The sequence below is a fragment of the Acipenser ruthenus genome, chromosome 23 (genome assembly GCF_902713425.1).
Source record: "Acipenser ruthenus chromosome 23, fAciRut3.2 maternal haplotype, whole genome shotgun sequence".
Classification (NCBI taxonomy): Eukaryota; Metazoa; Chordata; class Actinopteri; order Acipenseriformes; family Acipenseridae; genus Acipenser; species Acipenser ruthenus.
In genome coordinates, this window is record NC_081211.1 from 27,141,972 (window position 1) to 27,196,302 (window position 54,331).

General features: G+C 38.7%; 2 protein-coding genes across 3 annotated transcripts; one reads left to right on the forward strand and one right to left on the reverse strand.

Moving 5' to 3' along the window:
• Positions 1–9,650: 9,650 nt before the first annotated feature.
• On the forward strand, positions 9,651–37,160 carry LOC117413486 (glycine receptor subunit alphaZ1). The gene is made up of 9 exons (XM_034908762.2): positions 9,651–10,604; positions 16,046–16,170; positions 23,136–23,203; positions 26,635–26,858; positions 28,931–29,013; positions 29,931–30,068; positions 31,419–31,633; positions 32,213–32,359; positions 34,649–37,160. The coding sequence occupies exons 1-9, from the start codon at positions 10,549–10,551 to the stop codon at positions 34,934–34,936; spliced, it is 1,344 nt and encodes a 447-aa protein (XP_034764653.1). The 5' UTR covers positions 9,651–10,548; the 3' UTR covers positions 34,937–37,160.
• Positions 37,161–42,082: 4,922 nt separating this feature from the next.
• LOC117431261 (ras GTPase-activating protein-binding protein 1-like) lies at positions 42,083–49,039 on the reverse strand. 2 transcript variants are annotated; one of them, XM_058997073.1, is made up of 12 exons: positions 48,784–49,039; positions 46,495–46,601; positions 46,176–46,257; positions 45,884–46,057; positions 45,700–45,790; positions 45,477–45,564; positions 45,110–45,302; positions 44,712–44,813; positions 43,969–44,080; positions 43,672–43,797; positions 43,431–43,540; positions 42,083–43,088 (listed from the first exon to the last, which is right to left on the reverse strand). In XM_058997073.1, exons 2-12 carry the CDS (start codon positions 46,587–46,589, stop codon positions 42,852–42,854), a joined length of 1,410 nt encoding a protein of 469 aa, XP_058853056.1. In that variant the 5' UTR covers positions 46,590–46,601; positions 48,784–49,039; the 3' UTR covers positions 42,083–42,851. The 2 variants fall into 2 exon arrangements, with proteins under 2 accessions (XP_058853056.1, XP_058853057.1); XM_058997074.1 differs by having other exon boundaries at positions 46,495–46,611.
• Between the last annotated feature and the right edge of the window lie 5,292 nt (positions 49,040–54,331).

Consider the following 54,331-nt stretch of genomic DNA (forward strand, 5'->3'; position numbering starts at 1 on the left):
ATGACAAATTCTGTCGTGTGCTTAAATGAGTCAATTTGCAAATAGATGTTTATAAATGTATAGCTCATTTTCACTTTATATATTCTGTGTTGTTTTTTTTCTTATTGTGATGACTTCATCCAAAGTGAAGTGGTCTATATAGAGCAGATTTCCTGAATCACAGCTGCTGTGCCCATCTCTCTCCACGCTGTCATCTCTTCATTACACCCCGTGGGGACACATCTGTTCTGCAGTGCAATAATATAACTGATAAATATAATGGATTTTCAAGAACACTGTGCTTCTGATATCTGAACTATTCCATCGAGGTTCTGCTTCCAACGATGAGGAAAGAACTCCACCATGGTGTCAAATGATCACTTTTGCATGTTAGATCAGGCTTCTGTTACAAGTTGTTACATACATGAATCTGATAATAATGTACATTGTAACATTCTTAGAAACTGGGACTTGAATCAATACAATATTTATTTTGATTTCATTTCTGGAGCTTTCAGTCGCAGTGCAAATGCAGACGCTCAAATACTCGAATGCTCCTATGATTCAAATCCAGTCCTGAGACACATTTACCACCAGGGGCAGCATACAGGTGCCTTTCAGATCTGTGTGATAGCATTTAGAAGGACAAGCGGATGCACACTCCAGCTGACCTCTGCAATTATCACCCAGACAGAAGGGCAGTGACAGGATCCCTATTCACTTCGAGAAAGCAATAGTCGTCTCCCTTTTTAGCAACAGAACATATAGGGGGGAAAGGAATTGTACTGTGATTGAAGATGCAGTGGGATTGTCCTCACAGACAATACAGCCTGTTTGAGCTTCAGTGGTGGATTCAATCATAAGCACAACGCTGTTGTATGCTCCGTGTTGCTTCCATGTTACATGGAGCTATTAAATCAAACTTGCTAACACAGGAGGGCATGTCCTTGCAGCAGGAAAAGTATCAGATTTTGACAAAGGTGGCAATAAAATCATTCCAAACAGCCCCTGTTGTAATTAACTTTGCACTTCATTTCAAACTAAAGCCACTATGTGTTTGTAATATGATTTAGGTCACCAATCCTAAATATTATGGGCTAGTATTGTATTGCCCTTATACATTAATATCATGCTGTTAATGTATAGAAATCACAGTTTAAAAAAAACGAAAAAAACAATAAGAGAATAAAAGAGTAGAAATGTATATTTGCCACAGAGCTGTCAGCTGTTTATTTTATGTTCACTTAAATAAACATTGTATAATCCAGCAAATATCAAACCCATAAACTAATAAACTAATCCTGAAGCCACATTACAGAAAGCATTACCCTGGACTGGACTGGACTGTCAAACAAATAATACTTCCAATGTATACTTGGTACATATAGATTTTTTTCAAGATGTTTTTTTACTAGATGGGGGATCCTGTGGGGAATAATATAAACATAAATAAATAAAATAAATCCTAAAAAGTGACAGATAACCATTCTAGTTTTGTCAGTTTCTTTTATAGATATTCTGAAATGCTGGTGCTTCAAGAGCTTGCTGTGCAGTGTTGTGAGTGGCCAAGGGCATGTTGGACAGCAGCTATTGCAGCTAGGAAAATAACACCAGCCCCATTTACTCCAACACCAGATCAGTTTCAATTCAGGAATAAAAATAGGATTAAAAACAAAAATAGAAATAAACAACTTAGAATGCCAATTTGTGCTAAGTTACTTTGTATTATTATTATTATTATTATTATTATTATTATTATTATTATTATTATTATTATTATTATTATTATTATTATTATTAGTAAATGCCAATAAACTCACTGAAGTGCCCATAAAATAAAGAGGTAGCCATTACAAGTGTGGTGATCATTTTTACACATCATGTTATTGATGTTTGTTTCACCAGCCTTATTAAACAGTGTGTACAGTATATCTAATCAAGCTTTCATTGACCCAGTGTATTCATTACTCATTCTTCACTTGAATCGTTACCCTGGTTGCAACATCTTGTTTCGAGGAAGTTTACTGAATATAGAATTCATGTATATCATCCATAACTCTAAAGCAGTCGCACAAGAACACAATAGTACGGTCTTAGTAATTAGGTAATGAGCATTTAGGGTTGCTTCACAATTGCATCGTCTCAGAAGACTTTTTTTATTAGAAATCACTGTTTAGACATTACAAAGAAGCTTGCACCCATTCTAAACAAGTCAGGCAGAGAGAAACGAGTTACCTAGTGGAGCACTGTAAAGCACAGACAGCAGGTTACAGTCAAGAGAATAGTAAGGTCCCTGTTATAAACGATATCGTTGTACCCGGTTTGCAACATGTTGTAACTTGTTGTGGCTGAGACACATGTAGTTAATGCTGGATTCTCCGTACACTGTTAAGCAGCCTTGAATGACACTGGAAGCTGGTGAGTGCTGTTCTTCTCATTTATGTTCCCTAGTGCTCTTTAAAACGCTCTGTGCGTGACTGCCAAGGTCAAACAGTACTCAGAGGTGCAATGGACCTCTGTGCTCTTGCACATCAGGTTAAAGGCTGTCTATCTCAATGACAGTCAATGGGTATAAGGTGAGCTCTAGGGATGAAGGACACTGATCTGATTATGAGAAAAAGAAATAATAAGCTGTGAACGCTCTTCATATTTCAACTCTATGTTAAATGTGTTTGTCACTTTGAGAAGCTTTTTTCCTTTTTCTTCAGTGAAGTGTTTCATATGAATCACTGAAATCATTTATCTAAATCTATTAATCACTCAAGTAAGAAGATTAGAAAACTCACAATACACTATGTGAAGCACACTGTTAATGAAAGACATGTAAAGGGACGGGGGAGTTAAGCAGAGGTGAACTGTACTGGAACAAGCCTATGTTCTTATAAAGATTGCAGTTGTTAACATGTCAATAGCAAGTTGTCTTTAAAAATAACAGAAATCTAACAAATAAACAACAACAAAAAGGTATTTAAAAATAAGAATCACTTTTTTTTTAAGTCATCAACATTTCTCTTCGGTCCATACCTCACTGCAGATAAATCCAAGGATAGTAGACAATGACTCAAACCAATCCCAAACAATCTGTCCTTGGATCACACTTAAAGATTTGCCAATTCAAGAAACCACATTCCAGGAACCTGCTGACAGAACCTTCCCATTTCACAGAGCAGTGGCCCCTGTTGTGTTGATGTGGATGTGGCCTGATGCCAGCTCATTGGTCACCAGTAGATGTGCCAAACACCCTGCATCTTTCTAACATTCCTGCATCCTGAAACAGTCTGCTCTCTGTGGCGAGTCTCAGAGACCAGGTGAAGCACTGACAGCCTCATTTATAGATAATGCTTTCCACTGTCTTTAATCTAAGCCTACTTGCTGCCATTCTCTTAGCTTTCATTGTGCTTTTTCCTCCTGTCTGGAACCTTGTGTAGTCACTGATTGTTTTCCCACAACAACTTCTCTTCTTAAAACAGAGACAGGATTAATGGGGTAAGATTACTTAGGAAGCTTCAATTAGCTTAGGATTCCAAAGGAAAACTAGCCTTTATACCACTGAGCCTTTATAACTGTATAGCTGTGATATCATGTCACTCTTGTAAATGACGTGGTTCACCTCAGAAGGTTTACATCGAGGCTCACAGTGCTGATCACTTACCAAGCAAACAGAATGAGAGCTGTGTGCTACAACACCAGGGATTTTACTGTTACGATGTGTCAATATTCTCCATTTGCGGTGTATGTGAAGAGTGCATTGCAACGTATCTTACCTTCAATCATAACAACCACTAATGCAAGGGCATAGCCAGCTGTGGCACTAACAGTTCAGGAGCAGCCATTCATCAGTCCTGGTAAATGAAATGGATTGCAAAGTGTGCCGTGCCCCCTGAGTGCGAAGGGGTGCAGCTCTTAATCTGATTGCCACCAACATGGAAATACCATCACTCAGGATGAACCTCTTCATGAGGGGAAAGGCCATGTAAGAGGACAGTGTTAATGTGTTAATGTGAAGCAAGAGAAGGAGGTCAAGCGCAGCTGCCAGGCGCTGGGATCCACGTCTTTTTTAATCAATCACAGACACAGAATTTTCACTTTCCTTTCCATTAAGATTCTGCATTGCATATTCTCGGGTCAAAGGGGACAAGTGGATGATGCTGGGTTTATTTAAATGATCTAAACAGTGTCAGATTTTACAGCTGCTATAGCTTATAAAACTGCTCTATACTGGATGTCGTTCCACTGTTTTGTTGTATTTAGTGAAGCTGATAAATCTTAACATCACCACTGGGGGAAAGCGCAAGCGAGATTAATAAAGACATCCAACACCCTCATAGCTAATCTGTACTAAATGGACTACTATGTACTGTGATAAGGTATCTTATTGCAATTATAAATATTTTCATTTTATCTTTAATCAGTTCACTTGCTGAGGTTGCCCCCATTATTCATTGTTTTTGTTGATTGCTAAACAATGGGAAGCCCTGAATGAATTCATCTTCTTATTGTGACCACCTTTATTCTACCTTATTCATACATCTCTGTGCTAAATATGCTGAAGGTTACCTTAATAAACAAGCCCACTTCAAAACCAAACAAACCTGCTGCCCTCCCATTCATCTTGCCTCAGGAGGTCGTCACCTGGATGACAGCTGAGTGTGTTATCTTTCTTTTCCTAACTGCGTGCACCACTTTGCAGTTCTTCCTGAATCTATGCCCTTACTTCAGTGAATTAAAATTAGCTCTAAGCCAAAACTGTTTCATTCTGAAACTAGGTCTTCATTGACAGATCCGACACTGTTGCTGCTCACATGAAAATGACTCAATAGTAAGGGAGCCTTTCAGCTTTCGGTGGATGTTTTTCTTCTTTTTTTTTTTTTAAACCTGCAATTAGTTTTAATGCCACATTTTGTCCCATTAACATTTATTGCCCTTTTTGTCAAGACATCAAAGCTTTCCACTTGAGACCTTTCTTTTAAAGCTAATTTCCTCTTATAATTCCAGCATATGTCTTATCTCTGGACCTCAGCTGTCAGCACTTAGTGATTAATCCCCAGCTTCTCAGGAGACAACAAACTGGCCTAATTGCATTCCTATTAGCCAATCCTCGATGAACTTCATTGAAAATAATTTAGTGGTGCTGCTGGTGTTAAATTCTACCTGAGCTAACAGAAATGGCATTCAAATATGTCATCTTGATCGCAAATAAATTAAGCAAAGAAATTAAACAAAGAAATGCATAGCACTAGGAAACAAAGGGAAGGGGGGTTAATCAAAATTTCTGAAATGTCCTTAGGAAAGATCTGTCAGTGTGGAGCCATAAAGAAGAGCTTTGTTGCCTACAATGAAAGGTTCATCTTCTTCGTTTCTTACAGAGTACTGTATGATAAATGGGGGCTCCATTGTAGCTGTGTGAGCAACACAGCAAATAACCAGCAAATGCCTTATGTGCAGGAAATGTGGACAGCTGTGATATTCTCACCACAAGCTTCACATTAGTCAAGTTACAACAAGGCTTCACTTAATTCCATATGAAGTCATACGGACAATAGGGTTTGTTTCAGAGTGGCAAAGCTGTGAACTACACATGGACAACTCTGTCCATCAAAGCACACCACTGAACATGCACAATCAGAAGCAAAACTATCGGTTTTGCTCACTGAAAATTGAAAAAAAAAATATGTACACCTCCTATGTGGGAAATCTTCATGACTGTGTACTTGTAATTACAATTCTGATGTGATGCTATTGAATGACTACTCTTGTGAACGAGGATTATTTAACCAGTTACAGGCTTTTTAATAAATGGTTTGACTTACTAATCATGAGAAATCAATAGGCCTTCAGGGTTCACTCTTATAATTATTATTATTTATTTCTTAGCAGACGCCCTTATCCAGGGCGACTTACAATTGTTACAAGATATCACATTATTATTATATACAATTACATTATTTTTTAAACATTATTTTTACATACAATTACCCATTTATACAGTTGGGTTTTTACTGGAGCAATCTAGGTAAAGTACCTTGCTCAAGGGTACAGCAGCAGTGTCCCCCACGTGGGATTGAACCCACGACCCTCCAGTCCAGAGTCCAGAGCCCTAACCACTACTCCACAATGCTGCCCTATGATGGCTTAAGACAACATGCCAGCGAGTCTGCTTGGTTGTACTGCTGTTTCACGCAGTTTGTCTTCTGGGAATAGCTCTGGCTTTCTGGGGAAGTTGTTAAAAAGGATCTGAATATATTTAGCAGCCCTGATAAATGGTGGTTTAAGCTGGCTAATTGCTGCTGAATCCCTTTCTATTGGTGAACGAGCCTGGTAATTAGCATTCCTGTACAGTGTGTCTTTTGGTTAGCTGGCACAGCTCATGGGCCATACGGCAAGGTTTAATGCTGTCCACCAATCTCACCATGTATTTTGTCACCAGCTAACTCAGCTGAACCTCTCTAATGATGGTCCAAGTGTTCTTTACCAAGTGTTCTATATGCACAGATCTAAAACATTTGATATGGACCTGAGCCAATAAATGGACAACAATGGAAAACCCCACCCCAAGCAATGGCACCCAAAGCTAATTGCTTGTGATGGGAAACAAAAAGCTTATATGTGTATCTGATTGAAGTATATCTTCCAACTATTGTATATTTGTTGGAGATTATTGTAGTTTAAGACTCCTTGACGCGATCTAACTAGAACTCATTCGTTCAACCTTCCTTACAAACTAAACACTATGACTAGTAATACTTAAACGCACCAAGGCTGATGGAAGCATATTAAGCTGACTGATTAGGTACAAAAGAAAGTGTGCAATTAATGTATTACAAAAGCAAGCATGCAATTAATTTATTATAATGCAATTAAAATTCTCTCAACCCATTGTGGCTACTTATCAGTAAGGGGATAATCCTGACACATGGGCTCACAATATCAAAGAAGCACACCACACATTGTCAGACATTTAAGGCTACTCAGTCACACTCATAGCCTTCCCTGAAAACTCCAAGTTAGTAATAAAACCCTGCACGGGAATGTATGAGAATAAAGTACCCTATTCACAAAGCTTTTAGTCGTGTGTTATTAAAGAATGTTTTTTCACGCCTGTTTTTATCAATAGAATACAGTTTGATAATTGTGAAACTGCTTCATGTTGCGAAACTGCTAGGGTGTTCTGTATTTATACTGAAAAAGAGAGGAGTGATTACTTTCAGTCATTGGAAAGTATCCAGAAACTGCTTGGAGCTTTAGTTTTGAACATTCCGAGGTGAACAAAGTTCAGGGACCCCTCTCTCATTCGTCTGTAGCGAAGAGGGAATCTTCTCTGTTAAATCCCTTAAAGTGTATGATGAATTATTGATTATAACCGATACAGAAAACAATGTGCCTGCATCCCTGACAGCGGGGTAGTGATGTCTGACATTTCTCTGGAGGCCTCGGAGCAAGTGCAGCTCAGAAGGAAATTCATGCTTGGAGAAATCCAGAGAGCGAGAGAGAGAATAAAGAGAATGTGTGTTGGTCAAGGACTGTTGCATTATACGGAAAACAACAGGGAGTATGATATAGTTGATAGAGCCCGTGGTAACCCAACCGAGCACAATGTGATGCGTTTAAGATTCGCCACAGTTAAGACTGTTTAATTGGATACTATGCTGATCATTTAAAGCAATCTGCAGGCCATGTTTCACTATTTAAATCATCATAATCAGAGGGACCATTCTGCCTGAGTCGAGAGAAATCACAAATAAAAGATGCAGGTTATTTCAGACTGTTAGCTTTATTAAATTCAGTTCAGTGTCAGCATGTGCCTACTGCTGCTGCTGTGCAGAGAACCTCAGGTGCTGGATGGATGTCTCCCTGACACAAGTATCTCCAGTCAGCCTGAATGAATGCTTGTCTTTAGTTTCGCTCCTGTCCTAAACCAATGGCAGTGGGATTCACTGAGAGCTGCCAGGATCATAGTCTTGGGGATTAATGCTAGGGAGCCTGCTGGTTAGCAGTACACTAGAGTAAAAGGTCTGGGGGAGGGGGGGGGGGGGGGTACACATTTCTGTAATCCCCTCTCCTCATACCTCATGAATTGTATAAATTAATCTTGCAGTTTCCTCTACTTTATTCCCCATCCCTTACGGGCAGTAGTGTGGAGTAGTGGTTAAGGCTCTGGACTCTTGACTGGAGGGTCGTGGGTTCAATCCTAGGTTGGGGACACTGCTGCTGTACCCTTGAGCAAGGTACTTTACCTAGATTGCTCCAGTAAAAAACAACAATTGTATAAATGGATAATTATATGTAAAAAATAATGTGATATCTGTATAATGTGATATCTTGTAACAATTGTAAGTTGCCCTGGATAAGGGCATCTACTAAGATATATATAATAGATTATAATGATTATATATATATATATATATATATATATATATATATATATATATATATCAATAGCTATTCACACTCAAATTATTAAATAGATTATTAATGAAATTATTTTTGAGGTGACCCTATCTGCTATCAAAACCTTCTCAAAATCAATGCTAGGTACCACCCACTTCAACCAGTGCAGTATATTGGCCTTCATAGGCAGCAAATGCAAGATACAAATCCAATCAAGGTCACGGTTTGAATAAATAAATATTTCCTATTGCCAGCCAGAAAAAACTTAAAAATGCTGACCCATATACTCTACTACTGAAACTACACAAATCCAATCTAGACCAGAACATTAACATGATCGAAGAGAGCCATTTACATCAGTGTGCAACTTGCTTCATCTATATTTTCCTAATACCTTTCTAATTTCCTACTTGTTTAATATCATTTTGTGTGTTTTGCACTGTACACTATTGTGTATTGAAGCCTGTGTAACGCTAATATGCTTCCCCACTCTATTTCCCCCAAATCAGCCTTGGCAGGCTTTTTAGAAGCTTGTTAAGCATGACACCTAATGATCTAAGTAGACACCTAAGGGAATCATATAAAAAGCAGTTAATAGGATATTCAGTGGGTAAAGGGTTATAGTTGATTACAATGCAGATTACATAAAGTGCTATTTGAACATACACACACACGCACGCACATGTGTGAATTGCACACTGAACACACAGCAAATAGCTTCGATTATGTTATCGTTCTCCGACTGTTAGACCTATGGTACACACACACACACACACAACATATTTTCAACTGGGCAATTCGTAAAGCAGTCTGAATGAAACTGCAGTGCAGTGAGATTTGTTAAACACGACCACACTTCGGGTGGGCCACATAAATCACTGCTCAGAGTATGAAAGGGTCTGCTTGTGATAGCCAGATGGCTTCTATACGCCTGTGGTTTACATCAGCTTCTTCTGGATATAGAACTAACTGTAGAGCAGGTAGGCAAATGTCCAATTATCTCGTGGACAAAGGTTGAGTACTCTTTCGATTTCTAAATGGCGCATAGAAAAGATTTAATTCTTATCGAGTAAGCGTGTCAATGGTGTTGTTTAAAAAAACAAACCAACAAAGCCACTGTATTTTAAATGGATAACTCGATTTACTTCGACGTATTTAAAAGTATACCGATACAGAAGAAAATTTAACAACACGTATTAAAAAAAAAACACTGCAGTTTAATACGAATGTTTTTTTTAAAAAAAACGATTATATGTGTAAATACTTTAAAAGCAAATAAAATACTGCATTCTCAACAACTATTTTTTTTTTTTTTTTAAATCTACGGACTGACAACAAGTATTTCCAATCAGCATGCACGCAGTCTGCCTGTGAAATGTGCGGCCCAATCAACGCTGCATGTGGGCGTGTGTTAGACAGTGAAGTGTTTTTTTTGAGTTTAGTAGATGACTGCAGTAAGAAATTGACAGGGTCTGAATGCATTTAACCGGTGTAATGTAGGCCGTGTAAGGTGAACGCGCTATATCGAGAAAACCCAGAGAAATGCTGGCTAACCGATGAGAGTAAAAAAAATATGAAATCTGACACGGACTGCGTCTCCCCAACTCACCCAGACAATGGGACACTTTCTGTGCAGCAATAACAAGCTACACTGGGGACTTAACCGTCACGAAAATAAGACCATCTGCAATACAGCAGCAAGCGGCTACAGCGGGATTCATGTAACTATGTGTGACTGGACAGCAAGGATGGTCTATTTGGGGTTTAAATTAAACATTTAATACAAAAACACAAAAAGAAGGAAAAAAGAAAATAATAATAATAATAATAATAATAATAATAATAATAATAATAATAATAATAATAATCGAGAATTCTGTAAAGATACCCAGCGTGCAGAGTCTGGAAGCCAGTATCTTAACCAAGGTGCCTGGTATTCGATCTCTGTCCATGGTCCTGAAACGAGCGCTTTGCACAACAAGGTTGCAAATCAAGGTCCAGGGTGCCGAGGACTTCGCTACACACGTTCTTTTTGGTTCTCATCTTTAAATTATCCCAATCTGCTGCGATCTGAAATAAGAAACAGGAGATTTGCTCACCCTGGAAGAGCGATATCCACACAGGAGTTCCTCTAGTCAGTGCGCACAGCAACCCTTTTGGTTCTTCCAAGAACTGGCAAAAATGTACCGGCTAAACGCACTTGGGATCTACCTGTGGGAGACAATATTATTTTTCAGGTAAGTCTTACTTAACTGTCAAGTTCGTGTTAGCAAAATGCATGAAAATAATAATAATAATAATAATAATAATAATAATAATAATAATAATAATAATAATAATAATAATAATGCTGAGCACATTCTCCAAGCGTTTAAAGAATGCTTTAATAATAATAATTTATCCTAACAAAATGTCGAGAAAATGGTGTTGCTATTTAACCAGCATCTAATAATGTTTATCTTCCCTTGGCTATGTATTGCTGACGTGTATCTCCATTAAAATAGTTAATTACTGTCTTTACGGGTTGTTCTGCACTATGACTGTAATTAGTTGATTTAGATACTGACTGCAGTGCTGAATTCCTTAGCTTGGCTGAGTTTGAGCAAACAGCGAAAACTAGTGGTGGAGAATGTTTTACCATGGACAAAAGTAATGCTTTATCAAACTTCACTATCAATAGCAACGTGTTATAATTTAATATTCCGCAAAGTGTCGGTGGTGCTTTCACCGCAATGGTCATTTGTTTTTATCATGAAGGGTGTTGTGTCTTGTTTTTGAATTTAAGTTTATTGCGTATATAGATAGCTTGTTATGGAGTACTGCACTGCAATCATACGCATAGATCAATTCACCAATATGAGTGAAAACGTTATGCATTTCTATTGATGCAGGTTGAGCATACTGTGTTTAATGAAATTTGTTTTGTACAGACGATAGACTCGATTCACAACGTAGCAAATGTGCATGTTTGAACATTTCAAGGCATATGGTCGTACCAGGGCATTTTACATTATGGTTCATGGCTTAGGGTATAAACCAGACAGTAAATGGGTTAGCAGCTACAATGATACTCATCAGGAGGACACTCATTCCTACATCTCTTAATAAAGTTACCTATATTATTATTATTATTATTATTATTATTATTATTATTATTATTATTAAAATATACAATGCCTTCATCTTCTGTTTTTTATATATCTGGTAATTTGAGGAATGCAGAGATCAGCTATAAAACATGAAATTGAAATGTTTATTGTATGTTTTTTTCTTGTAACAAAAGCAGTGCATTGTGATTTATATTCTTTGTGTTGTGAATATACAGAGTCCTATCCTGAATCACATAATCAGGATGCAGTATTTGACTTTGCTAGTCCTAGGCTCTGAGGCCAGACCCTCAATTTCAATTATAAGGTGCCTTTGTCAAATCTTCTAGATAATAGCCATGTAGTTATGTATGCACTGCTTACCATTTGTATATATTTTTAATAAAATATAGAGGACCGTGTGTGTGTGTGCGTGCGTGCGTGCGTGCGTGTGTGCGTGCGTGCGTGCGTGTGTATGTATGTATGTATGTATGTGTGTATATATATATATATATATATATATATATATATATATATATATATATATATATATATATAGTCAGTGGAGTCCTGCCCTGTTGCATTTAATCAATCATTGTTATTTTGCTTAAATTTGAGTTGTCAGTCATTATTTCGTATTCTGACCACACCGTTTAGTTAATGAAGTTGGATCAGGATATTGCACCGTCTAAGTTCTCAGTGCTGAACACTGCACAATTTGCCCTAATTGAAATCTCCCCTCCAATCCATTTTGGCCCGGACCTCATTTTGAATGCAGATTTATAACCAGACATTGATCACACTGTCAATGGGAATGCAGCTGGTGCATACAGATTGTATACAAACTGCTAATGTATCTTGAATATTCCCTCATGAAACATTATATTCTATTTCATTATTTGTAGTATGAAGATTTATTAGACACAGACATGCTATACTTTTAGAAACACACATTTTGTTGTATATAATTTGTAACAATAAATCCTATCTATCTCAATTAACTGTATCCATAGTGAAACGGTTTGTTTGTGATGGCTGTGGAAATTAAGTTGCCACTTGCTAAGGTGAAAAATCATCATTATTTATTTATTAAATTCAGGATGTTACAGTCTTGAATAGGATTGGAGTTTATCTACAGATTTCCTCTATTTTTATTAGCTTTACATCCCTCAAAATACCTTTGTTCATTGTTTGTTTTGAACAGCCTAGATACATTATTATCTTGTGATTCATTTACTGCAATACTACAACAACTACTACTACTACTACTACTACTACTACTACTAAAAGAAGAAGAAGAAGAAGAAGAATTTTCATGCTAACACTGCCATTTTAATCAAAAAAGTGACAGTTTATTTTAGCAAGTGTGCTTGGCTGCTGAAACACCCACACAACTATTTGAAAACACTTGACTCAGATCATTTTGAGGAGAGCAGTTTAATTAATGAATCGCTTATCTCACAATTAACCCAGGAGCACCAACAAGAGACAAAGACAATGGGCAGATTAACAACTGAGTACGTTCCCTAATGATATTTTAAGACTAGGTCACATGCTACCTGACCATGCTGTGGACTAGTTAACAGCAACACCCCTGGAATCAGGTGAACGATGGTTTCCACATTCAATGCTTGTTGAATCATAACTGCACAGTTACATTTAGTCAGATAGTATTTATATTTATGTGTGTGTGTGTACGTGTGCGTGTGCGTGTGCGTGTGTGTGCGTGTGTGTGTGTGTGTGTGCGTGTGTGTGTGTAAAGTGCATGGGCTTGGTAACCCTGTAGAGATGATTATTACGATGAGATATACTCAGACTCAGAAAGGACCCTTCAACCCTTAAACCTGTCTATTAGCTGTGCTGGCATTCTCCTTATTGCTTTCTGTTACTTGAGAGATTAAAGAATGATAGAATTAAAACTCACTAGATTAGGGTTTAAAATGTCTCTTTTTATTCCCCTTGTGATTAAGAGCATATTACAGATACCCCAGATACTACCCAGATACTACCTAGATACTCCAAACAGTTTACTTGTTGGATGGCTTTCAAAATGATTTCAGGTCTGCCACTGATTGGTCCTGGGAGGCTTGGTGATTCCACTCTGGGCCTTTCATTGGCTCCAGGCGCTGTCATGGAAACAATACAGGCCTGGCAGACATGCTTTCCTAATAGAGTATCAGTGCACTAGAGTAGCCATTTTGAAAATAACTTTGAACCAGACTTTAAAGGTATAAGTGTAAAAAGTTGCCAGGATGTAACAATGTTGCACACGTGTCTTTTGAGCAGGTATCCCTGCTCCTTGAATCACATGACCTTAATGCTTGTCTCATTTACTATGTTTACTTGCTCAAGAAATCAATCCATTTGGAGTTGATTGCTTTGAATCAAACATTCCAAACAGAATCATCTGCTTGTTTGAGTGGGCTTGACCTCGCTGGGTTTGATCACTGTCTGTCTGTCTGTAAGTCAATGACTTGAGTATTCTTGCTACCCAGTTCAAGATGCCATACACCAGTGGTTCCAGTTGTTGCTTTACTTGTGTTTTTACTTCACTTTGGAATATGCAATACTATAGATTTAAAAAAATGCTGCAGCTTTTTGGTACCTAATTACTTCATGTGGTATGGTTCAAACTAATGTGTCCTTTAAACTGATTTATATATTACAGAATGCAAGTCAGTGATGTAATTTGCATAACAAACTCACCGTTGTGCAATGTACAGCAAGTCTATTATATTGTGACTGGATTGCATGACAGAATCCTCTAACAAATCATGTCTACCATAAACTACACAACAGCACATCGAATATCAACTGGAAACACATGCTGTGTGTGTGCACACACTTTTGTATCAATGGGCTGTGTTGAGAAAACACAGAACTACTGTAGTACAATATGCAATTGCAATGAATGAGTATTGGGGGAAAAAACAATATATCTTCTCCATTACAATCAGTTGTAGGCAAGTACATTCTTAGCATCTGCTGAATGATAGTACATTATTGATCAGTGGAGACAAAGACAGTTTATTGTACAAATAAATTAGTGTATTACTGATGATCCCTTCATAGTCTAGCCTTTATAAATCACATATGAGAAACCAATCGTTGAAAACTCCATTACTGAGCATTCTGTTCAGTGATGTCATCCCATGCATAGAACACGACATCAGAGTTTGAACGTTTAAAAAAGGCTTTTTATTGATTGATTTATGTATTTATTTGTTCATGTATTGTTTTGAATTCATATTTAAGTATAAACAGATAACAAATCTACCTATGATACAATATGAAGAACAAAAATTCTGAATTATATCTGTTAAATAAAGAGACATCAAACACACAACATTCTCTAGAACTATTCCTCTCAGTTAAGCTGAGGGAACACAAACCAGTTTTTCAGGAACAGTGGCTTGAAACCTGATTCTAGGAGACTGTGTGACCTAGTTTGAGACAACTTTCCTGTATCAAACTCCAAGTCTCCCCTGGTGTGCCATGCAGTGGCCTGAAATCTAGTCTCCTGAAACCAAGTTCTAAGCTGCAAAGTGGCTTTGTGAGATAAAATCATCTGTAACACTTTAGTTAAGGATCCGTAGTAAATATTTAATAGTGCATCTATAAACATGGTCATACATAATTAATAATGCTGCTATAAATGTTTTGATGCACCATTTGTTTATGAACATTATCAATAGCAGTAAACTATAGCAAGTGTTTTAAAGCATTAAGCTTTCCCCTGTAATTGTATCATTCACGTGTTATCGTCATATACTGGTATTCTTTCTTGCTCCAAAAGCAGAAGGGTTCTGTCCAATAGATTGTTGTTAATTTAAAATAGTAAAGAAAATAAAAAAAAATCAGTGCATGTGCTGGAAGCATTGAGAACTTTCTTTTTGTATTCTTCTAAGAAGCAGAAGGGAAGGGTGTGTTGAGTGTAAATCCTCATGAGGAATGCTTACATTGGTCTTCTTTTATCTGAAGGGCTGTGATTGTAATAGGAGCTAACAGGTTTCCACTTTGAAAGGTACCATATATACTGTCTGGGGTCTTATACCTTCACACAATGAGACATACGCTCTGTGTCCACTGTGAAATGACATATCACACTTGAACTGATAACTTAAATTGTCACATGTGGGTTTTTTTTCACTTTAAGCTGCATAATTTTTTATACAGAAAAATAAAAATAACTCTTAAAGGTTTGGTCACTTTAAATGCTAAGTATCAGATTTTATAAGGAAACCTCTCCTGATATTGACATGTATTGAAATATAGATACTTTACCATGCCTTTAATTGGGATTCCAGTCGGTCTGTATCGGGCCAGTTGAAGTATCGACAGAGCCGCATGGGTGACGGACAAACACTGGTGCCTGTGATCCTACTGTACATTAGCTGGTAACACTATACATGAAGTGTCTCGAATTACTGTGTATTTACATAGTACTGACTTAGTAAATACATGTGTACTTGCAATGCATGGTTAACAATTAGAAATGCTTTTGTGGAAAGCATGGTACAGTAAATGGCAAGTTTATATATCAATATATATATATATTAAAAATATTTTATTTTTCTCTTTTTTATTTGCAGTTTGGCAGCATCAAAGGAAGCAGCAGCTCGTAAACCCACCACCCCCATGTCCCCCTCTGAGTTTTTGGACAACCTCATGGGCAAAGTGTCAGGCTATGATGCAAGAATCAGACCCAATTTCAAAGGTAGGAATAACTCCACAAGCACCTCCAGGTACCAAACAGGGCTGCAGCCAGACCTCCAAACACTGCGCCCCCTGGGGACACAAGGCCAGAAAATAAGAGAAAGAAGCCTGGGAATACAGATTGTAACGGGCAGATTCTGCATCTGTGAACCTTTGGTGTCTTTTCAGACAGCTGTGATTGTATTCAAGAAAGCCTCATTATTGTGATATGAGGTTTCTCAACTCCTGGTGCTGAGAAGCGCACATCATCAAATTAGCACCTGCTCTGCTAATTTGATGGTATGGCACCAAAACAGCAACAAAAATGCCTGAAGCTAAGAGTGTCCCAGCATGGAGAGAAATTACACTGATCATCATTGATGCTGAATATGGGAAGCTTTTTTAATTTCTTATAATTTGGATTCCCCACGTAGTGAGAAGCTGTCTTCTAATCGGTAACAGTCAAACACACGTGTAGCAATATGTTGGGGGGGGGGGGGGGGGGTTCAGTCTGTACTCACACTGCAGTCCAGGTTTCTGCGATCTCATTAGTATTAAATGCTACTTCAATAAATATGACTTATTTTATTTGGGGTAGTAGATAATTCTATTAAAAAGAATACAACAATGAGCTGATAAAGTAGATAATGCTGATTGGGGTTTTCAATGGCACTCTTCTCCCTTGTGCGGTCTGCCAGGTTCCCTTTAAACTAGCCCGTGGTCATATATGGACTGGAGCTGAAACAGTTAGGCTCTCCTTCTCTAACCTTGTCAATGTACATCAGCACCAGATTGAAAAGCACTGCCATGGACAGTTTCTTCAGAACGTTCCATGAAAACTTTACTGTTGCGGGCTGGTTTTTAGTTTATTTTTAGTTTTTTTTTTTGGTGTCTTTCTTTCACAATGTGAAGTTGTTCTGAAGCTGACACAATGAATGACAGCGATGGATTTACTACCATTTCATTTGTAAATATACAGTGCACTGCAGTATACTGAGCGCTTTTATTTGCTTGTTTCTAGATCATTGATCTTCTCCACTCATGTATTTATCAAAAGAACATAAACAGGACATCATGTTGTTCTGGGACAACAGTACAGTGTTAGAGATTTTGATCATCAAATAACTTTACTGTACATGGATAGAAATTCCAATTATAAACTAGATGCACGAAAAAAAGAAAAACGTGGTTATGTAAGACTTACTCAGCTGAACTTAATCATAGAGGCTGTATGACTTTTCATAATTTAATAATCGATTCCCTACACATTCAGTATTCTTTCTTTGAAATAACAACCTCATTTATTTGTGCGTTTGAATCTATCAAGGGTCAAACACTGGTCCTTTTTTCAACCTCTATAGCCACATTGGTTTTTTTTTAAATAACACGTTTTAAAGATGATAGTTTAGGATATTATATCAGCTTCTTTAACATGTTAAAGTTTGCATCATGCCAGTTCCTCTAGTCCCTTCCTTTGGCACCAGCAAGCAGAAGGCGATTTCCCCTCATATTGTCTTTATCATTGAAACCAAATATTCCCCTGAGTCTAGTGAACTAGTTTTTAGATCCGAGGCTCCTGTAGGTGTGTTGGAGGGACACCATGCTCTCATTGCAAGAAAACATGTGAAAGTTAAACAATTAAGCTGTGAGGAGGTAAGAAAACCTTTTTTTTTTACAGGAATTACATTTTGATCAATTGCAATTTTTAGCAAATCTTGGTATTTGTATTTTCATGCATTTACAGACAACATAATCAAATAATCTTCAATAATGTATATATATATGTATATATATAATGATATCGCAAAAGTCTACCGGAAGCCATAATAGTAGTACAGTATTTATGTATTCAGTTTTTCATTAAGTATATGGAAAACTACAAAGCGGTGTGTAATTCAATATGTTAACATACCATTATTCAGCAGGTTTCATTCGACTTGATGAAGCAACATTTGTTAATTCTATAGCGTGATGCAAAGCTTTTGGCCATAGCTGTATGTCAGTGAACGTACCTAACTATAGATGAATGCAATGAACAGACAACAAGGGGTTGCATCTGCATATACATTTTTTTAATCACCCAATCTGAATCTTAGATGAATCTCTATGATAGTGCAGAAAGAGGCCAGTTAACCAGCACCCAACCATAACAATACAACCAAAAGAGAGCCTAAAACTGTATTTAAAGTGTACTCGTACATTAGCACTGGGATATTTGAACAGTATTAGCTGATTTCAACAGTAAGAACTGGCCAATGCAAAATTCTACCAAATACTATTGCCACAGCCCATGCAATTGTCTCAGTACAGCAACAATGCCATATTATCAGGTATTTGCATTTGGTATGGTGTCTCTCCAGCTCTCATTACATAAGCCCAGTTGCTGAAGTTTTCAACATGCACACGTACTAGAGAATCATTTTCTGTGGCTTAAATTTGAATAAATCCTCCGCTAATGCAAATGCAGCCTCCAGTCTTTTCAGATGCCCATGAAAAAAGAATGAGAAAACGCTATTAAAATGCTATTATGTAGTCTTGATGGATTAGTGTTGTGATCCTACCCTGAAAAGTTGTCATTAAACATTCAGATATAACAGGAACATTTCTGTAAGCCAAACTGCTTCCCACTGCGTTCATGCCAAACCAACTGATATACTATCTGGTTATACGACACGTTGTTTATTAGTCTATATCCTACATTCTAAACCAGTGCTAAAAATAAAATGTGTGCAGCTTGTATCTCCCACTGGTACTAGGGAGATGTTTCATTGTTTTTAATGAACACAAGCTAACCAGACTGGATAGCATTAATTATCAATATACACAACGCCACCAATGTACTTAAATTGGGTCACTTTCTCAAAATTTGTGAGGAAAGATGAATAATTCATAGGGGAGTTCATTACAGGCTTTCCTTGAAAGTGCCATCACCTAACACAGCAACCAGGCTTTCAATGAATCAAAATGAACCAGTGTCTTTATTGCAAACCCCTCACTACAGTTCTTTCCCCAGCCAATACCTCAATCATTGAAAAACCCCACCTGAACTGTATAATAAATGTGAATTCATTTCTTTCAGGTAACCCTACTCGCAAAAAAAATGGGTTGTCTCTCCATACCCCCATCGTACTCATCCTGGAAACACCCTCCTCTCATCTCATCATCTTCCCAACATCCTGTCTTCTTCATCGTCATGTTTTGTTTGGCCGAGCAGCTTCTGAGTCACAGATTAGCCGTTGTTTATCTTCCCCTGGGATCTTCATTAAGTAATTAAATGGAACAAATTTGGAAATGTTTTGGTGAGTGAGCTTTATTGAATCCTGAGTGAATCGTTTTCGTCTAGTCCACTCTAAACTCACGTGTATTCTGATTAACCCTGAGCTACCTGTTTAACAAACCAGCATGCTCCACATTTACAGCATTAAGAAACAGCTCAGGTGGACTTCAGAATCCATCTTGACTTGTTCCTTGCTGTTGGGAAGAAGAACTAGGCAAGAAGAAATACACATTCAATGAAACAACACACGTGTGGGATGAAAACAAACTCAGGATTTCACTTCATGTCTTGGTTCTTTCCCCCAGGTGTTTGTTAGTCATTCCCCACTACCTCGCGACATGGACCATGAACAGCAATGACCCTGTCCTTGTACTGCACATTGTATTAGGGTAGACTTACCAAACTGGAAGGTTATTAGTTACAGCATATATGCACCTATTAAATGTGCAGGCATTATATGCTGACATGAGCATTATATCAGTGCAGTGCACGGTTGCAAAGGCTTACCGTGCTGCTGTTGTATTTACAGTTATTATAATCCCTAAAGGTATAATCGAGGTTACTGACCCCTGAACAGTGTTTTGATAGGACTTTTTTTTTTATCAACCTGAAAAGCAATGGAGGTTGAGCATTGTAAAAAGAAGAATGCTAACCTGGCTGTTTAGTATTGTGGACTCTGTTTTAATTTGAGTAACGCCAGAACGCGTCAACATATTATATTCTTGTAACAACCCCTGGGGTTAAATTTGAATTTTGGTGCTGCCACTAACCTTATAGTGCGTATGGCTTTTTAATGCAGTAATCTGACACCTTTTTAAAGCTCAGCCATTAGAAAATGTATTCCCAGTTTGTGCCTTTTTTTAAATCTGTGTACCTCACAACTGAATATACACCTCCCTTGCATTTTTAAAGTGCTTTCATTTTGACAGGTGTTAGAGAACAGCAGCATTAGCGTTTTTTACCTGCTCTGCAGCAGATGCACCTGAACAGTTGGCCCCCGTGCTTGAAGCTGCCCTTGCATTTATTTCTTGCTAGTGTGCATACTCGTGGGAGGTTGTTCTGGAGTCAGGGTCCTGTTTTCTATTTTCCTCTGTCTTGCTCTTTTGTCCCCTCAAGGCCCAACACAGTTACTTTTAAGCTGGTACAAGAGTGTTTAAGGAAAACTTCAAATGAATGGAATAAACCAAGCGCAGGTGAATCTGCTTTTTTTGTATTTGATTCATGATAATGATAATAATGTTCAAAAAATCTCTCATCATTTAACATTTAACAAGTCAATTGTGGTCCCTAGTCTTATGGTCTTCTCTGTGCTGTGGTTTATATACCTTCCAGATTTCAAATAAAATGTTTAGGCAGATGGAGTTTCCAATTCACTCGATGTTCACCCCTTCTCTCTTCCTCGTGTTGAATGGTTGTAGCTGCTGACGAGGGACAGCAGGTTAACAAGAGGAGTGCAATGATATTATGTGTGCCATACACCTTCAGGCTACAGGTTTCATTTCAACCTATTTATTGATCAGATGACTTTGCAAGAGACCAAGAAATCACCCCTAGGCCAGCAATGATCAAAGGTCTCATGACTGTTCATAGTCTTTAGGATGCTTGTTCCAGCCATCAGAGCCCAGTAGAGTTAATATTACAAATCAGATCTCAGGCTGTCTCTGTCCAGTCATGGACTAAACAAGGCTCTCTTAGGAGAGCACATATTCCAGGGCTCAGCTGAGGCCAATTCAATGTGGGTTAAAACTTGCTATATGTATTCTGACCAACGTATTTGTGTGTGTAGAATTAATTTAACTTTTCCATCCATGCACAGAATATTTATCAGTGCAATAAAAAGGAGAAATGGGATTGGCAGCGGCCTACAGATATAGAGGAGAATGGTTTCAATATTTAATGCTTGAGAACCATTATAAGTCATGCTGAAATCTGCTGCATTGCAATTGTATTCAATATGATTTAATTTCTGATTAACATCAATGACATTTTCCCTCTCAGGGCATTTCCACTTCACATTAAAGTGAGAGTCATTACAATGTGCCGGTTGCCAGTTGGATATTAGATCATAAACATAACAGATCCAAATAATAAAGAGAAGAGTATCAGGAGACTTGGAGCTTGTACCGTGTGTGTGTGTGTGTGTGTGTGTGTGTGTGTGTGTGTGTATGTGTCAGTGTGTGTGTGTGTGTTTTATTTGTAAATTAAAAAAAAATCAGAAGTCTTAACCGATCTGCTTGCATGTCTAGTATTGAGTAAAAAAGAAAAGAAAAATAATTGCTATTCTGAATTGCTTTAGGTTCTCTGACGAGCTCCACTCCCTGGCCCGAGACAGTGGCATGCAGACACACTAAAGGGCAGTACTTGGGTGCGCTGAGTCACCATGCGACTGTAATGAGCCCAGGATTTTTATAATGTGAAAATGGGAATCGAGCTGCAGTGGCCGGCCAAGCAATTGTTTCCCCCTATGTTTTGCGTCACTCGTTACAGAGAATGTCAGAAAATGACAAATTATTAAATGAATACACCTCGGCTCCTTCAGAAAAGAAAACAGCTTAAAAATGAAATCAACAAATCAGCCTGTGGAAATAGAGTTCAAGTTTTGCCTGCTTGTATTTGGAGGCTTTTATCAAGACTACAACAAAACTAAGCAATGTTATTGCACATGATTTTTGCAACAGATGTGTCTGAATAGATTGTCTGACCACATTAATGAATATCAGGCCATTTCCACCCATCCTACTGCTTTGCAAACAACAGCCCTGCATTCTTCTTTCTGTGTCTCAAGGGTTATATAACTCTGTGGCAGGGTAGAGTCACGACCAAGGCTGCTTACCGACAGGAAAGAGACCCAGAGGCAGAAAGCTGCAGTTTTACACGCAAAGCACACTTTAATTAACAAAACTCAAATCAAACAAAGAAACAACAGCACAGACAGTTACAGCACACAATACACCACACAGTTCACAAACTCACACTAAACTCCTCCTCTAAAAAAGGGTTTTGCTTCCTTTATATACATGTGGCCATTCTGACAAATTAATTAATCTTTATTTAAACCCAATACCCAAAACCACACGCACACGCACGCACACACACACACACACACACACACACTATTTATACATGCAGGGCTTCTGCTTTGCCACAAACTCTTTCATAGAAATCGATGGAAGAGTCATTATTCTGCTGAGGCAGCAAAATCAGCAGTTGAGTAAAATGGGTCATGTTTTTTTGCAGTTGTCCTACATTTTTTGTTGCATTTCTCTGTGGTTGTAACTCAAAGCTTTAAACCACCAAAGAGCAAAAAAATAAAACAAAAGCCAGGCAACATACCAATGAAGTGTTCTTGAAGTCGAGAAGAAAATTCAGCTTTAACCTTAAAATGCATTTTAAAACATCTACTGACTCCCCTGTGTCATGAAAAAAATATATATATATTTTAATTCAAAACTAAAACTTTGAGAAGAATAACACAATAAAGGGATATTAAAATATCAAAAGTGAAACAGGGCAATTTCAGAAGATTGTTTTATATGAAGAAAAAAATCAATATTCTAACACCAATATCAGGTTATTTCTCTTGGTAATGTTCACAAAGCAATTTAGTTCTGGAGAAGAATATTTATTTGCTAAATTAGCTGTGTGTGTGTGTGTGTGTGTGTGTGTGTGTGTGTGTGTGTATAATTTTTCTTTCTCTGTTTTTTTTATAGGACCTCCAGTAAATGTCACATGCAACATCTTTATCAACAGTTTTGGCTCCATAGCTGAAACCACTATGGTGAGTTCAATGAAAACATTATCACATGCAGAAAGCCATTGCACTTGGTGCTAATGCAGCACTGGGATTCTGGGTTGAAATCCAAGCTCAACATGTATCCTGTATATAACCCTTTGGTGGTGGTAATAAAGGCTTGACCTCTGTATTCAAGTTGGTATAACGTTAATTTAAGTATGCGTTATAATACCATTAATGGTTATATTTGGTTTAAATCCCGGTTCAGCCACTGACACACTGTGTGTGACCCTGAGCAAGTCACTTAACCTCCTTGAGCTCCGTCCTTCCGATGAGATGTAAAACCAAGGTCCTATTGTAAGTGATTCTGCAGCAACAGCTGCTGATGCATAATTCACCCCCTAGTCTCTGTAAGTCACTTTGGATAGCTATAAACAGGTTATTACATATGTCATTAACAGTTATAGATACAGTGCCTTGCGAAAGTATTCGGCCCCCTTGAACTTTGCGACCTTTTGCCACATTTCAGGCTTCAAACATAAAGATATGAAACTGTAATTTTTTGTGAAGAATCAACAACAAGTGGGACACAATCATGAAGTGGAACGAAATTTATTGGATATTTCAAACTTTTTTAACAAATAAAAAACTGAAAAATTGGGCGTGCAAAATTATTCAGCCCCCTTAAGTTAATACTTTGTAGCGCCACCTTTTGCTGCGATTACAGCTGTAAGTCGCTTGGGGTATGTCTCTATCAGTTTTGCACATCGAGAGACTGAAATTTTTGCCCATTCCTCCTTGCAAAACAGCTCGAGCTCAGTGAGGTTGGATGGAGAGCATTTGTGAACAGCAGTTTTCAGTTCTTTCCACAGATTCTCGATTGGATTCAGGTCTGGACTTTGACTTGGCCATTCTAACACCTGGATATGTTTATTTGTGAACCATTCCATTGTAGATTTTGCTTTATGTTTTGGATCATTGTCTTGTTGGAAGACAAATCTCCGTCCCAGTCTCAGGTCTTTTGCAGACTCCATCAGGTTTTCTTCCAGAATGGTCCTGTATTTGGCTCCATCCATCTTCCCATCAATTTTAACCATCTTCCCTGTCCCTGCTGAAGAAAAGCAGGCCCAAACCATGATGCTGCCACCACCATGTTTGACAGTGGGGATGGTGTGTTCAGGGTGATGAGCTGTGTTGCTTTTACGCCAAACATAACGTTTTGCATTGTTGCCAAAAAGTTCGATTTTGGTTTCATCTGACCAGAGCACCTTCTTCCACATGTTTGGTGTGTCTCCCAGGTGGCTGGTGGCAAACTGTAAACAACACTTTTTATGGATATCTTTAAGAAATGGCTTTCTTCTTGCCACTCTTCCATAAAGGCCAGATTTGTGCAGTATACGACTGATTGTTGTCCTATGGACAGAGTCTCCCACCTCAGCTGTAGATCTCTGCAGTTCATCCAGAGTGATCATGGGCCTCTTGGCTGCATCTCTGATCAGTCTTCTCCTTGTATGAGCTGAAAGTTTAGAGGGACGGCCAGGTCTTGGTAGATTTGCAGTGGTCTGATACTCCTTCCATTTCAATATTATCGCTTGCACAGTGCTCCTTGGGATGTTTAAAGCTTGGGAAATCTTTTTGTATCCAAATCAGGCTTTAAACTTCTCCACAACAGTATCTCGGACCTGCCTGGTGTGTTCCTTGTTCTTCATGATGCTCTCTGCGCTTTAAACGGACCTCTGAGACTATCACAGTGCAGGTGCATTTATACGGAGACTTGATTACACACAGGTGGATTCTATTTATCATCATTAGTCATTTAGGTCAACATTGGATCATTCAGAGATCCTCACTGAACTTCTGGAGAGAGTTTGCTGCACTGAAAGTAAAGGGGCTGAATAATTTTGCACGCCCAATTTTTCAGTTTTTTATTTGTTAAAAAAGTTTGAAATATCCAATAAATTTCGTTCCACTTCATGATTGTGTCCCACTTGTTGTTGATTCTTCACAAAAAATTACAGTTTCATATCTTTATGTTTGAAGCCTGAAATGTGGCAAAAGGTCGCAAAGTTCAAGGGGGCCGAATACTTTCGCAAGGCACTGTAGTTCTAGATAATAACACACTACTGCAATTAACTTTTGACTGTTTTACTTTAGCATTTTAGATGAATGTAATAATATATATATATATATATATATATATATATTTTACTGATCAGTGGCTATTTAGATCAAATCAAGTTTGGAACAAGCCTGAAAATGCTAGACTCTCCCAGGGCACAATCGATTTCATACAAACATTTCTTAATTACTTTTATTCTGAATAGGTGATTTGAGTGTACTAAGGTAATTGTCGCTTGCATTGAGAAAGCATCCTTAAGTGAGCACTAACACTCAAGTATTGTTTCTAAATAAAACACTTCACCTGAAGTGTCTCTAATTACTGTGTATTTACATAGTAGTTACATAGTAAACACATGTGTACTGACTTACAATGTTATTATGCATAGTTACAATGTACTTAATGTGTACATCTTTTTGCACGATATATGTAAGTACACAATTGTATCAGAAATGGGGCAGGGAACTAAAGTGGAGACAGTCAAGGAACATGGCAAACACATATCCGCTTCATGCTACACATGAGTAAAGCGCTTTCAAAAATACTGCAGCCTGCAAATTGAGTTCATGCACAACAAATGCAACATTTTCCACTCTTTTACCCCGATACATCCTGTGCAATTGATCCCAGTTACTACCGCTCTCCTGAACTACAGAACAAGAGAAAAAAGAAAAAGCAAAGGAAATCAATAAATCCTCAGTTTATGAGGCTATCGGTAAGCGCTGTTGAGGACAATGTTTTAGCAAGCGGAGATGCTACAGCTTCATGGTACTATTGGGATCAAGTAATCTCCCCGGCCTCTTGCTATCCTAATTGTTTACCCTGTTTTAAAGGTATGAGGCCCAGGATAGCAGAAAACAGCTATTTAATTAGTTTGCTGGCCAAAGCATAGATCCCAAACTCTGAGCAAGAACATTAGCAGCCCTGTCATTCGTCACCAGAGTTAGTCTCTCCAGTCAAAAAAAAAACAGCAGCAAACTTTTCAAATCCTTAGCAGTCGGGAGCAGTTCTGGCCCTCAGCTTGAATTGCATTAATTAAGCTGTTTTATATATAGGTCTTTAACTCTGTGTCTAAAGAAGAAAAAAGATTTTTCCAGATATTGATGAGTATAACTGATCGACTCCACATCATTTCCTGCAGACTTTTAGTGTCTTCTTCAACAGCCCCAAAACTAAAGATACTTCTAAATACACTGAAGCTGATTTTATCTGCTTTTTATCTGCTTTTTAACTCTTTCCAAAATCCCCAGAACTAGTGCTGCTATGTACTGTAGGTCATTGCAGTGAAACATCCCTGTGAAAGTAGGCATTGTCCCATTTCACTGTACTCACCTGCTGTTTCTACCCATGATTTCAGGATTACAGAGTCAATATTTTCCTGAGACAGGAGTGGAATGACCCGCGGTTAGCCTACAGCGAATACCCAGATGGCTCTCTGGATCTGGACCCTTCTATGTTGGACTCCATTTGGAAACCAGATTTGTTTTTTGCCAATGAGAAGGGAGCCAATTTCCATGAGGTGACCACTGACAACAAGCTGCTTCGGATTTTTAAAAATGGAAACGTGCTATACAGCATCAGGTGAGTTGACAGACAAAGGGGAATGGGAGCCCAAGTTTAGACCCTTTCTCAACACACTACAGCTACTGCTGTTGCTGCTGCCATGATTTTATGTACTGTGTATTTACTGTGGGTTTTCTCTATACTTTGCCATGCTTTCACCGTGGTATAAAATACAAATTAGTGAGCGCTCTTCATGTCAATCAAGGCTTCCCAGGGTGGTTCCCGTTAAAAAAAGTTCAACATTACAGAGCTTGAGGTTCTGTTCAGTCCAGCTATGTAGACTTAAAAGTGTTGGCTTTCCTGATCTCAATTACAATTACATTTATTAAATTCATTTATAAGTGGAGTCCTAAAACACTGCCCCTACCGCTACCACTAGGAACAATATTAAAATCTTTAAAGCCATAAATCTTTTTTTAAGACGCATCATTCCTAATTGTGTCAAAATGTGTCGCATTGATTGCTGAGTAGCGAGCCTGGACTCCGCTCTGTTTCCAATACAGCACATGACAGTTATTGAAAAGAAGCGCAGCAAATCACTGGGTCACATTAACATTCAGAGTGAGTTTTTAAGGATTTTTCGATTTTTCAAGAGAGAATCAATGGCTCTAATACCACGATGCAGTAAACTCCTATCAACAAGGAGCCAGGCTGAAACTAAAGTCGTCTTCAGGGGACCTTTAGCTATGAAGATTTTTTTTTTTTTAATTTAATACAGAAAGAAGATAAGAAAGTACAATAGGAGCCCTTCAATGAAGTGCATGCAGTAAAGTTTTAGACAAAAACAGGAAGCTGCAAACATGATAACTTAGTATCCAGATAATGAAATGGTAAATTTTGGTCCTTCCTACTGCGTTTTTTTTTTTTTTTTATAAGACCTGGGACTGACGTTTAACTAGCTATTCCAGTGAAGCATGAGAACACTATTGGATACTGATAAATGTGTTTGCCTCACTCAGAATCAACTCTGTGCTGTTAGGAAAGTCTTTTAAGTCCAAAAGTGCACATTCAAATCTGACAGCTGTGAAGTTTTACACACTGAATCAAGGCTATCCATAGTCCCCCGTATTCATCAGAAATTGAGTTTGAAGGGGAGTATTGTAAGATTTAAGCTTGTCTTAAACTAACTTCAGGGGTTGATATGAGACTAAATTCATCTGCAGGATAGGAATGCATAAGACACTTATCTCTGCAAATCTCCTAGGTGCTAACAAGGAGAGAAGAGTTTCACGCACTTTACATTTCCCACATTATCAATCTCCAGTATGTGAACACCCATATCACCCTATTAACCTTATAATTATCTCCTGTTTAAAAACAGAAGAAAGAGTAAGGCCCCATGTTGTTTGATATTGCTGAATTAATGGAAACTTGTAAAATGCTGGCAGCTACAAGGGACAGCTCAACGCTCCATCAGTAAGCAGCCAGTCTTGAACTTGGAAACCGTGGCCAGTGAGGAAATGAGCACGGCTTTTGCATTTGGGTCTGGTTTGTGTAAAACCAATATGTGTTGCATTATTTATATATATACAGAAGTCTAGAAACTCCTTTATGCCATATCATGTTTTTGCCTAGCTACAAAAATAAAAAGGCCTCATACCTTATTTTTTAAACCATTTATTTTCCCCATTTAAACACACACACAAACAACAATGTACATGCTTATATAACAGCAAAGTTCTGTATTTGAAATGTGCAAATCAAATGCTATTCAGTCAACCCTTGTAAAATGGTGCTGTGACATAGTCAAAAAATATAGCAAAGTCTAAAAAATCCCAAACTATGGTGAAGTTTATAGAGAAGTTGTGCATGCATATATAATAAGATGTATGTCATACTAATATAGAGCCTAAATTGTATAATTACAAAGTGTTTACAATTGAGTATGTCACTTTTAATTTAAAGAGTTGATACATGGTTTCCACATTTTGATAAAGCAGAAGTTGTTCAGTGTTTAGTAAATGAATCATACCATTATTCCAAGCATGGTACATTTTAGCAAGGCTATAGTTCTGGTTCTAATCTCAGTGAATTGACCCAGTGTTTTATAAAGGCCACACCTTCTTATCGGATTGTTTTGTTGTTGATAGGATAACCCTAATCCTTGCTTGTCCCATGGACCTGAAGAATTTCCCCATGGATGTGCAGACCTGCATCATGCAGCTGGAGAGCTGTGAGTAGCCGAGCCCATTATCTTTCAGCAGCAGCAGGGTATTTGTATCTTCCATTGTACTGAGATGGATGTACAGATCTCAGAAAGACAGCATGATGAAGAGGGCAATCATTCCAGAGCAGTTTCAACCAGCTGCAAGATCCACCTGGGAATTAGTGGAACAAGAGCTTTTCTTGATCATTTCACCATGTCATTACTGTATTTTTTATTTTATGCAGTCGGCATCAAGAATGCTTTGGCTCTGGGTAGTTCTTTCAACCAGGAACTGTGTTTTAAATCTTCCTTTTTTTAAATAATGTATTTTATCATAGTTTAAACTCTCGACACAAACATACATCTAGTATAATACTTTAAATTGTCTAAATATAGTGGGCATCACCTGCCTTAACAACTTTGTTTAGAAAATATTTTATGCAAAGTATGTTAAAGTGACATGGTCTTGAAATCTAAATGCTATATTAATGATGTATTTTAAACATAAGTTGGCAGTGTGTAAGTTTATTAGAATAAATTACGGTGGACTACTGTTTTTCTGCTGGCTGGTGGAGACAGCTTTGAAATTAGACAGCTTGGTTTAGAAGATATGAAAAGTGTTATCAGTCAGAATAGAATAATACGATTCTTCTGCTGCTGGTGGCTTAAGGGAGACCCCAAGGCCTCTGCTTTTTTTCTGCCTCCCCATTTGTTTTGACCACCAGATGCCACTGATGGTTTATAATAGCATTAATATCCCCCACAGCAGTCATTACTTGTAGATAATTAAGTACCCTTGTGTTCGGCTTGGGACATCGAATTGGTGCTGCGGTCAGTTATTTTACAGGTAATGACCACTGCGGAGGACATTAATGCTGAAGTGTTTCCTGTCAGAAGTGAAAGGCCCACACTAACTAGCCCCTCTCTCTGCCTCCCCGCGCCAGTCGGATACACCATGAACGACGTCATCTTCGAGTGGGATGAGAAGGGAGCCGTGCAGATTGCTGATGGGCTAACGTTACCTCAGTTTCTCCTGAAAGAAGAGAAAGACTTGCGGTACTGCACCAAGCACTACAACACAGGTCAGTACCTGCTGAAATCCACTCTCCTACCTTGATAAGATAGAGGTTCTTCAAAAACAATCGGAACGGTCAGCAAAAATTGATGTTCTAATACATTGGTCTCTGATTTTTTTATTCTTTTTTTTTTTTTTTTGAAGATATTTACTGTACAACCCTGATTATCTCAAGTTTGATTTAAGTTCACAGACGCACCTATGCTCTCTTGTCCTGTTGTGTATAAGCCTCTGCACATTTTGTATGCACAACATGATAACCAGCCCTCGCACAATATCTCTGGTATATACAACTGCATACAGTACAGTTCTCAGGAGGTGCATTCTAATTATTTCTGGAGGTCTCTGAATTGACAACGTCAGATTAACACTGTAGCACTAATAATCTGATTATCTGAACAAACCAATTTGATTGCCACCCCCTAATTAGTTTGGGTAGCCGAGGCGTTCCTATACTCTTTGCATTTCACTGCGTGCAGCTCCTTCCTTTGGAGCCTGTGCCTGTGCTGGTCGCTCTGCTGACTCTTACTGAGCCTCCAAAGAGCGTTAAAGTGTCCTCTCTCCCAGTCTTATCAGGCATAATGCTTTGTCATCTGAACTGGTTTCTGTACTGGTGTTCAGTAGGCAGTGTTAATTCAGCATGCTGAAATAAGGTACACTTTAAATAATGTGATCTATCTCCACGGGTTTGCCTACTGTCCTCTTTCATATGTTCATTTAGGTGTTATATTATAGATATGTCTATGAAAACATAATAATAATAATAATAATAATAATAATAATAATAATAATAATAATAATGTGTGGTTTTGTATTCTTTAAAGTAGTAAGGAGTTTATTTTCCAAATGCAGATGCGGTGTAATAGGTTGTATAGTCACATGAAGTTTCTACTGTGGTATAGTACATTGAGTAGCACAAACTGTTTGTCTACTTGACTTAGTTTCTTCTATTTGACCTTAGCACTCTGATTGAGCTGTGGGTGATCTGTGGATATAGCAATGGTTCTACAATAATGTGTTTCATATAGATTACTACATTAAAAGTATACAAAATTATACAAATTCAGGGTTAAAATAGCAATAAATACAGTTATAACATGTAGTTAACGTGCCCACGAATTGGAAAGGGAAGGTGTAGTGTTTGTGCAGCAGAGGTTTTTTTTTTTTTTTTGGTTGTTAATTTAATATGAAAACACATTCATTAATAGTGCAATAGTTATATACCCATGGTATTGAAAGAAGAAAGTTTTAAAAGCTATTTTAAATGTATGTGTCCCGGCCGGTTCTGAGCTTTGGATATCTGCTCACGCTAATTGCAAGATAATATCTCTCTGTACTCCCTGCCTGTCCCTCTTAGGGAAGTTTACCTGTATTGAGGCCCGTTTCCACCTGGAAAGGCAGATGGGTTACTACCTGATCCAGATGTACATCCCCAGCTTGCTGATCGTCATCCTGTCCTGGGTCTCCTTCTGGATCAACATGGACGCAGCGCCGGCCCGGGTGGGTCTGGGCATCACCACAGTGCTCACTATGACCACACAGAGCTCAGGCGCCAGGACCTCCCTGCCAAAGGTGCGCCATGTGTCTCAAAATACAACTGATGTCATTCTGTGCTTTATTATACTCATTTTGCACTCAAAAGTACAGCCCAAGTTATTTGAGCCTGTGTCATTTCTGTAAAGGTAGTGGGGTGGCTTGCGAAAGATGGAAAGGTGTGTCCGGCATTTTGTTTGTTGATACCTGGGTGATTTGTGTGCAGTACAAATTGAATAGCCTGAAGCGTGGTGCCTGTGCAGTTCAGCTGTCATGGGATAGGATTCCACTGTGGTGCCAAGCAGAGTGTCTGCACAGCGGGATTAAATCAAACCATCCAAGTGACACGCATATTGATATTAAAACCTGCAGACCTGCGACAGTCATTGTACAGCCCGCAAAAAAAATTGCATTTGTAAGATCACTGTTCAGGTGACGTTTGTCATTATCGCTTCATACATTGATGGGTTCTCAGCTATAGTCTGGACCAGCATTTCAGTGATGAAACTTGGGACCTCTGTAAACGAGTTCATCACTGGAACACTAGCAGTCTTGAAACCTGTATAAGCAACGGCATTCTCTGCTCTTCTTTTTAACAATGCCTCACTCTTGGTGCAGGTGTCCTATGTGAAGGCCATCGATATCTGGATGGCCGTGTGTCTGCTGTTCGTGTTCTCAGCCCTGTTGGAGTACGCTGCGGTGAACTTCCTCGCACGACAGCACAAGGAGCTGCTGCGTTTCCGCAGGAACAGGCGACACCACAAGGTAACCCAGCACTCCCGTCTCCATTCCAGTCTCCATGTGCCTCCTACGCACTATGCAGAGCTCCTCCCAGGGCAATTCAAACTGGATAAGGGGAAGAAAACTATGTAAATGTGCTTGAATGGGATCTTTTTTTCTGTCCATTGTGTTATTTTACAGATGCAAAGTAATTGATGGACAATGCAAAATAATACATTTACGTAGAAAAGGAATGCCAGGTGCTTGGCAGTGACATGAGTTTGGCCTCGTACTTTAGATTTTTGAACCCAATCTATGATTGAACTAAAGCGAAGGGATCTGGACACAGACAGGTCGGGACAGGACCGAATGCAATTCATTCAGTATAGATGCTTGTCTAAGCCTGGAAAATCCATAAGCTATTCCAACACATTTAATCAAAAGTTTTGCATTTCTGCACGTCTGCTATCAGATTCTGCACACATTCCCAAGGCACCTCTTGCACCACACATGTTCACATTAGCCTTTCTGACAGTTATCGATATTTTCTGCATCACTAGGGAACAGCCCCTGATAACAGCTTTTACAAGCTATCAGTCAGTCATAAATAATAGTTTGTGACAGATCTTTGCTTTCTAATTCAACTGTAACCCATTGTTATTTCTTAAAGAGGGTGCTGCTTCTTTTTTTGCGAGAGTACAATACCACAGGGGTGCTGGATTAACCAGAACAGCAGTGATTCTTACACCACCTGCTGGACAGAAATCAACATTGCACTCATTAGTACATATGCAGGCAGATTTTTACATGCAGTTGAACAAATACCTAGAATTGAACTGCTAAGAAAGGCAATGCTACTTAAAAGCGTGTAAGGTATTTCCTGCTAGTTTTGTAACTCCAATGTGAAATGTGCTCCAAACGTGGTACAGGACTGGCCAAGCAAAATACATTGAAATGAGCTTTCAGATGTTGGTGGTTTGTGCTGTTAGTTACAGGGACTGTGCTGGAGAGAAACCATTTACAACTTTAAACTGCAAAGGACAATACAGAAAGTGTTATTGCAATTGAAAACACGCAAACACATCCCCCGGTGCCTATTTCTCACTCACCCCTTCAAAGCGTGATCATTAATCTGAACGGTGCTGTAAAAGATACCAGAGCCCGAGTCAGTAGCTAACCTCTATCTGATGGATGAAGGAGCTAAGAGGTCTACGATGTCGCACCTCTAAGGATGCATGCTCTCTCTCTCTATGAATTACATCCCGCCACAACGTGAAGGGCAATGCTTTACTTTCAAATCCTGGAATCTGAATTAAATCCAGCCTTAATTCTGGCTTTTTTAATTAGGAAAAAGCAATGAATCAGATTTAGAGGATGAAAGGACAGCGAGCAGAGAAATGAACAAGAAGGTTTCGCTCCCTTTAATAACTTCCTATCACGTAGCGAGCGGTGCACATTAATCACACACCAAGAAGAGCATCCAGAACAGTAATAAACGGAGAGCTGCTACGACTGAAGGACATGAAGAGGGTAAAACATCTTTAGAAAAACAGTGGTATTCTTGGAGATATCTTCTCTCTGCCTGTCACTCTCTCACTGTTGTTGTGTTAATGTACACTGTACACATCCACAGTAGCACAATGCAAGTTATGACTGGAGATGCTTGAAGGCAAGGACAGAAAGGACATATGAGTGATCAGAGGAGCAGGGAAAGAGTACTGTTTTTACACTCCCTAGCAAAGAGAAAAGCATCCATTAAGAAGGCCAATGTCAAATAGAAATTGCGCAGCGATCTGAAGTGCAGCTCATCTGGCTTTTGTTGAACATGGTTAATGCACTTTTGTTTAACATCTGAACACCAGTCAGGTAGCCAGGGTCTTTCTGGAAGGATGATGTCATTACTGATATTTATATCTGATTATTCAAGGTTGTGATGTCATAATTTATGAATATAGTAATGTCCAATGTATCGTAAGAGAAAGAGTATTATAGTGTTTACATTTTTTTATGCTGTTTTTACGAATGGTCTGTTTGTTTGCGATTTCATATATAGGATAGCTGTGACTTAAGTTGTTAAGCCACTGTGCAATGGTACTGGCGTAATCTTATTTCATTGATTAAACTCTTTGATGAGATTAATATAAAGCAGGTAATGCTATAAAACATCACTTACTGATGTCTAAAAAAAAATGTTGGTCAGTCTTTCATCTGCCCTCTGTTTTTGGATTGAAAAAGTGGCTTTTTTGAAACTGTTGACTCCCCTTGTATGTTGACCATGATGAGTGTAAATTAATTTAGAGTTTGTAACAGGTTGCATGTTCGCCTGTGTTTCAGGAGGATGAAGCTGGGGAGGGTCGCTTCAGTTTCACAGCCTATGGGATGGGCCCCGCCTGTCTGCAGGCCAAGGATGGGATCTCCATGAAGGGCAACAACAACAACGCCCCCCCCTCTAGCGCCCCTCCTGAGAAAACCGTGGAAGAGATGCGTAAACTCTTCATCGGGCGAGCCAAGAAGATCGACACAGTGTCCCGTGTGGGCTTCCCACTCGCCTTCCTCATTTTTAACACTTTCTACTGGATCTTCTACAAGATCATCCGCAGCGAGGACCCCCACAAACAGTAAGGCTGGCAAGCGAGCAGAGGTATGACCAGGGGGGAAAAAGAGAATTACTGGGGGTTGGTGTCGGATGTTGTTTTTTTTTCTGGACCTGTGCAATAGCAATGCAGTAAAATGCATGAAATATGAATGTGGCAATATATTTACAAAAAGAAAAATAATAATAATAATAAAACTTTTTGAAGACAAACTGGGAATCTCCTTGTGACAGTAAAACTAAAGAAGGATGGACGAGCCTCTTCCAAGAACGTCGCAACTGCAAGACCAGCCTGCGGACAAAGAAATCTAAACAGGGCAGGAACGAAAGCACTGTAATATATTCCATGTGTATTTAAAATGCAACAGACTTCTGTTCACGGTTAGGCTATTGGATTTAGGGCATGCAATGAAAGATATGCTAACAATGGTGATTCGGTGCTTTCAACATTAGTGAGTTATTTAAATGTATAGGGTCAACAAATGATACGAGTGTTTGCCCCGCGTATCATTATTTTTATTTTTAATTGAATGGATCTGCTCTTCTCAAGCCCTTCCCCCCAGACCTGCATTGATGAAATGAGAATTATTACAAATGCAAATGGTAGGGACGGGGGGCTTTGACAAGAGTGGATCTGGGCTTTATTTGTGTGTTTATTTGTGTGTTTGTTTGTTGCCAAGCCAGCATTTGTATGTTCATTTTAATGCATGGGTGTAAAACACATTTTATATTATTTCCATTTCTGTGACCATTAGGCTTGTTGTTGTTGATATATGTAGTTGATATGTATGTTGTTAATATATCAGTCATTCCATGTTATATATATATCTAGAGGCTTTGTATGGATTTTTAACAATGCAATGCCACTCGGTGTATAGGATGGGTCAGCTTCATTTCCTTTTCATCTTCATTTCATTTGCAAAAGGCATCTCTGATACCACAGACACTAGACTTGTTCAGTGTGAGAACGAGCGAGGAATCACAAACAGCCAGGATTGCAGAGAGGAGCAATATGCATGGTGCCGTGAATCCAATCACCCTAGCCTAAACTCAGTTAAGTGCTGCTTACAGACACAGGGTGGAGGAATGCTTATTTATTCAATCCCATCGGCTTGTTTTGATGTGCGCAAGTGAAGGCCATACCAGTTTAAAAATATTACTAATCATCATCATCATAATAATAACAAGACTGTTGTACATTTAACATGAATAATATATTATATTTTATATAATGCAAATCAAGGGACTTCAGATTCCATTTTGTACAGCATGTTTAACTGAGCATTTACTGGTGTGTTAGTTCAGTGGTTTATTCCCATCCCCCTAGTTCATGTTTTCTGCATTATCATCAGCATTCAAAGTGAACTTGCTAGCCTTTGCCTTTACCTTCTGTACTAATTGTGTTTCTCATACTAGCCTGTATTCAATCTGTATGGCATGGCCAGAGCTAGACCTAGTGTTGATTATGGCGTGGCTCTCATTTCAATCCGGGACCCTGGGGATTGTGTAGTTGAACTTTGGATTTCACTGGGTGTGAAAATGATAAAGCTGTCGAAAGGTAGAGAAACTTTGTTTTTTTTAAAGGCTATCAAGTAAGCCTTACCTGTAGAAAGGAGCGACAGGTGGTAGTTGCTGTAGGCTCTCTGCCAATGTGTCTGCCTTGTAAACTCGGCTGACTAGTTTATTCCAGCACAGAATCACTCTTGTTCATGCCATCACAGTGAACAGAGACGTGCCCAAACACCTGCATCACAATCACAGCACATGGAACACCCAGAACCTCACTACATCTTACACAATATTACCCCTGATTCTCTGCACTTTATTTTCAGTGAGTTTCTGTTTGTTGCGGGTCTAACCTGAGACAAGAACAGTACGTTGTGTCCCAGATTTATAGCACTTAAATGGCTTGCAATCGAATTCCTCTTGCCAAATTCATTTTCTCTCCAGTTCTTTATGAAACCAAAGAATTCCTTAGAGAAATAATAATGAAAAAACATCTCGGTTTTGTAAAGAATATTTAAGAGAACTGGGGGTTGTTATTTACTTCTCAAAGGGTTGCTTGTCCCTTTTTTGGAAAGCTAAAAAAACAAATTTTCATTATATATCTTTAAGAATATATTGAATGATATTCTTAATATATGTTCACGAACATACTGTATCTTCCAGTATTTCAGCGTATATCTGGCAATACAAAAAAGTTATTTGTTTGTTTTGTGGTATAGAGAAAAATACACATATATATATATATATATATATATATATATATATATATATATATATATATATATAGTAGGTAATAGAATTGATTTGATTTGGTTTTTAAAATATATACTTTATACAAATGACAGTATATATATATATATATATATATATATATATATATATATATATATATATATATTGTGCATGGTAAGTAAAGCAGCAGGAATACTAGGATCCTGTTGATTATTGTAAAACAAGACAATTTCGCGAGCAAAAAATGTTTGCTAATTTCACGTTTATTAAAAATCCACAAAATGAATGTGCCGTGAAATATATTATTCATACATGTGCCGAACATTAAAAGAAAAAGAATCGCAAACATTTATTGCAGCAAAAATGGACCTTGAAGGCCATTCGCGAAATTAAGTTGCCGCAAAAAAAATCCTGTTTTACAGTAACTGTAACTTTGTATTTATTAAAAATATGATATCATTTTACAGTACTGTACACGGGTACACGGATACACTTACTATACTGATATATATATAGACACACGCACACACACACATATTTATATATATATATAGAGAGAGAGAGAGAGAGAGAGAGAGAGAGAGAGAGAGAGAGAGAGAGAGAGAGAGAGAGAGAGAGAGAGAGAGAGAGACACACACACATAGTGATCCCTCAAGAATTCATAGTTCGCAATCACAAATTCTGTTTTCAATGTGTCACGGATTTAGATGTGTCAGATAATGAAATAATGAGGGAACACTCTGCATAGATATAGGTATGTACCCTAATAAACTGGAACGGGTGCAATCAGAAAATAAATATGCAATATTTGGTTTTCCTTGAATATGAATAAAACCTGCAGAATGTCTTATTGCTAGGGAAAGACTCCTCTTGTGACACACGTTTTGATTATGATGTATTTCTGTATTTATCTGTTGAATTTGACCTCATTCAGTGAACTGGGTATGAATGAATTTGAGTCCGGTAGGCTAGGGTTGCATTTCGCAACGAATACTTGGATCTTCCTGGGGGTTGTAACGCACTGGAGCTTTTTTGTTTATTTATTTATTTATTTATTTAGCTTTGTTATTTATTTATTTTTGTTTAATCTTTAAACTACATTGAAGGTTTACATTTAATTTAATGTAATGTATGTATATGTATGTATGTATGTATATATACTGTATATATATATATATATATATATATATATATATATATAAGTATATGAGCAGACCTAGAGAACATATGCTGTATATATATATATATATATATATATATATATATATATATATATATATATATATATATATATATACTGTATATATTTTGGGGCAGGCATATAGTATAAATCCACATGTATTTATAATAACACCCCAACACTTGGTTTTTTGAGAAAAAGTTGTGTGTTTTGGGGATGGGAAGATAAAAATAATTTGGGTTATTACTACTAATGTTAGATGTTTAATATATTAATACAGTTGAACTGACGTTGTGGGAGAATAAGTGGTTATCTACATGAGTAGGGCTTTTGCAAGAGTGGATCTGGTATAGGTACAGAACTGTGTGTGTTCTTTAAAAGCAAAATGGGGAGAGAGTCCTATTAATGAGTATTACTTCTTCAGGCACAATAGCAAGAAGCATGTCTGTGTGTGTTTGCTTTGACTTCTTTTGGGAAATGAACTGCAAGAGGGAAACGATAACCTGCAAAAAGCTTGGAAACTGAACTGACTTTAATGAAATGTGCTTCCAATAAGGACAGCTATAGAAAGAAACAGCTGGGAGTCACGGTAGACTGGTCTGGAGAACAACAAAAAGAAAATGATTTGAGGTTTCTGTATATTTAAAAAAAAAAAGAAAGAAAGAAAAAACACTTTTTATTTTTGCAGATTGGTGTGGCCTTTATTTTGCTTCTATAATGTTGGCACAAAGTGTGGATTATTAATTGATTTCCTTTACTTGTCAAGTGTAACACCACCAAATACATTGGGTCCGTGGGTACTGGCAAATATATACTTCATTTTTATTTTTAATTATAAACCTAAAATTAAAAAATATTAAAAAAAATCATATTTTGCATGAATATAATATAGATATATATAATAATAATGGCAGATATTTTTTGGCTTGTAAAAAAAAATAAAAAGTGTGCAATTTGAGGAAAAAAGGAATGTATAATTTCTGCTTTAACTGTATATAACACATATTTATTGAATTATGTCATAATACTAATTCTAATTGAAATTAAAAGTTTTCTGAAAAAATTCATTTTTTTTTTTTTTTTTTTTTAAAGCCTGTGCCTTGTTTCTGGTGCTCAGTCATTCGTATTAGGTAATGTGTCAGGTTCTAATCCTTCTTATAAGTGGAATTTGGCATTAGCTGGAATGTGTTCCCTTTTTATTTACAAGGACTGTATAGAAAAATGTCCAGAACTAAGCAATTGCTAGATTTTAAAATACTGGCTGCAACTGTTTGGGTAATAGCACTGCATCGAATTTATGGACTCACCAAAATACCATCATCTCCGTTCCAATGGATTCTTCTTTAAATATACAACTGCAAGGGAATGGGACATAGCCCAAGAGGCACAATAACCGTATGACCCCAGTGAAATGAATGATCCATTTGAACTAGTGCTACTATTCCACTAAACCAGCCTCCTTTCTTTTCGGAGGACATCAAGTTGTGGTGGGTGAGAAGGACAAAGCTTAATGAAGGATCGTGGAGAAATGTCACCATCTCAGCCTTGCCTGAGCAAGCTTCAGCCTAATAAGAATCAATGTCTGGCTGGGCTAGCTGGGCCTCTACCATTGATCCACCTGTCTGTCTGTGTGAGTGCAGCAGTAATAATCATTCCTAATGGCAGTGGATATTAAACCAGCTGTTTAAACCTCATATAGTAGATCAAAATAGCATCCAGGGAAATGCTATGGTGAAGATCAACTATACAAATAGTGTTTTAAATTGATAAGAAGGTCTGTATTAATGATCTTAACAGTGGCAGATAATACTGCATGTCAAAAAGCCTGGCCCTGATTAAAGGGGATGACAAATGATGGGAGAAATTACTGTAGTTACAGTTCAGTAGTTAAATTACTATAGTTACAGTTCAGTCATTAAATTACCATAGTTACAGTTCAGTCATTAAATTACCATAGTTACAGTTCAGTAGTTAAATTGCAAAAAAAAAAAAAACCTCAAACACAGTTTAACTACTTTCCACTATTGTAACTAAATACACACAATGAACATATTTATCTTTCACAGGGGCTTAATATTTGAACTTTATGCTTCAGGCTCTGAAGTCATCCCACAGGAATGAGGGAAGTAATCCTCAATCCTACAGTTGACTAATGATATTAGGATACCGCGACTCATTTTACAGAGTGGAGCTGTAACGTGTTACTCTAAGTGTCCAGCAGTCTTCTTGGGCAGGGAGTACTTGCTTATGTCCAGCAGCTCAGCTTGTCTGCCCAAATGGAAAATCATCTCACTTTATAGGTTTGGGACGTCTAAAGCCCCAGCATCCCCTCGAGCCTTGCTCCTTCCTGTTTTCATAAAACATTTTGAACGTCGGCTCACTGCAGCATCCTGTTTCGGTATCAGGAGGCTGGATCAGTCTTCAGTCTCATTTCCATTCAGTGGCACACAGCTTTCCAGCTGTAGACATGGATTATGAAGCACGGAAGACAGGGTGTACCCAATTGGATTGATGTGTGACCTGAGACGGCAGCATACGAGGCTCCCCTTCTGTGAGAGACAAAGCTTCTGCACCCGTTTCTTTGATAGCCTCCAGTTAACAGTTAAGTTTCTCCGTGCCAGAAAATGCAAAAGCCCTAGAACAGCAAAATGGAACAAAGAAAACCCCACTGCTGCTAGCCCTGCAGGTTGCAGAGTGAGGAAACAGGAGAGACCGGGTAGGAATCAAAATGACGAGCTGGGTTGAGAGGGTGCCAGTGGCATAGCGATGTGCAGTTTGACAAATAGCATCAATTTTGCACAAATTCTTCATTTAGAGAAGAATGAGCCCTCTCTCTCAGCTTCTCCAGCTGAGGGTGAGTATGTTAAGAATGTTATTGCCAATTAAAGTAAAAATCACAAGTGCCAGGTGTTAGCAATGCAGAACACTTATTTATTTATTTATTTTTTATATAATTAAACTCTGTTTTGTTGTAAGCAAGCCAGCATAATAGGAGAATCTTGCACCTGATTGCATCTAAAAGGCTGGCAAATATCCATACCAGATGAACAATGAAACATCACAAGGGGGATGGGCACCACCTTAGCTAATTCATTTCTTTAACATATGTGCCTGCCAGCTCAGCTAACTGCTCAGGTATTTGATCATTTACAGTGCAGGTGTGATGGAATTGTGCTGTCCTCAGTAGAACTTGCTGTGTCAGGTGATCTGTCTTGAATTCTACACATCTTCCCTTTAGATTGTAGTGTGTGTGCTGCATAGGTGGCTCATAGCAGAAGCCTGAAACTGTGTTAATCATTGTAAAACACTGCAGTGAAACACAGGGGATCGTTTGCCTTACAGAATTTTAAACCTGTGTAACAGCAGCCACCAATTACTTATGAACTATATATATATATATACACTATATATAATTAAAAAAAAAACACTAAAAAACCTGCTATATTCTTATGAAGTACAGGATAAATATTTAAGTACTGTACTGACATTGCTGCTGAAGGGAAGACCTTTCTTGCACAGAAACTCCTTCACATTCACGTTGCCAGAAAGACCCAAGAGCAACAGCAATACCTGGGCATTGCTGAAATTGCTTGGTATCTGCTGTGTGAAGTTAATGGATTGCAAAGCAGCTGCAGGATGACTTCCTCTAGACTGGGGATGACCATGTTGGAGGCCTACTAAATATTTCAAATTGGCAGCTCTATTAAATGTTTAAGCACATCACAAAAGACCTGACAAGAACACATTACACAAAGGGTATTGATAAAGCAAATCTACACTTTATTTTGTACAACTTTGCAAAGTCTGGAATGAGATAAATAGAAGGCACAACAATTTGTTTTTACAATACAAAATAAAAGCCATCTCCCTTTTGAAATCTTTTAGGAAACCTGTTGTATTTAATCCAGAACACAACTTCTAAAAAAAATATCCCACCATTGAACTAGGTCTACAGAAAGTGGTTAAAAAGAGCAGGAGATCTGATCACACACATAATATATATTCTTTTTACTCAGAGGGATTACAAATTAACACTTTCCTGGTGTGAGTGCAGTGCAGAAGGAACCATCCAAATGAGTAGGAACACTCTTCAGCTCCAACAGATTTCACAACCCTTGCGAGACAACCATGATTAAACCAAGAGTTCATTCCAAAACGGTGCTAAGATTTAGTGGCTCCTCAGCAATAAAAAATGTCCAATTTTAAAAGCCAATAGCTTTCAGCAATGATCTAGGATTGAGTAGTAAAGACACGTTCCTTTAAGAAACAGGGAGAGCACGCTAAAACCAGTCTCTGGATTTTTTTTTTTCTTTCAATTCAAGTAGCACTGTTACAAAATAAAAGTTCTGAACTCTACTAAAATAAAAATATGGACAGTAAAATGGAGAAACAAAAATAAATGCTGTTCTTAAAACAGAAACCAGAACAAGCCCAAAGCTGAAAAGTAATAAATCACGAGATCACATGAACTGGAAACCAGCTGTGCCGCCGTTATGACAAACAGGCCTGCAGTCGTGGCACTATCTTCACTGGCGAGGTCCCATGTAGCGGCCTTCGCTGGGTCCAGCACCCCGTCCCGCGCCAAAGCTGGGTTTCTGTGACATCACCCCGCCTCGGGATGGGGGCCCCCGGACTCCTCCACTAAACTTGTCACGTGGACCTCCAGGCCCCCTGGGTCGAATATCCCGCCGGTCACCTTCCCGCGCAGCGCGAGTTTTCTTCTCTTCAACATTCAGGCGCACGTCTCCTCGGAATTTGATAGGCTGAAATATGATAAATTTCTTTGTTACATTTTCAATTCCCCCCCAAATACACATTTTAGAACACAGATGTACCCCCAATAGCATGCTCAACTGATTTACAGCAAGCAGTTTCCAATCGAGGTCAACATTAAACATGTTTAAAGAAGACAGCTTCACTTATTTTCCTTAATCTTAAAAGACCCGAGGCAAGGGAATTTTTTACAGGCGATTTCTACAGGAGAGGGTGTTTAGGAGGTGCCATTTAGATGTACTGTAAATAGATGCAATTCTAAAAACCCACTATAAAATAGCTTTGTTTTGGCTATTAAACCAGTTTCTTTGCTTTAAAAGCAGTTGCCATACCTTGTTGGCGAGAATCTTTTGCACAGGCTCAGGATCATCAAACACCACAAATCCAAAGTTGGGCAGCTTGCCCCCACTGTTGATTCGCAGTTCTACCACATTACCATAACCTGCAAAATAAATACAAAAAAATTACAGGCTACCACTGTTGGGGAATGCAAATGACAAAGTTAAAATGAAAAGGTCAGAGAGACAGTGGATGGAAAAGCAGAAAAAAAAGAGGCCACATGCTTTAACTGACCTTCAAAGAACTCCTTCAGCTCTGCCTTGTCAACATCATGGGGTAGGTTTCCCACAAAGAGCTGATGACTGTCTGGATACCTCACCACGCGACGCACTTCTACTTCACCCTGTTCACCTTCCCGAACTAACACACAAGAATAAGTCAGCCAACAAACAAAACCACGGAAAGGAGACAGGATTTCAACCCATGTTTCCCTTGTAGAACTAAATGAGTAGCAAATTTCCAATGTTGGCACAACTAAGTTCGTGCAACACTGACATCTAATTAAGTGTCAAAGAGACATGCAATAGATACCTGGTCGTGGAGCCCTGTGGATTGGAGCTCCCGGCCTCTGCTCCCTTACCCTCTGGTCTCTCTGGGGTCGTTGTGCTGTAGTTTGTGTTTCGGGTTTTGGCTCCACTCTTGGCTGAAAAGGACAATTAAAATGTCTATCACACTTTGCTTATAACAACCAAGAGAGTTACCCACAATGTCTGTAGCAATTCAGAAAAAAAAAACCGCACACTTAAATATACAGCCTACAATAGCCAATTTGCAATGGGTCCCTAGATGCAGAGTTCAGTTGTTTTAATAAACAAAATCAACTGAAAGCAGTCCAGAAAATAGTCCCGACTAATTTAAAGTACCGTAATTATAATATTAAGAATGATAGTGGTTAGCACCTTCTCCATACCTGGGCATTGTCTACAAAGAGACAGATCACCAGGAAGGTGCAACATGAGTAGAGCTGCACGAGCAGATTCTTCACATTGAGTTCTCCAAGCAAGCAACACAAATCACAGAAACAGCATCTTGAATTTGTGCTGCATGCCACTCTCCATAGAGGCCAAGAGCAGACAGCTTTGTAGAGAACAAATACCAAAAATAAATCAGCCGTTTCCTCTATTGTTGCAACTGGAATGGCAAATTAGCTAAAATCAAAACCTTTGACATTAGCCTGTCTGCCATCTGCTTGCTGTGAAGTGCTTAATCAAAAGCGTGCAGCTCTACTGAGGAGATTGTGCAAAACGCTACATTCGGAGGAGGCAAATCCTTACCTGTGCCACAGGAGCTTTGACTACATGAGGTGGAATTCCAGAGACTGGGGCCACCCCACTAGGGGGAAGATTCTTACTGGTGACAGATGCCCATGAGAACACCTAAAGAAATGGATGCAGATTAGAACAGAAATACATCACAGGACTAGTCCTGCATCAAAAAAAAATAAAAAAATGATATCTGTGAGCTTTAATATCTTGAGCTGGAGATGTAATTGGATTTCACATTAAGCTTCAGGATGTTAAAACAGTTTAAGGTTTCATTTCATGTTCAGGACAGATTGACTATACGAGAATACTTTCTTATACAATAGATTGACAGCGCCTCACCTATATGCAGTGCATTTGTTAAATTCTTAACACTGGACTATTCAGTGGAGAGCAGAGCCATCTCTTACCCTGGAGTCCTCTTGTATAGTAGGTGCAGGATCTGCAGGCGTTGGGGAAGGACACTTCTCAACATGCTCCACTGCACAGGGCTCCTCCTCCACTCCAGGTTCTGGTTTCACTTCTACAACAAGTTCTGGCTCAGGTTCGGGTTCTGGTTCCGGCGTCACAAGCTGTTCCTCCAAATGCTCTTCCAATTCGTGACTGAAAGTTCATTATTCCAATTAGTACCGACGAAGGAACACTGCGTTTATAAAGGTTAGGCAAAGCATTTCTTACAAGATCTGCTTGGAATTACATTTGATACATTTTTGCTCAGGTACTTAATGTCTGTTAAAGTGCCACCACACCCCCAACTATTTATACAGTAGTAATCACCTGGCAGACTGCTCATAGTATGCATCGTCCTGGACTACGTCTGGGGAGTGTGGTCTGTCTTCTGGCTCCTCTACTTCCTCTTCTGACTCTGAAACACAACAGACAACATTAAGGCCAAACATTTATGCCCTTAAAACAGTTGTCCTATGAATCTGCAATGATGCATCTCTTTCCATACAAGTGAAACAGCAAGTTTTCAAACAGTACAGCCAGGGCCTCTTACCCTCAGGAAGTTCAGTGTCTGAATCCCCAAAGACTTCATCCTGGTAGCGGAAAATGTCATTGTGAACGTAGAACTTGTTTGCAACAGTACCCTAAAGAAAAAGGACAAAAGTTACACCCAACAAAATAAAATAAATAAATAAAAGCCTTAAACATCCTTTGTCCATCATAAAGCTACCCCTTACCTCAGGTGCCAGCACAAAAGTTTGCATGAACCTCCTCATGGGCTGCATGTTGTTGGAAAGCTCTCCCATCACTTGAACCACAACCCCATCATTCAGAGAGGCATGGGCATCCACATGGCGGATCTTTGTGTGGCAATCTCGGAAGCTCAAGGACATCACCTTCTTGTGAATTTCCTAAAAACACACATATTAGATGAAGTGCATCAATAAAATACTAAAAAAAAAACAACACAGTTTCCACATACGGATTAGGAGTTTGGGAACAGTTTGACTCAACACTGTATACACTTACAGCTTGTCCATGAACAGCCTCAGCAGGTTTTCCACTGCTGTCCAGACCACCATGGACATAAGAGGAATTCTTCCCATAAAACCTGCAAAACAATTAACAGCAACTGTTTTTGTTTTATTTTGATACACACACACAAAAGCAGTAGCTATAAATATTAAACAAGAACATTTAAATCTAAAACTCCAGCCCAAAGTTCTGTGCAGCTCTTGCTTCAGACTATGTTTAACAAGAGCTACAAGTTTGCTAGTTTTGCACAAACTAGAAAAGTGAAAAAGCCCCAGAGTCATTTTCCACAATAGAAGTGGAAAAGGTGCATTACCTGTGCAGGTAGTCTGGTGCCTGGTTCAATAGGGTGTAGTACTGTCTGACAAACTCCCGCCCAACCAGCAGGGCACTTGGCTTCTCCATCACCATTTCTTTGGACAGCTGGAAAAAACTAGAAATATTTAATAACCAAGTTCAGATCTGGTTGTTGCCAAAAGGTAAAAACATAAAGCACACAGAAATTGATCTCTATCTATCTATATACACACACAGACCTTACAGTACGCTGATTTTATTTTAAGCTATAACAATTGCACAAATGTGGATTGCAATATAGTTCTGCAGCTGCTGGTGTAACTCTGCTCAGCAGTCTCGCTCTAAACTGCACAGGCTGTAAACAGGGGTTACAAAGAGTCAAAATAAATAGAAGTCCAAAATAATCAGATTTCCAAGGAAAGAAATGTGGACACCCCAGAACCAAATAAAAATTGACAGTTTAATCCACAATATATATTAGCTGGTCTGCATATGACATGCCTTTTAAACCCAGAATTCTGGTTCCTCTTTGCACTCTTTCTAGAGCAGCAATATGTCTTTTTGCTATGTAGCAGCACAAGGGGCAGCAACTGGATTAGACTGGCTGGGAACTCCACCTGCTGGGGTGAGCCCTGGCCATCTGCTCTCACAATTAATGCACACAAATCTCATCCCCGATCCGTGACAAATGAGGCTGGCTTAAAAAAAAAACACCCCCCACACACCCCAAACAACTCTCTCAAGTGTACAAACAAATCTTATACCTAAAAGCAGGGTTTAACCGCAGACGTATAGATCAGAACACAATATGAATCCATCCACCCCTTTGCATGAATCAAGGGCCCTAATATGGTATTATCAATACCAGGCACAGAAATAGCGCAACTACTTCAACCAAATACTGGACATCAATACCACCCACTGGGAAACAGGCAGGAGGTGGGGTGGGGAAATGTACTGAATGGAATTATGAAATCAAATGGGTTTAAGGCTAAACATGAAGCTTTAATCCTACTTCAATGTATAATGTTTTATTTCAAGACCAGTAAGACTAACCCCGAGGTTCGTATCCACTGACTTGCAAAAAAAAAACCTTAATTGTACTGTACATCGTGATGACGTCAAAGTAAAGTAATGCGCAATACGTGTGATCAGGATTTCCTAGACAAACAGCCCTCTACTGCGCAGCCGCATCAACTACAGTGTCACACGGTAGTATGATAAAGCATTAGAAACGCACCTTAAATCTGAAAGAATCAGACTGCAGGGGTAGCAGTAAATGAACGAGATTCTCCCATGTCTAATTTTACCATGAGAACAAAAAAATAAAACCACAAGAGTTTCAAACAGTTAGGTATTTTTTTTTTTTTTTTTTTGTGGTCGTACACTTTTGGCCAGTACTAGTAAACAAAGGACACAAGGAGATGCAACAAAACACATGGCTTTCAACAAATCCTTCGATAGCTAACCCTGCATTCAGAGGACTGCGGTATTTAATTACGTTATGGTTAAAAATAGGCGCACTACAAACAACATTTGTCTGTCTTGCACATAATTCAATGAAGCCCGACAGGTTTAGCCGCCCCCCGTGTAACCCGTTCCTGTACCGGTACAGCAAAAATAGCCATCCAGGCTTTTCTTTCAAACCAGCTGGACTGTACTAACCGCACATTCAATTGTGTTAACTGCACGGTAACTGTACGACACATTACCACGTATGTTAATAGACATATCTTCAGTGCAAACCCGCGTTATATAGTCGTATTAAAACAGCCATGCCAACTGTTCGGTCAGGTGTAGCTGAGACACCACGTCCCCATCCAAGCTAGGCCTTGCTAAAAATGGAAGTAGATCAATGAGCCAAGTAAGAGGTCATGCATTGTTTAACTGGTGGCATTTGTATTAAAAAAAAGAAAGTTCCTAATATCAACCTAATCACCCTTAGAAATACAATATTTATCGATTGATACTAGTCTTGCAAAAAGAGCTGAATTGTGCCAAAATTAGTCTTAAACAGCATATCTAGTCGTTAACATGTCACATTCGTAAGACACACGCATCAGTTTTAATCAATCATGACATTACTACACCCCTTCTTCGTTTGTTTTAAATTTGACCTAAACGCGTATAATCTAAATTACAAAGATAAAGGTAGTCAAAAGTAAGTAGAATTGTCCGCTCGATGGCAAGAACACTTTATGATATTATACGTAAAATTTATTTCATAATTCCCATGCACCAAATCCTTACGACAAAGAGGTTAGCTAACAGAAATTAAATATATGCATGTACATTTAATTGGTCTTACCTGTGGATTAAACGTGTGTTACGGGTTTAATAATGTTTTATTAATAATACGATTAACCAACAGCAGTTAGCCAAACGCCTTGCCTATCCAGCAACTTCACAGCGTGCTCTTACCGGCTCGTTCATATAATGGAGAGACAACCTAAATAAAACCCCTGCTCTCCAATCAGTAGACAACCACCTACAGTTTAGGACCAATCACACAGGTCACATTCAACTGACAAGCACTAGTAGCCAATCGGTGTACCTATTCTCCCGATGGTCCTAACCATTGGCTAACCTCGCACAGAAGAACGCGGTATTTTATCTGAGATGGACGGCCTCTCAGCCAATCAGTACTTCTTAATATAAAACCCCGTGATGTCATAATTTCATTGGCATTCCAGAGAACAAATCTCAGCACGCTGTGATGTGGGCGGATTTACGCTGTGTGATGAGACGCTCTTCAGACCAGTGAGCGCCCGATCCCCCTGCTGGGTAGTTGTGGTGAGGAGGCGGTCTCAGTTTCATGTTTGATTGATCCGCCAGTGAGCCCCTGTGGAACATACTGGGAAACCCTTTAAGGATATGGGCGGGACTCTCTATGTTAGGTAACCCTGCCGACCAGTTAGACCAGAGGGCTCAGTCTGACAGTGCCAGTCAAGTCGAACTTTTAAAGTGACAGGAATTCATTTTTTGTATGTACAAATTATTATTATTATTATTATTATTATTATTATTATTATTATTATTATTATTATTATAGTAAATAGCGATATCAGTAGTCGCCGCCAGTATACTCCAAACTCGCCAGTTCTTTAAAAAGGACTCACCCTCCCACCCAACAGACAGACCTAGCCATCACATCACCAAGCAAGTACAGCCTAACCCTAGTAGCAGCACTAATGACATCAGAAAAGAAACTCTTCTGGGCTAACCAACTTCACACACAGCCTTCAACAGCTCTGTGGGGTGCGGTTGTGTAAGTCAGTTATCCTTCATACCTTCTGGTGCCTTGATTACTGCAAAGCGCTGTTCACCCTTCTACCCTCACATACCCCTACCTCGCCGGACTGTTTCTGATTGCCCAGAAGCTGCCCTAGTCCCTGAAGCCCATTAGCTAAAACAATAGATACAATATTATGTACTGAACGTTCTCAGTTTCGCTTGAAGCAATCAGACATTGTCTGACGCATTTGCTAAACCACTTTTTGGAGAGGACTGTACAGATGGGCTTATTACAATTCATCTTTAGGTAAAACAAAAGGGAGAAATGCATTATTTGTAAGTGATACTGTCAAACCTGACCTGAAGTACAGGGATGTTTGTGAATCTGGCGCTTTGATTGCGACTGTCCACCAGAGGGAACTCTCCATCTTTTTCTGATCGCATTCCCCGCCCTGAAACTGCACACTCTGGATCCCAGAACACAAAGCTGACGCAGTAGGGTTATTCACTAGACTCCCCTGTCTTATACCTCTGGGGACCTGGGTTTGAATCACTGAAAATGAGTTTGGTAATGTCACCCTAGCCTTCAATATTCCACATGACCACATCACAAAATCACTGCATACAGAAATGGCAAGTTGAACGGGACACAAATGTGACCTCTTTTTTGTAGATACTAGATGCCTGCCACTGCATCACTCTGTTATAACCCAGAGTGCAAGCAGAAAAGAAAAAAAGATGTTATTATATTTTCAAGCAATGGCCGAGACAGAGATTCCCTGCACAGCTTTAAAGACCTGAACAGCCCCGGGCCTCTGTGGAGCAGAGTTGTTGCTGTGGTTTAATGGTGTGTCCGCTGGGGCTAGATTGAAAAAAACAAACTCCTTTCACACTGGACTTCCCTCCCTTTGAGATATTTACAAACTATTTTGAAAACCACAGGGGACACTGTGCCTTTAAATGAGCCATTTGTTATCCAGCCCAGCTCCACACTGTCTTTGTGTCTGCAACTCAACTTTCCCATGACTTCACTCACCTCAAGAGGGGGGCATTTTCACTGAGGCCACCATTCTGCAATGGGGCTGGATATTCACTGCTTTAAAGTGGTACAGTATGGACACCTGATACCAAACAGGGGATCCATCTTCCAACCAATGACAGTGCTTTTGAACCCTGGCAGTATTAAATAAACGGTGTCCGTCCTCAACATTGACGACATTAAGAAAGACTTATAGTTGAAACATTTGGGCAGCAGTGTGGAGTAGTGGTTAGGCCTTTGGACTCTTGACCGGAGGGTTGTGGGTTTAATCCCCAGTGGGGGACACTGCTGCTGTACCCTTGAGCAAGGTACTTTGCCTAGATTGCTCCAGTAAAAACCCAACTGTATAAATGGGTAATTGTATGTAAAAATAATGTGATATCTGTATAATGTGAAATAATGTATAATGTGATATCTTGTAACAATTGTAAGTCGCCCTGGATAAGGGTGTCTGCTAAGAAATAAATAAAAAAAAAAAAAAAAAAAAGAAAAACGTTTGTCATTGAATTTATTAAGCTCCTTTTACTCTATATTTAACACTACCAACTTCCTAATATTTCGGTGTGTTTAATATACCTTTGTCAAGGGAAAATGTGATTGAAAACAGACAGTGGAGATACTTATAGGCTTTTGATGCCATGGTAACTACACACTTATTTCTGTTTAATGTGCTTGTGATGTCATTTACTACATAGTTATATATGAAATGTTTAGCAGTTATGGAGGGTTCAGTATCATTTAGTGTGGCTTGTGTCTTGAATGTGGAAGTGTGGAGGATTGCAGACTGTCGAGCCGATGGAATGATCTCTTTATATGGCTCCAAAGGGAACACACAGAATGCCTACGCTACTCACACGCCCGGATTGGTGCAGCTTACATGTTTTGCTGGCTTTGCTCTCACTGCGTCAGTTGCAGGGATAGCTCTCCTCTCTCTGGGTGGGGCTGCTGCTGCTGCTGCTGCTTGTTTTCCTGGCTCAGCCTCTTGTGGTGTCAGATTCCTGGCTGGGAGTATCAGGCTGTGAGGGTGCAGCTGGTAACTGAGTCTCACAGTCTTCACAGTAGGCTAAACTCTTGGGATTGCTTTGCTGTGCCTGTAAACTACCGGCTGTAATTGTGCTGGTACTAGACTGGACTCTAATGGAAGTGTTCAGTGCTTGCACTTGTTATGCCATTTAGTCTTGAAGATGTCAAGCACATCATGGTAAATGCTGGCAAACAAAATCATCCCGACAGTGAGAAAAACAGTCAAAACGTTTGTCATGATTTTTTTTATTTATTTCCAAATTTACCACTAAGTTCTGGATATAGTCAAACAGCATAACTGATACTGTAGGTGCTTGAGGCATAATAACACATAGGGAAGCTCAGCAGGAACACTGCACAGAATGGTAAAACTATGGTGAAGCTTATTATTTAAGCAAAAGTAATGGGATTCTGACTTCTAGTGGTCTTTTTTTTTCTTCAGGACAACATCAGCAAAAATAGAAATAGAAATCCATCATTTCCACACAGTTTAGGATGACCATTGTTTTCCTTTTACTTTTTTTATCATAAAAATGTAAGACAAAGACTCCATTCCCATGTGTGGGCTCTGATGGGTGGAAAGAGATGTAAATTGATACCAGCCATCTTCCGAGGCTTGTCTACTGAAATCAACCAGGCCCCGAGGATAGAAAAAAAAAACATCATCATTTTGATTCTTTCAAGTTTCTTTGTCAGTTGATATGTATCCATACACTGAGATTACTTCATGCTGAGGCAATGTCTCCATGTGTCCACAGTTAAAGCATTCACTGTGCCTGTGCATGCAATGGAAATGTGATTACATTTTTGACAGAGAGCACATGAAAGCAGAGGTAAAGCGATTACATTCATTAGATGATATCTGCAGTAGGAGTTATATTTGTGCTTCTTGGTTTTTTGGCAGTATTTGGCTTGAGCTGGAAAGATCTTGCCTTCCTCCTCTGTCTTTATGAGGGAACAGCTTAGTATGCTTGCTTTGTCTGAACTGTTTAACCTACCAGTTGTTTTTATAGAAGAACCTTATAACCAGCGCCAATCATCTGCTACTTAATCAAATTAAATGGGGGGGGGGAGATTTTGAGAGTTTACAAAACGTAATTAAACCAGACCGCGTTGGAATATACTCAGAATTCATGTATTCTCCTCCAGACAAGAAGTGACTTTGGCAAAACAATGCAAGCCGTATTGCTATGGAAACCGCTCGGTGACAATTCAGCCTTTTATACTTTGCATCAATAGTATCACTCATTACAATTCTTAGTTTGTTCTGAGGGAGTGCTGAAATGAGCCTCCAGGGTAACAACATAACCGACTTAACTCATTCCAGCCCAGAGAGAAAGACACTCCAGTTTATGGGTTTGATCAGTGATGGAATTTCACATGGCTTTGAAACTCATAAGACTCAGTAACAAGTTACAATTTCCTACATTGATATATTGTTACATATATGATACTAGATGTTAAATGCATGCTACATTTATAACAATCAGCCTAAAATCTTTAAATTGATAAAAAAAAAAAAAATCAATAAATTAGAAAACAAAAACAAAAAACACACTAGGACTAATGTATTTAGCACATGTGCATAGTATTTGTATGTCCACACCTGTCCTGTCTGGACAGATGTTTGCATGTACTATACCCTTCCTCTGGGGCAAACAGAAGTTTGTAGCAAACCCTTGAGCCTGAATGCTCTTTCTTACTCTGCCAGCAGACTGGAAACACTGTTCGTTCCTGCTCTTACTGAGTCTGTAACTTGTCAAGAGTGGGTTGGTTTTTAAAATAGGCCAGTGAACGTATCATTTAAGAAAACCTCTAATTGCTGGTCATGTTAAATTAAGACGCTGGCTTTTGCAAGAGGCAATGTTATCTAGAGCTTAGGCTGCAGTCTGTGTTAAACTGAAACCATATGTGTGCACTCCCTCTGTCTGCTACGTGGTATTGACCAGTAAGATCACATGTTGTCTCCTATTACCATGAATGAACTAACGGGCTAACTCTTTGGTTACTGCAATAGTAGAAACGGCAAGAAAATGACATTCGTTTTGATTAGAAGTCATTATCTGTGTCTAATGTTTAACACGATAGGTGCCAGAAGTGCCCTTAGAACAGCAAACCACTGAATTGTCTTTGTACTGCCACTGTATTGTCATGTCAGATCATTTGGTAAGGTTTGCATAGACCTTACTGTTCAAGACACAGAACAGTCTCATTTTCTTGTAAGTCTAATAATACATGGAGGGTAAAATACTTTTTCTTAGCTTTCGCTGCATATTTAAGCTACTTCAGGAAGAGTTTTAAATAGATTTACTAAAAATGGTAGTACAATACAAGAAATGAGAGACCAGTGGTAATGCAGCTAAAGCTAAAAAGAAAAAAATACATCATGATTAAAAGACAACTCGCATATTTAAGATGCATGCAAAGGCTTAGTAATTTTTCAATCCATTTTATTTATTTAAGTTGAGACTTGTAGAATGCTCACACTGTGGCAAAAAAAAAAAAAAAAGAAGTCGAGAACATTTAAGAGGTAGAAAAATTCTCAACCTGCAAGATTCAA

What these genes read in the sequence shown, in the direction of transcription:
- LOC117413486 (XM_034908762.2), top strand. Translation starts at nt 10,549, where the DNA reads ATGTACCGGCTAAACGCACTTGGGATCTACCTGTGGGAGACAATATTA. An exon ending in GAGACAATATTATTTTTCAG is followed by an intron (nt 10,605 to 16,045) that starts GTAAGTCTTACT and finishes TTTTATTTGCAG; the next exon opens with TTTGGCAGCATCAAAGGAAG. An exon ending in CCATAGCTGAAACCACTATG is followed by an intron (nt 23,204 to 26,634) that starts GTGAGTTCAATG and finishes CCATGATTTCAG; the next exon opens with GATTACAGAGTCAATATTTT.
- LOC117431261 (XM_058997073.1), bottom strand. Translation starts at nt 46,589, where the DNA reads ATGGTGATGGAGAAGCCAAGTGCCCTGCTGGTTGGGCGGGAGTTTGTC. An exon ending in GCACCAGACTACCTGCACAG is followed by an intron (nt 46,258 to 46,494) that starts GTAATGCACCTT and finishes ATTGTTTTGCAG; the next exon opens with GTTTTATGGGAAGAATTCCT. An exon ending in TACTATGAGCAGTCTGCCAG is followed by an intron (nt 45,303 to 45,476) that starts GTGATTACTACT and finishes ATGAACTTTCAG; the next exon opens with TCACGAATTGGAAGAGCATT.